General features: G+C 38.0%; 1 protein-coding gene across 1 annotated transcript; it reads right to left on the minus strand.

Annotated features, from left to right (window-relative positions):
• Positions 1-24598: 24598 nt before the first annotated feature.
• On the minus strand, positions 24599-48630 carry LOC104276790 (plexin domain-containing protein 2-like; the record flags this gene model as incomplete). The annotated part of the gene is made up of 3 exons (XM_009873225.1): positions 24599-24668; positions 29531-29677; positions 48419-48630. Coding segments are annotated over 3 exons (429 nt in total), but the record flags the coding sequence as incomplete, so codon positions are not given.
• Positions 48631-57827: the final 9197 nt, after the last annotated feature.

Consider the following 57827-nt stretch of genomic DNA (forward strand, 5'->3'; position numbering starts at 1 on the left):
AAATCCGGCTGAGCCAACCCAATACAAGTAGATAGTACCCACTTCTAGCAAAATTGACCACACAAAAAGAACATAGGATAAAAGTAGTATTTGACTCATCTAATTCATACAGTTCTTGGTTGCTACTCTTCCCTGGATTTAAACCCTTTAATCTTACACATAGTCAGCCAAATGTTTTCTGAATGTGGTGCCACAAATCGAAATACTCATCTGATCTTTTGATACCTTAATAAAAGTTGGCAGGATTTACTAAAGTGCATCCCTTCCTTTTAGTGCTGGTGAAGAAAGGAATTTAAGATACCGGTATTGCAGATCTAGCCCTTTGCAGGGCACTGCTCACTACTGAGTTGCATATATTGAATATTTCATCTTAACTTTTCACTGCTACTGATCTGTTTGTGGTCAGAGAGAAATTTTCCCTTTACTGTCAGGGAATTCAAAGTCTCTTACTTTACTATCCTCCTTAATCTGAGCAGCTCTTTCCTGAGGCACTTGCATTGGTCTTTTAAATACTTAACCTCTGTAATCAAGTCCTCTCTTCTTTCTCAAGGCTGCATATTTTCAATACTTTGGGTCTTTCCCCATGAAACAGGCTTTCTGATCTCCAGGTTAGTATTGTATCCTTTACTACAACTGAGTTTCTGCAAGAATTTGAATACTTTTTTGAATTTCAGTGCTTAATTTTAATTCTGAGGGGTTTTTGCAAAAAGAGTAGGTAGGACAAGGGATTCTGTACTTAAAAAAGAACGACTCTTTTACGTAATTATCTGTGTTACGCAGCCTGCATACTTTACAAAATTTTTGGCAGTATCATAACATAATGGGGTTTAAAATTTAATTGTTTTCTACAACATTTAACGCCTATTTCTCCTCTTCTATTAAGCAAGGTAGCTAGAACAGCAGAGGACTACAAGCGTGCATAAGCTGCTTTTAGCTGCTGCTCCAAACAAACACCCAATTGCGGTGCATTTTCCTGTCCTGCTAAGACATACTCTGCTGATGACTTATTCCACTTCACATATTTTGACACTGCACTTCAACAAAGGACTGCTCATTTTATTTATTGGCACATTTACAGTCTTCGCTTCCAGAGATCTGAGAACCTTACAGGGCTCAGATAAATCATCTGCTTTCAGCAGGTGTTAACTCATTCTCTCACCCCACTCTTTGGAGTGAAGGTCTGCTGGTAATATATTCCTTTGGCTCATCAGATGACATGCTCGTGGTTTCTCATCAACAGCCTCTTAATGGGTACGAATTTCTATGCCAGGATTGAAGCGAAAACTTGCTGTAGTGCTACCATGCTCTGCTCTGAAGATTCACCTCAGGCAGCAACCGTGACTTCTAAAACAGCAGATAAACTGGAAGAATAATTGTGTCCTGACTGGCAAGATACTTGTTACCAAACTGCATAAGAAACCTCCCTGCTATGTTGTCATTTGACTTTCCAGGAAAGGGAGTCAATGGGATACTAAGAATTCATACTCTCACATGTAGGCACTAACTTATGTTTACCCTGCTATAAAGAGTCTCATAGAAAGCTCTACTGGTTCTGCACACCGCTTTTTGCTGTGTCAAGCTTTTCTTTCATTATGTGACTAAGGAGAATTCAATTTTAAGTAACCTGCTCCTGGAGCTTTAGTTTATTTGGAAACAATCTTTGCTCAGTGTGACATACTATATCCTCATCTGAGACCAAATGATAGTTAAGTGCCTGACAGCTGTGTGCTACTCGTATTTCTCTTTTCTTCTTACTAGTAGTGTTGTGACAAAGCCTCTACTATATATACTATAGATAATAATGAAAGTGATACCTCTTCCCCAGTAGCAGAATCTCAGGTAGACGAGGAATACCCTTCCAAATGCAAACTGAATCAAACCAGACTGTGCTGAGATATGGATATATTACAAACTTTATTAATAAAGGCATCCTCAATCAACACCATTTGAAAAGAAAAATTAAAAACTAACTGACAAAAACATTTTACAAGCACAAGGCAATTTTTTTTTCTTTCTTGAAGAAAGAAAATAACTCTGTTTTTTTCTGAACTTTAGGTGATTTTTAATTCCATGAAGTTTAATTTTTAGTCTTTCGAATTCTGGTGTCGTAAGAGTGGAGCGAGACCCATTGACATACATAGATAGATATTTAATAATATTCTAGCACCAGTTGGTTTTTTGCTTTTTGTCTGTTTTCACAAAAGCGATGAAAGTTAGATCAATGTGATACCTTTGTTGATAGCAAGAAAACACCAATAGGTGAAGCATAGCTTTGTGAGATCTCTCCCATCGCAACTGAATGCTGTTAGGTTTCTTTCCTCTAAGTTCTAAAACAAGAGTCTGCAGCGAGATTTATAACATGCCATTTACATTGAAATTTGATCTTAAATATCAATTTTCATAGCTGGTCCACAGTCACACTTGGTGTAACTCAAGCGAAGTAATTGATTTTTGTCCATTTTAGATTTTTCTGAGCAAAAGTAGACCATGCCATAAAATTAATAGTCTGTCAAGCTATAATTTTAAGGTTAGATGACACCAATGTAGAGACACATAACTTCGGCATTTATGAGATATTAAGTAATCTGAATACTGATTGGAGCTCAGACTTCATGTCTGGGTTGGTCTACATTTTTTTACAGAGTATCTACTAGGGGGTGATTGGCTTTGCAGAAGAAGACCTAGGAGTCCTGGTGGACACCAAGTTGAACATGAGCCAGTAGCTGTGTCCAGCTCTGGACTTTCCAGCACAACAGAGATACAGAGCTACTGGTCAGAGTTCAGTGAAGGACTCTCCAGTGAGGCCAGTCCAGCAAAGATGATTAAGGGACTGTTTAGCCTAAAGAATATAAGGCTCAGGGTGGATTTTCTCAAGGTATATACATACCTGAAGGGACAGTGCAAAGAAGATGGAGTCAGGCCCATTTCCGTAGTGTCCACTGATGGGACAAACTGAAACACAGGAGATTTTGCCTGAAGCTCAGAAAGTGCTTTTTAATTGTCAAGGTGACTCTGCACTGGCACAGGTTGCTGAGAAAGTGTGTGGAGTCTCCATCCCAAAGACATTCAAAAGCTGTCTTGACACTGTCCTGCAACCAGCTCTAGGTGGCTCTGCTTGAGTATGAGGCTGGACCTAATGACCTACAGAGATCCCTTCTGACCTCAACCTCTCTGTGATTCTGCGATTCCTTTATGTTTAAAAACTACCTTTCTCTATGACTGACTGAAGGCAAATGCATGCAAAACTATTACATTTTGTGATAGATCCAATAATTTTCAGACTGATAAGAAATTCTGTCTGAAAAAGCATCATTCCATAAATGGACTTTTCACAAATTATTTCTCCAACTTCAGCAGTTTAATAAGATCAAGCTAATATATTAGGAAACAGAATATTTATTGGAGAACTAAGTCATTAAAACAATAGCAGACCTGCTAAACTAATCCAGTCATGGTCCTTTGAATTTACAGCCTAGCTATCGAAGTTGTTATCACCTGCCCTGTGGGGCACAACAATTTCCTTCTTAAATTCTACTGTTGGAGAAACTAGCATTATAGAAGAGAGCAATGTTACAGAATGAAGTTAGAGTCATCCATGAATAATATTAAGTGGCCAGCTGAATTACACAAACTGTCTGCACTTCGCTGATAACTATACTGTTTCTGTACTGCTTCAAACTTTACCTGGAGGTGAGGTACCGTTTAGATCACACCATTACTCTTTTATCGATTTTCTGCTGTGTTGCCATGGAAAATTTTCCCACCAGAAAAAAAAAAAAAGCACACTGCATTATAAATTCATACATGCAGCGCGTTCATTTTGTTGATGGGTTAGAGGAGGGGCCAAATCTAAATGCTCCTTCATTTTAATCATCCAGTTAACTGATGAGTCCTATTCAGTAATTTTTCTTACGGCTATTTATTTTTCTCAACCTTCTTACAAGGTTGAGAAGGTTTCCATGGATATCAATCAATTCTTATAATGAGATTCTTCTACTCAATGTCTCTTCAAAGTTTCTCCATTCACTCATTACAGAGGCAGTCTTTTATTTGTTTCTTCCTCAGGTTTATTGCTGTGAAACCACTGGGCTAGAACCTGCTTTAGGTGTTGTGACATAAAATGGGGTTTTAGTCCAGTGCATTTAAATCATTCATTTTCCTGAGCAGGTGAAAGGAAAAACGCTTCATGCAGTTATATTTGCTTTCATGAAGTCAGTCAGGGAAGCAGTCAGGCTTTAATTCTTTCTATGGTAAGGACCAGTCAACATCTGCTCAGAATAAATGCAATAAATGGCACAAGATAATTTTGTTTCTTTTTAGGAAAATCAAAACAAATCACCTGAAAATTCATGTGTGTATGAAAACAGCTTCATATAGCTGTCCTCAGCTCTGTAATTTAGCCAAGAATCATGCAGCATCCGATTAAGATAAAAAGTGAATTAGTCTAATAAGGTGAAGATTACTTTAATGGTTAAGAAGTTCCTGCGATCCTATGGAAATTAAGTGGAACAAACAGTAGCAGTCCTTGTCTCCCATGACCGTGATCTGCCTCGCTTCATTGAGTCTACAAGGGCTTTTACCCTCTGACTACAGCTGAACTGAAAGGTCAGATGAATATTTATGAAGCAGGGGTGCCTACAGGCAGCCCACAGTTTGCTCATTTTGTGTTGCAAAATTCTTTTTCACATACCAGTGTACTAGTGAGTTTTCATTGGTCCCTGTTTTAAGCATATTCTGTGGTTCTATTTCCCTAATATTACTGGAAATGCTTAAAATAAACTTTAAGTATCTAATTCAAAAATTTATTGCAGCTCTAATATTGATTATACATTAAACATCTCCCCCTCCAGGCTGTATATTTTAAATACATCAAAGGACTAAATATTTCAGGCAAGACTAGTTTACTAGTCCCTACTTGCAGCACAGGGTTAGACACAGTGATCTCTGAAGATTCCTCTCAAACTGAGGTGCTTGACATTTCTGTGATTATTTATGTGGCTGTCCCATGCGGAGTCTACAATCAGAGGTTCGGCCATTCTTTTCTAAAGCACGCCATAAACAGAAACTGCTCTGCCACCCAACAGCTTTCAGTCTCACTTAATGACGAGACACCACAGGAGGATGAGGCAAAACTACATCACAGATTGATCCCTGCTCTTGCCAAAGTCAACATCAATTCTCCCAAGGATTTTGAGGAGATAATGTTCACATTTCAGCTAAAAGGTTGTTTCCACCAGTGCTTTGAAGTTTAAGAATATGCTGAAATATAGGCAGAAATGGGCTCCTGAATGCGAGCATTGCTAAATAAAAACAGCAAAGAGAGGAAGCCAAAATAATGACAGTGAAATGAGAAAGAACGAGAAGAGACAAACCAGGTTGAAGCTCTGAGACTGTCAACAGGACAAGATTACTCAATATAACCAAAGATAAATGAAATAAGATCAAGAATGTATTAATTGATTCATCCATCCAAATCTAGTGTATATTGTGTAAAAACTAATGGAGAGCCAGTAAAAGTCTGAGATACCCATGTCTAAAATCAACAGACAACACTTTTTGAAAAGCTGATGAAATAATCAATGCCCTTTGCTCCTACTTCTGGACAGCAAAACCCAGTAAACATCCGTGGTCATGCCGAAGAAAATATTCAGCAGGTCATCAAAGAACACAAACAGAATTAAAGGCGCAACTAAAACTCAATATTATTGTTGGAAATAGGAGAAAAATAATGTTTTGACAGAAAATTCAAAAAATTTTCATCTGTTTTATGACATGCAACACTCTAGTAAAAACCCTTTTTTCTGTCTAGCCATACATTAAAAATTGTAGTGCTCTTAAAGATGGATTTCTACAGCTAACTACCAGGAGTTCATAGCAATTTAAACAAACAACATTTTTAATAGTCCTGATGTCATATAAACAAACATATATAGGCATGCAGATGCATTTCCCCACACTCCCAGAAATGTTTGTGTTGTTTTGGTTTTTCTTCCTTTCTCCTTCCCTCTGGCAAAAAAAAAAGTTACCCAAATTGATGAAACTATTTGTAACTTTATAATCTTACTGCAGCCTCATGAGGACACATTTCAATATTATAAGGACACACTGAAATTCCCGTGAGCTATGTTTAGATATAGACTATCTGCCTGAATCAGCTATTGTCTCTCTCTCCACAGAAGGATAGTTGTTCAATATTCAGGCCAAGCAGACTCTTCAGGACACACCAAACCAATGCAGGGCATCAGCAACTGTGAAGGTACCTTTGTTTTCTGGGTACCAACACACAACAGATGCCAGCTGAACCAGCTGTGGCTTTCGTCTTGGCTTGCTCACGGGAATGGAGGTCCAGTAAATTACAAGGTTATAAGACTTTCTGTTATGCCAGGACTCATCTCATTATTCCAAAATATGAGACCAAAGAATGCATAATAATACTTACACGCACAGAAAGATGTCAGGACAAAATATTTGTTTTTGATTGACCTTTTGATCTATGACTCAAAACCATAATATTTTTAACTCCACAGTTCCAGTTGCATGAAAGCTAGGGATATTAGCTTAAAGATAGACAGCCATAAAAAAAAGAAAAAGAAAAAGAAGACTGCCAAACATAGTGGAGGAACGATGCTTATTTGAAGTCAAAATATTAATAGGAGTGCTAGTCTGCCACAGAAAATAATGTGATGCCAAAATGAGATGCTGTAAACCTATTCAAAATGAGCTCTCCTGTCTGCTACTCCTTACATTTTCTTTTGACTAAAGCTTCTCCTGATATGTTGTTATCTTTGGAGACCACCTGTTTCACATTGCTGTCCAATAAATATACTTTCGGTGCCTACTGGCTTAAAGGACAAGCTGACTGCCTGCTAAACAGAATCTTTTTTCACACTCTCTCAATTTTAAATTAATGTACTGAGGTGACAAAGTTATCTGCCATATTATCAAAATACATAGCTTAATTGTTGCAACACAACCATCATTCTCCTGCAGAACTGATGATCAGCTGCAATACAATTAATGGGCATACATGAGACAATTATGTACATCAGTGAAAATGCACTGGGGTAAGCTGCCTGCCAATCCCATGCTGGTGCTTGCTCTTGCAGTAGGCAAGTCTCTGACACATCTGGGAACGGCAACTGACTGATGAAAGTAATGCTAAAGCAGTGCCGAAGAACAAGTAAAAAGCCACATACAGTACCCTCAGACCATCCAACTACCTGTCATATGGAGCGAATCCTCAGCAGGCAGAGAACTCATTTCAGACGTTTCTCCAAGTTGAACCACACCTTGCTAATGCCACAACTCTGGTAGTAGAGGACAGTAGCTTTGCATTTTGGAGTTGGAGGACTGGAGTCTTCAGTACTTCCCTTTTGCACCTCAAGAACTGCACTAGCTTATCTGAAAGGAACATTTCTGATCTATGTAAAAGAACCACAACAATTTTAATATGGCTCACAGCTGTCCAAGATCATTGTATTTGCAAGACCAAAACCTGTTGAATTGAAGCTAGAGATGGATCGGTTCAGACTGGACATTAGGAAGAAGTTCTTCCCCATGAGGGTGGTGAGACACTGGCACAGGCTGCCCAGAGAGGTGGTGGAAGCCCCATCCTTGGAGGTTTTTAAGGCCAGGCTGGATTGGGCTCTGGGGAACATGGTCTAGTGGGGGATGTCCCTACCCATGGCAGGGGAGTTGGAACTAGATGATCTTTAAGGTCCCTTCCACCTCTGACAGTTCTATGATTCTATGATTCTGTCTCTATTAGACAGCCAATTTCATGCAACCACAGCAACAAGACCAAATCTCTCAAGCTACTATGGAAAGGACAAAAGCTACCATGCATCCTCATTTTCACTGATCACTAACCTAAAGGAGCAAGGCTGAAAAGGCCTTTACCAGGGAACTGTTTACTATAAGATGCACAATGGCAAACATCAGAATCTGAGTGCTCCAAGATGAGCTGCAAGTCAATAATGGTGCTTACATTCATTTCACAAGACATCATCCAGAAACAAACTCATGAAAAACCTCCCTGACTGCAGCATCCTAATAACATGTCTACAAGGTAAAAACTCCAAACTATAAATTTATTAGATAAAAACAGACATCTTAATGGGAATGTGCCTTTATTAGTTTTCAAATATTTGTTAAGTTTGAAGTGCTTTTGAGAGTGGAGCTGACCTTTAATATCTCTACCGACTGCCAAAACAAATTTAAAAGAAAATAAAATGCCAACACTGCTATATTTCAAAACAACTATACTTCAAATGGAGAAATATTTGAGAATCTTCTTGACTGCCTACTCTGTACTATATTTTGCCTGGAAGATAAGTACTTTCAACACCTGTAAATGCAAAACATGTCATATGAGATCCATGAAAATTCTCATCCTTCCCATCTCCCCAGTTTTAACAAGAATATGTGATAAAAATAGGCTAGTTTCTGTCAATAAAGCATATACACGAAGCTCTGTCTACAGACTAGAAACTCCCTTTCACACAGATTTTAAAATAGTGGTTTTTATGGATAAATAGTACTCCACAAGCATTTTTCTACTTTTTCATTTCATAGTAAACCAAATACATCGTTTACTAGAGAAAATCCACAGTTTCCCATTCTTTTCTGGTCTGCATAAAATGTAATTAGACCTATTGGAATAATTGATAACTATACTGTTATGATGTGTCAGTGGCCTTTTTTTAAGGTGTACATTTATGGATAAATACTACTTGTGCTCCATTTGCATTTCCCACAAAATTGTGTTTTCTCAATAAACATCAGTGATGATAGAATAAACCCCACAGAGCTAGCAGTGAAAACAGTGTCTCAAAAGATCAAAATGATCCCAACTACTTCTTCCAGATGCCCAGAGTACTTGATGAGAATTACTCAGGTTATTCTTTATGTAGGGTAAACCCAGCTGAATGCTTCATAAATGAATGCCCCCCACAATGGACACAGATGAAAAACATATTAATAAAAAATGGAATAAATACATTGCTGCAGTTGGCAATCCAGGGCTAGATTTTACAACACTGAGTTCTGAGAAGTACCAGAGGATGCAAGTTGCTCCACCAAACTTTTTCTCAATTTGTCGAGTGTATACATATGAAGTAACATCAAATATTATTCCTTGGACATTTTCACAGCTGAATGCACAACTTTCTCATCTCTATGTTATCAGAAGCCCATGTTCATACTAGGACTTGGAATTAACAAATAAAATAATCATAAAAGCCATAGCTGCAAAAGCACAAAAAAAAGTATTGTAAAAACTCAGAAAGTCTCCTTAAAGAGACTTTTTATGTATCGAATCAAACTGCTGACTGGCTGTTTATAGACAGTGCAAGCATGTGTCCTCCAAAGTAAAAAAATGGTTTCCCTTTCCCAATACTATTTAAAGAAGCAAATCATTTAGCGGGGTGGCTATGAACGAAACTTGTTTCAAAGAAGGCTTGAAGACAGTTTTTCCTGAAAATGTGGAAATAGATTTTCATAACTCAGGTGAGGAATGTCATGGCTGTCTTGATCATGCTCTAAAAAAACACTAAAAACCAAGTACAGCTCAGAGCGGCTACGGTGGAGGAAAGGAGGCAGGAGTCACAGGTAGGAGAGTAAGATTTGGGTAGGGAAGCAGGCGTACAGCTCACATAATAATTGCTCTGATTATTAAGAAGGCCCAAGAGTCTCTGGGTCTAACTGCTCATGAGAATAAATACAGGCCTCAGAGAATAAATACAGGCCAATGGTTAAGAAACACAGTTTTGCTCTTACTGGTTGTAATGCATTTTGTCAGGTAGAGATGAGGGGATAGGAATTGGAAAGTAAAATGTATTAATATGCATAATGCCTCCTAATCACACTTCATAGAAATCTGCTTGGAAGAAGGAAAAAACTTTATTTTAACGTATAGGATTGAAAGAGATAGTCAACATTCCATAGACATTTTTATTCCTTTATATTTCATGTCTCCCCTACATAAAGCAAGTAATCAAAGCAGAACATAAACTGCAGTAAAAAAGAATGGGCTTATAGAATTTGACTTTTATTGCACTGTTAAGCCATTACCAAATAACACCTTGTTTTATTTGGCTTCACCACAACTAACCTGCAAGATATATGGAATCACACATCTAATGCCATTCAGCTCAGGATATAAGAGTCATGCAGCTAGGTCACTTAATAAATTCTTAAATTAATAAGCATTTATTTCTTTGAAGAAACAATAGAATAATAGTACACTCATCTTTAGCAAGCCAGTTAAGTTCTTTGATTCTTAAAACAGCCACCATTCAAGTTCTCTTCAACAGGCTTTAGACTCTCTCTGCTCTCAGACGTGCAGTCACGTACCAGACTGCCACGCGCAGCAGCTTGAAACCAAAAGTCACCACGTCTACTTGAACAAATAGCTACAAAAGGATTTTTCAAGGTAAGTGGCCCTTGGCAGCAAGGGTCACAATGCAGTTTTACAAGGTCTGGTTTTCTTTTTTCAGGTTGGCTAAAAGCACAGTTATAGGCTATAGTTCAGCCTGAATAGATTTTGTAGTACAGTAATGGGTGAAATTAAAACACTTCGGACAGGAACTGCAGGGCAGACCCTGTTCACTATTTTATATCACCACTGTTTCTGGCAACACAAGGCAGCTTTGAATCTACTAACACTTGAAGGAGAAGCAGCATTTGCACCAGTGGCCCTAACCCCTTGTCTGTTCACCCCCTGCTTTTTAAGAGCTGAGATTAGGACTGGTTGAAGAGGCAGAGCAAGAACCCCATGTTAGTGAGTCTAGCTACTTTATCATTTCCCAGAGATACACTAGAAAGACATGACAAGCTGCTTTTCGTCTGAAGTAGGAGCCTCTTTGAATCTCACTATCAAAATGACACATGTAATGTGTGAAATCATTACTATATTACAGGCTAGTAGTAGCAGATCTAAAATAAAAATCCCTGTCTAGAGCAGCGATTGCAATGTACTGTAACATGAAGGAGCTGTTCAAAGTAAATGGAACTAAACCAAATGTCTACTTCTGAGGCAAACATTCCATGCAAACAACAAAAACTCTTTCCTATTTGTTCTGCTTTTTATAACACATTCTTATCATTAAATCAATGCTTTGTGATAAAATTATCAGTTCAAGACACAGTAAGAAAAAAAAAGCACTATTCTGATGAATTCTTCATCGAGCAGAAAGCTATTATTTTTGTCTGAAATGCCTCCTTTCCAATGCTCACACCTGGAACCGTCTCCCTTCATATGCATGAAAAAGCTTGAAGGTTGGGGATGTCACAGTCAAATGATAACATAGACAGAAAGGAGGGCAGAGGATGTCAATGGAGCCAAGGCCAAGATTGTAAAGAGTAGTGGGAAGGGAGTGAAGAAATTTAGGTCCCAATTCAAAACTGACAAAACTCCATGGGAACCTGTTTATTTCAATGGCCTTGGTTTCAGAAAACAGACAGATACCAATCTGAATAATTTGCAAGGGTAATGAATTTAGCAAGGACTGGCTTGAAAGAAGCTTGTTGCCAAGGAAGGAATGATATTATAATGAAGAAGCTGGCAACGGGCAAGTGATTTTTCATAATGTGACTCAGACAACAGTTACATGCACTCTGTTTTCCAACTGTTGAGCATGGAAACCACATAGTAGCATTTGCTTTTCCTAAGCCCTTCCAAGAGTCAGAGAGGGACATTCATCACATTCACATTGCAGCACAGTCAAGATAATAAGAAGAATGTGTATTTCCTATACTGTTAGAGACAGTAATGAAATTCTCAGGTGGAGACATTTCCCCTGACATTGACAGATCCCAAGTAGGAAAAGTAGAATACTTTAACTGAAGTAATAAACATAAAAAGGCTTACACAGCCCGATTCATGTGCTTTTCATATACTCCAGTAGTCTTTCTTCAGATATGTAGATAGGAAACAGAAATTATGGGAGAAGAGTAGCTTTGAAGACAACAAAGTAGATACTTAATAGCAAGAAGAAAGAGAAATTATATTTATTTTTTAATAATGCTGCTGGTAACATGTAAAACTAAGTGACTAAACAGCTGCCTCTTAATGTGAGGCTGTGCCATCAGAAGGATGGTTCCAGTCTTTATCAATGTTGCCTTCTTCCAGCTCCCACAGAAAGTTTCCTGCTCCCTCATCAGTGAGAACTGGCACTGGGTCCCTGCAGGCTGATCTGGAACAATTTTAGGATGCAATTTACTTTGTTAATTATATTTCTCCAGCAATAATTTCAGTGTTCAGTTTTAAATCCTTCATTGATTTTAATTAAGCCTGTGTAAGCTTCCAAACTTTTCTTTTAGATAACAACAAGCTCTTTACAGCACAACAATCAGAAACTCCACACTTGCTAATATAGCTGGGGAGAAAACCTACTGTCACTTGCTTAAATTGCTTTGGACATACTGCCAGTTGCCCAATGAATTAGTAAGCCTGAAGCAAACAACTGTTTCAAGGCTTTACATTTCTCTTTTTCTTAAAATTTGTTTTCCTTATTACTTAATTATTTGGATGATGGATCTTCAGGTTATTAATTATTTTTTTTTAAATCAGGCCTTTATAAACACATCTATATATCACTCTAGCTTTAGTATCTCTAACATAATGATGTAATGCAATACAGAGGTATTAGATTAAGTTGCAAAGGTAATATAGCATAAATGCTTACCTATTGTACTAACATTACACTAGCTTAAACACCTTGCTATACATCATAATAGGAGCTGTTAAAATGCTGTTCAAGGTAATAAACTGCACAGCATAAAACTGGAGAAAGACCCCTTTGTTGCTAGAACAAAAAATTACAAACTGGATAGGACTGTCACCTAATCATAGCTTTAGAACACCATATAGTTGAACTGACATAGCAGCATATATGGTATTTTTAAGGCACTTTATCTAGACACATACAGAAATCTTGCCCTTACTACCCTCTTTGTACACCTACCAACAGACTTTGAGAACTTACCCTTTAACTGCTGCTCTGCTATAACTTGTAAATATACTCAGTTATTTTAGAGAGGAGCAGGGGTGAGTATCGGTTCTACCTGTCATGTAGCAAATAGTCTTAACAAAGTAGCTACCTTGAATTGGAGACTTGCACTGATATAAAATATGCACTGATATAAAATTATGGAAGCATCCTGTGGCAACATGAGAAGCTTTACAGGCTATTTTGATAGCAGTAGGACCAGGATACCATTTCTGTGATCAGTCATTGCTTAAGGAAGTCAAATGATCAGTCAATGCATGTGTCCGTAGATACTCTATTCCAGCAGAAACACAACAAACAATACAAATTTCTAAGTATTTGAGGCCTAAAACAAGTTCCCCTGAAAGATGAAAGGAAAGAGCCTTCACTAAGATGCACATGGAACTAACTGACTGAAAAGCTTTTAATACCCCTTTGCATTTAAATTGATACTATTAGGAATTTAACATATAAAAAAGCAACAGCAACTTAAGAGGACAGCAAACAAAGCTTCTGCCAGTTAGAAATTAAGCTTTTTAGAAAAGGACAACTCATAATCATGTTTGGACAGAATTCAAACTAATAAGACTCCATCTCTTCTTAGAAATACTGAAACTTAACAGTAGTTCTTATGTTTAATAATTACTGCTGACTACAAGCTGAATTTTCAACACATTTCTTTGAAAGACTTCACTTTCCTTAAAAATTTGTAGCCAACTTCCAGAATGTTTTTTATTCTGACTTTATGAAACAGACATACGTAAGTACATTTTACAATTCTTAGAAGTTTTGTGGACTGAACACACTTCAGTAGGCCTAGGACTTTCACACCAATAGGCAATGAAATAGCAACAAAAGATCTATTTTCCACTCTTTATCAGGAATTTCTTCATTTAGTAAGAAACTAAATATGTTATCCATTGTTCTTAGCATCTTCTTGTTGTCTAGGTTTGGTGTGGGATTTTTTGTTTTTCTCAATAGATGTCTTTTCAACTGGTGTTTGCAGAGTTTAATTATTCCATCTTTTACATTGAGAATAGGAGTTAAAATTGTGTTATAAGGTAGGAGAGACAAAATAAAACCACATAAAGTGTTATGAAACCGAACATACAGCTTTTATAAAGTCAGTTGGTAAAAAGTCAGAAATTAATTGAATTTTAGTTTTTAACTTATAAGCATGCAGCAAACTAAACACATGCTATAATTTGTAGGAGGTGCATAAAAAGACTTGTCATGCATTAAAAATCTTTACTGTGGTGTAAAATCGCAATATTATTGAAACTTAGCAATGCTACTATATACGCTGAGCATAAGACCACTATAAATTTCTACAATAAAAAACAACGGATCCATCTTAGACATAGCTTATACCTAACAACTTCTCAGCGTTCAGTGAAGCAGCTGTCAGCTATCCTGAAAGCTCTTTGCCTTAATAATACATTAAAGTAGCTTGATGTTAAGGGTCTGATCTGCAAAATTACTTAAGTGCTTGTTTGGCATTACGAGTGGGCAAATTCATTGGTTAATTATCTGCTACTCTATGAAACAGAACCTTACAGACATGGTCATTTGAAATCCTCCTATCACTGCAGTGCAACTACTGCCCATAAGCCTCACAGTCAAAGTTGAAAATACCTTCCTAAATGAAGGTTAGAGTGACATCAATTCATACGAAATTTTTTTTTTTCCTAAAACTTATCATTCTCTTATCCGATTTGTAAAGAAAAGGCATAAAGGAGGGAGGACAAAGAGTTGTGAGAGTTCACTAACAGAAAGCAAGACGACAGAGTTTCAAGGGAAAGCTAACAGAAGGCCTACTCCCTATCAAAACAGGAGATATAGGTACAGAAGGGACAATTCACACAGGAATGACAGACAAAGGAAGCTTTACAGGGCAAAAATTTTAACAACTGCATGGCGATATAAGACATCGGAAACAGAGAAGGTAAAAAGAAGGCAATTGTGCGAGCTGATACTTGCCAGTTAACAGCCAGACCCCTGAAGTCCTTACAGCGTGAGCTGCCCACTGGTGATGGCACGGGGTAGTCTGAGTCACTTATTTTGGCTGCAAACACTGCAAATTTATGAGATGCTGGGAAAATGCACATGAGCACAATCATCCTCTTAGAACTGGAAATATCCGGGTAATTTTTCAGTAGCATAGGCTTATTCCACTTTATATCCTAACCCTGTGGATCCCTCCCTCTCCATAGCACCGTCAACAAGGTAAACAGATTTTCCTACTGCTCAAAGGTACTGCTTTGTGAGCTAACACAAGAACACGGAGCTCAGATGGTGCAATATCAGGCTTTATTCCTTTCCCCATGGCATATTATCTCCTTTTTCAGACTCTCTTTCTCTGAATGTACTGCAAAATGTGACACAAATTATATTAGAATTCTCTGCACTTTGGTAAGTATTTTTGATAATATTCCTCCTGATGTACTATTAAACATGAATACCATAATCCTGTATACACACTCACTGTCCAAAAGGAAATTCAAAATGTGTATACCTCTGCATAGAACTTAAATTTTTAAGCAGCTAGCTAGCTAACCCAAGAATTTTTGCCTCTGTTACTTTCCCAGAAGCTATATGCACATTTATAAGCAGTTTGATCTAAGAATAAGTGTGATTCTTGCATGTGAAAAAAGATGACTTTGAATCAGTTGTCCTGACCAGTCAGTGCATAGAAACTATGTTCAGGTTCTTCACAGCTGCTCATCAGCACAGGTTTCAGGGGAAAAATTATTTCTGTGCCTTCAATGCCTGTGATTTTGTCTTGGGTCAGTAGTGGGTAAAACAGTCTCACTTTTGATGTAAAGCTCTGTGTATCTTACATGCACACAGATCTCTCTCTTTAACAAATACCAATATTTATAAACATACCATCTGACCTTATGAAGTAACATAGTCGGACAAAGAGTTCTTGCAATTCAATATGAGAAAATTACCAACTTCAGTTCAATCAGAGTGACATTTAATATTGGGATGCCTTTTTATTTCTTCCTTTGGTACTCCTTCCATTATTAACAGTGGTAGAAATGCTCAGGCAGGATCTCCACCATAAGAATTATTTCAAATAACTCCTCCATCTGTTGCTCAAATATGTTCGTCTACTGAAGAATGATTTATCAAATATTGTCTCACCAGATTTTAACACATTCGTTACAACTTTAACTGTTTGTTCCAACTTCAGCAGGGCTATATGTGGCTGAATCCCCATCCTCAGATAAATGCCAGAAACTCACTACAGGGCAACTGGGAGTCATTGCCTCAAATGTCTCAGGCTGGAATAGCCTACGGCTCTGCTGAAACGTGTCAGTGCTTTGGGTCCACTGCTTGCTGTGTAAGTATCTGACAGGCTGTCTAGTTTCCAGGTCCCGGAGCAGTAAGCTACAGAAATGTGGTAATACATGGCTTGCTCTTTAAAGGCCCACCCCCGCTCTGCTTCAAAACCTATTGCACATTTTTATTGGCTCTTACTGCTGCTTTCCCCATACACTTTCACCAGCCCTCTAATATCCTTGCTTACATTTGGCCAACGCATGCTGTTTTTGGCATTCTACGTTCTTTAAAACATTCAAAGTATTTTATTTTCAGTGCTACAATTTTATTGACAAGATGCCATTTTAGCAATCTTTTGACCAGTTTAGCAGTTGCAAGCTTTCCTTGTAGTAATTCTTATATAAAATGTTTATCTATGCAGAATGTTTTTGATTCATGTTTTTATTCTGTAGCAACTTTGAGTCCTTTAGGTCCATTTTTTCCTGACGTATATTTGTGCATTTTCTATTGCATGAGACAGCTGGACATTTCTGGTAAAATGTCTCAATAGTCAACTCTCAGCTTTATAAATCTAAAAATGTAAACATCTATATACAAGCCCATCACACGAGACTCTCTTTGTAGTCATTTATATATACACATTATCATACAGAGAGAATCAGACACAGGATGCAATTCATCCAACCTGCTTGAAACATCTGCCTTCAGTGTTCATAGACTTAGCTGACTACATTGATTACATCTCTATTGACTTTGTATGAGTTTAGGCTGACAAACATGGATATAGATGTTGCCACAGCTAGATGAACCGTACCCTTTGTATACAATTTATTTTTATTACTTGTAAATTTGCCTGCAGGCTATGCCCATGCCTGTAGCTCATATCGGAGTTATTTCAGACTCGGTGAACTTTCACTGCAGTGTCCCTTCCAGTACTACTAGTGATCAACCCGTTGTCCTAAGCTTTCAAAAAGCAATAACGATGTCACTCAGTTCCCTTCTGTTTTCCTTCACCAAACACTAATCTTTTGGTTTCTCTGTTACTTTTTACTTCTTACTTCTTGATAGCATACGTTTTATGCTTATAAAGATATGTCTTTCAAATTGCATTTTTCATGGTATGTCCAGGCAGTTACTGACATGTTCAGAGGTTGCTGGAATAGAGAGTGATCTTTACCTTCTAGAGGTCACTAGGTGGTTGCTTTCACCTCCTTCAACTTCTAATCTATCCCCCTGCAATTCTGTGGTTTTCCTAACATCACTTACCTACTATCAAGAATGCTGATTTTCATATTTTTCCACATGGAAGCCTGATACAATTATTTGCTTTGTGTTCTTCTGTCACTTCTACAATATTCTTGATTCCAGTTTCACATACCTGCAGAAATGCACTCATTTCCAACATAATAACCCTCATGGCAGAGTACAGAGAGCACCAAAGAAGTACAACATTGAAGTTTCATCTTTTCATTCACATCTGCTTTTCTCTCTTGTGCCACTGATCTGTGCTTCTCAATGCCTGTACAACAGTTTCCCCACCGGGAGCTACTACTGAAATTGCCGATCTATTAAATGGCTAATACTTATCCTAATAGTAGTGACCTCCAGTTTGATTTCTCTCTCCATCTGCTTCTCTTGCAGTTTTTCTTCCTTCTAGCTTTTCTAGGATAATACCATCTCTTTGCTACAATCCAGTGCTCCCTGTCAACTGAAACAACATCCAGCTATACTCTGCCTTTTCAGTGGATAAATTTCTTTCAGCTAATTTACCTCACGGGGTTCCTGGCTCCTTACTACACCACCGCAACTCCAACAGAGAACCTCCTTCTCTCATCCTGCCACCTAAGCATCAGCATCCTCTCATCCCAGTACAGTCTACTTAGTTGCAGCCTACAGGTTCCTGTCCAAGAGCAAACTAAGCTTCAACCTTCTGCTGTCCTTCACCTCTTCCTCTCCTAGATTCAAACCTTATTTCCTCCCTTGGAAAATTGGTAGTTACTTGCCTGAATTAAGACTGAGTGAAGAAATCAACTAGAGACTTTAGGGGTTAGCTCACAGATGTAATTTCCATCTTTAGCTTGCTGAGAGTAATTACTCCTACATTTTTGGGACTGATGCTCAAGGAGTAACAGTTTCTTTCAGTTCTTAAAATTTCATTTCATTTCTGACATCATAATTCACTGACATTCATTTTCTAGTGAAACATTCAAATGTATGGTCATAACTGGCATGTTAATACTTGCATTGACTCCCGCTTTGCAAAGCAGTTACTGGTTTTAGGAATAAAACATGATGGACAGTTCAAAGTGAACAACCTCAATATCAGAAAATTCTGGCCATAACAGAATTTTCTGGATTGGTCTAGAAATGTTCACTACATGTAGAGAAAATTTAACAAAAATAGACTTTGAAAAATCTAAACAAAAACTACAAAAGAATCCAAGCTGACAACCACTTATCAGAAAACTGTAATACTTTTAGGTGATGCACACATGGTTTTCTTTTTAACGACAACTCCCAAATGACTAGTTAAAATGAAAGGCCATATTGACTGGCGAGATCATCTAATATATTTTGGAGCTTCCACATGTTGCTCTGCCAGACCAAAAAAAAAAAAAAAAAAGCTAAAGGGAAGAAAATAAACTGTCCAATAAGGGAAGTTATTGCCAGCATATACTTACAGGTGCCTCTAGGGGGAATTAGTCCAAAATTATCTTCAGGTTTTACATTTCTGTTTGAGGAAGACTTTCGTACAAATACTTTAGCTGTAGTCTAAACAGATTTTCTATGTATTTGCTGCAATTTCCAGTACTGCATGCTTCCTGCTATAGACAAAAAATAAACTGTCCAATAAGGGAAGTTATTGCCAGCATATACTTACAGGTGCCTCTAGGGGGAATTAGTCCAAAATTATCTTCAGGTTTTACATTTCTGTTTGAGGAAGACTTTCGTACAAATACTTTAGCTGTAGTCTAAACAGATTTTCTATGTATTTGCTGCAATTTCCAGTACTGCATGCTTCCTGCTATAGACAAAACCACGAGAAGAGAGAGAATAGAAGAAACCTCATCTCAGCCCCAGTGAAGAGACATTCAGCACGATGCAGCGTGACTGTTGGGGAACTTGGGACCTGAGTGGGGTCAGACACATGGGCTGCACGAACGCCGTGACGGTGGCTGGAAGGACAATAGGCTTGGCTCTGGTTTTTAACTTATATTGGCGATTGTGCTTGCATGATACACTCCCAGTTTCCACAACACCACTACAACAGTACCCTACACAAAGCCTGTTGAAGTCTGGGCCTCCGTAAGACTCGAAGTTACCAGTGCCTACAGCGATGGAGCTTCTCATTCTGTTGACAACAATATGTCTACATGATTGGCTGGAGCATGTGCCAGGATAGCATTAATCTCTGTAAAAACCTAACCTACAGACTTTTCTCTAGAAGCCTACAATCTGAGCATGAGTCCAGAATGGGTCAAGAAAGAAATTTTCAGCTCCTCACTTCAACCCTATTCACCTAGGATGCTTTGTGGAGCCACATTTTGGACAAATTATGAACATTTTCTGTGTCAGCAGCCCCATACAATAACCTGACAAACATTTACCTTTAAGGCATTAATAAGATTGGGTTTTTATATTACTACTCTTTACCTGTCTCTTATCTGTTAGATTCCCAACAAATGTTAGTAACAGATCATACACTTGAGTTGACCAAGATACCAACCTCAAAAGCAATAATATTTTCATACAGCAGAAGCTCTTAGCTACTTTTACATGGTATCGTTATCTCTGAAAATCCTACCAGTGCACTCATAGCTAACTACAGTAGCTGTCATTATAGATACAAAATATGGGAAAGATAATTACATTATGGATAGCAAGAACTAAATTTTCCTGAAAATTTTAAGGAAAAATTAGGAACAAATTGAAACAGTATTTAACATAGATATGATTGATAAAATAATACATTATTTTTCTGTAAATTTTAGACAAAAAATACCTTAATCTTGCCTGCCAAGGAGTGAATTCTGGAAGACTGCATAGGCTCATTAAAATCAGTGTGAGGATGATAAAATTTTAATCAAAGATGTACCAGCAAGAATGTTGCTGAACTTACCCTTGTTCAAAAGGCAACAGCACAATCTACTACACACAATAGTGTAAAGTTATGTCACTTCACGATCTGCCTCTGAATTCATTTTGCAACATTTACATTAGACTTCTTACAGAAATATGACTGCTATTGAAACTGAGAAAAAGTTACCTTCAAGAAGTCTTCAAAGACACACTTAAAAAAAGAAAAAAAAGAAACTTCAAGATGCTTTGAAGGATTCCCTTAAAAAGCACCAGAAGTGTAGCCATGCCAAGCTGTCTGCACTGTCCAATAAAATCTGAGAGACTGAAGCAGTTGTTTGTAAGAGAACACCTTAACTATTTCTTTAATAGCATAATTCTAGAGAAAAGTTTCATGACCAAAATCTTGTTTTCCCAGCATATGATAATACAGAACTTTTTTATTTGCTGTTTTGTTCCAAGTCCCTGATTTACAGGCTCTATGCAATTAATATTCAGTTATTTCATGGAAAGAACAGAGACTGAAATTGCTTTAAGAACCCTCATGATCTTTGATCATTCAAACCATCAGAATAAGCTCAAAAAGTGAAATTTAAAACCTTATATTAATCGTAGGCAATGAATAGAAAGTTTAATGAAAATCCCTAACATTCTGGGTTATTTACTACTATCCTCTGTAATGCTGTACAGTCAAAGCAATACCATAGAGAAATGTAACATCAACAAGAGATACTATACAACGAAAAATATTCCTAAATAATTTACAGTATCTGATGCAAAGCTGCACTAGAAAACATTGACTGATAATAAAAATTAGCTAAGTATAATAAGCAAAAGAGATTTACTACCATAAACAATGAAAATTATTACAACCAAGTGCGAAGCATTGCTGCAAACTGAGTAGGACATGGGGTCACGGAGTTTCAGGTACTCCCATGAGAAGGCTGTGTCACTGCCTGGAGAGCTGTAGCACAAGAAGGGTTTTCCCACCTCCACACCAACCAGTCCCTATAAAGAGTATCCGTGACAAGCAAGTTCACAAGCTTAGCTCCCTGACATTCACAACGTGACTCACTAACTCACGAGTGGTTTATTACAGGAATAACCATGCTTGCGGTCTGCAGAGCATGAAGTGTAGGATGCTTTATAAAAAAATACCCACAAAAACCCAACAACAAAACCCCACAAATCCTCAGATGCTTCTTGTGTTATTAAAGCTTTGAGAGCCCTCCAGATTTCACTTTAAATATGCTATCTATAGGAATGTGAGGAGATAAATGTCCATATCCCAAGGAACCACTAATTACTAACTATGTTGATAATACTATGAAATGTCTTACCTCCTAATTATGAATTAAATGGCCTTGTTAAATACAAGTTAAGGACGAAAGTGAATAAAGTCCTCAAAGTAGTTACTTTCACTCCCTATTCTTTCTCTCCTTAGTTAAACACAAACAGTTCAAGAAAACCATCTGGAAGAGGAAATAAATATTAGCTGAAGAGGAAAATAAAAAAAAGTTGAGTTTCACACCACAGAAATTCATAGTCACCCTAAGTAACTTGGAAACTCTGCCACAATGCACTCTCCATGAAGAATGGCAGAAACCTTTTGGGTAGACGTTTTTATTATGACAGGGATTTAATGTGCCATTGTCCTCAACTTTCCTTTTAACAAGGTTATTTAATTTATGATTTGGGTGTAAAAACAGTTTGTAGGAAGTGGACATCTGTCATGTGGGATTCCTGTACACATTAAGTCTGTCACTCTTTTGATCTCAGAATTACCTCTGGAGGTGTTCCAGATCTCCAATAATAGTAATGCCATTGTAAAATCTTGGTTACCAAAAAATACTAGACTGTGCAGCATAAAAAGCACTTGGAACTTGTCTTTATCCTTCGTTGCTAGGCTATAAGCCACACTGCACTGCCAATGACTTATGGTAAAAAAATTTCCAAATATAGCCAATGAAAAACATTTATCAGATAGTTGAGACAGAAACAGATCTTCCTTTTTCCACTAAACCGATTTATGAGTCTTAAAGTTGCAGAAAGGATTGCATCCTGTCCCAGACTGACCGGATGGCTTACAGTCACTGGGCTTTATCAAGATAATATTTTAAAAACAATTATTCACAAGATCTTACTTCATGCTTAATTTTGAGGTTGAAAAGCTCAGAAATATCACATGAAAGACAGAAGTATCTCTGTGTTAGTATCAGTGACCTGTAGTAAAAGTACATAGATAAATATACAAAAAAATGTTGAAGTCCTATTTAGCTTGACAATAATCCATAGATCTATTCGCAGCAATATTATTTAGCAGATACGGAGCAAAAATAAAAGCAGAACTACCAGTGTGCTATTAATAGCAAGACAAAAGTGCTGCAGAACTTCAGCTATTCTTATATGCTTATGTGCTTTTTTAAAAAAAAGAACCTCACAAAGCCACCTAAATTCCCGAACTGCTCTACACCAAAAGAAATAAAAAAAAAATTCCCTCACAAATTACAAGTACATAGCTCTCCCTGGGAGCTTAACTTCATTCCCAAGTCTTTAGATGGGGAAGACTGATGACAGCAGCATATTAGTGACAGCAGTGGTAAAAATTCAGGGCTTCCATTAAAAGTGAAGGTCCAGCAAAGTGACCACACAAGAATTAGTTCAAGAAAGACAGGATTTTGTGAAGCTTTAAGGAACCCAGTTCAGCAGTAGGAATTAAAGAGGCATTTACAGAACAAACACTGTCCTCACTGCTGCTGTTTTAGCTGTGCAGGATCCATCCTACCCCATACTTTCATGCAACACAGATCATGCACTCAATTTTGGCAAGCCACCAAATGTAACTGCTCTAATAAGAAAATACCAAACTGGGCATCAACGATCAAACACCAAAATAAAACTAAAAGCAAGCAGAATGGAAATTAGACAAGTCTAAAAGTCCCAATCAGTAGTTCATGGCTCATCTGATCCAAATCAGCATCAAAATGTCATTGCTGATTAAGAAAATTCTGGTAATGAAGCCACCCCATAATTCTGCATCCTTTTCATCATTCTGACTGCAAATCAACCGTTTAATATCAGCCTTTATTCACCCCTGTCCACCTCTTGCATTCTTACGTTTTGGCAGCAAAACTGAAATCCTGACAGAGAGCGTGACAGAAATCTCTTCCAGCTCCCACTTTTTGCCAAGATGCTGGCTGCAATGCTTCTCTATTATTTTCGTCATACCCTCCCATTTCAGAGCTCCAGTGGGATCTCTGACACTGGCCAGCAGGCAACCCACAGCATGAGGAGAAACCCTGACCAAGGATAGGGTAGGATCGGTCCTGGGGAAGGTGATCCCTATTTCTCTCTACTTGTCCTGTCACACCTCTGGACACAGCACCATCAGCCAGCGTACGTGAACTTGCTGGACATGTCTGAGGACCAGAGCATGCTGTGCGTGCTTGCTGTGACACTTCTCTCCACCTCCCTGTTCTCATTTTTTGACCATCATTCCTCTTCCTCCTTTTCCTCATTTGTTGCATCCCATGTAATTTCATTTTCCTCTGGTCTCCACTTTGTCTTTCGAGGATGTGAAGCAGAAGGGGAGCAGAAAGGGTTGATGGCTGTTCCTAGTGCGGATCAGCCCAAGCAGCAGCCAGCAGCAATGGGAGGGAAAAACCTAACCATGGGCCATCAGTGGTGCCCAGACACACAAGGCCAAGAGCTCGAGCTCTGTCGTACCTCCCATCTTACCCCACAGAAGGAGGAGGGGAACCCCACAGTACTGTGGCAGACACCACACCACACTAAGGCAACACACTGTGATGGGCTTGCCTTACAGGGGACAAGTCACATACTTCTAACAGCACTTCTTAAATTTCAGTAGTAAGTCCTCTGCCCTCATGAAAGCAAAACACAAGTTTCCCTCCTTGTTTTGGTTCCAGCACTGTCTCCAGAAGTGCAACTGCTCCAGATACACATACATACACAAAAGATTTCTGAGGGAAATACCTAAATAGAAAATGATTACTGCCATGAAGTCTTACACTGAGAGGAATTTATAACAGTTCAGCTGGAGCAGCTGGACATTTTTAATCATAACGATATTTTGTAATTTTCTTTGTGGAAAGCAAAATTTCCTAAGTAAATGCTGTGGTTTACCTCCTGATATACGCAGGGGAGAAAAAAAAAAGAATTTTAAATAGCTGCAAGAAACTCTTCCCATATTATTCAAAGTAAATGGTTAGAAAGTCACTTACCCCCGGTTGCCACAGTAATTTCACGTAGAAAATGGCCATAAAATGGAAAATCGAAGGACAGATTTACTCTCTGAAAGGAACAACACCAGAAAGTAAAATTGATATTGTGCAGAAAGGTAAGAGAAAACAAAATGAACAGTCCTTTGCTTCAAACATCTGTTTCATTGCTTTTTATTTTTCACTGGAGCCTTGCTATTCCAAATTTGGAATTGCCAGCAGCTAACTGGAAACAGTTCTGTGTAGCACTTAAAACACCTGAAAGTAGTGGATCTTTGCAAGGAAGGACTTCAGAAAATAAAACAGATCAGTAGACATTATACCTCCCTTATAAGAATAAAGTTAATACAGGTTTGTAGAGGTTTTATTAAAAAATGTTGCTGCAACTTCTTGCTTAAGAGGAGCCATCGACATTTAAGGCCTTAGCAACACAGTTTTACAGGATGCACACTCCCTTCGCTGGGGGCGTTTTGCTCCTCTGCCACGTGCTTCTTTAGATTCAAGTGCTCCCTCTGACATTCTGCTGGTACCTGGGTGCAGAGCTGATGAGAGAGATCCTCCAACAAAGCCACATGATAACAGTTCCCAAACATCTCTATGATTTATAAAGAAATATTCAACAGAGCTTTTTTTAAAAAAAAATCTAGTTAAAGTACTTATTGCAAAATAAAAAAGGAAGAAATTTTTTTTCCCCCATCAGCCTCTACAGGTGACTTTTCTCTACCACCTGAATTCACAGCAGAGAATTATAATTTGGAGAACAGACTCTTCATCTAAGCTCACCATGCAGTTCAATTCAAATTCATACTCTCTTCCTCCTCAGCTATAGCTCTCTCCCAACTATTCCACTCCTTTCTCAGTCCTCCCTGATTATCGTGGCCACCCATAATTACGACGTGGTGTGCTACCTGGATAAACTCCAAACAAGTCAGTAGTCATGACAGAAGGGAGTGCTGAAATGCCGGTAAGGTCTTTTCACTGTCTAAATGTAATATCCTTTAAAAACCACAGCACTTCCAGAATGGCCCAAAGCCCTGACAGGAGATGAATATTCAGCCCACTGTTCAGGAGGAGTCACTATGCTAAAACCTGCTGTGAAGATGGGTTGTTGGTGACTGTTCCTCAACCCTAACCATTCATGTCTCCACTTAGGAAAGGTGCAACAGGCCATACATTTGGAAAAACAAAAAAAAAAAAAAGGGGGGGGAGGGAAGGATCTTATCTACCATTATTTCTACCCTGGGTTTGTAATTTCCAGATCATATCTGAGTACTTTTTCTCTCCGGAACAATTAAATTTGCATTCACCAGAAATGTTTAAAGAATTATTTAGCATGAAATTAACAGCTGAAAATTTACAGTAACTTTAAATTAGATTTGCCTTCCACTTAAGTAGAAGACAAAATTTTGACAGGATTTATTAGCACTTTTTTGTTTGTTTTTAATTAGAATGCAAAATTCATCTGCATTGTGTTAATTGAACTGAGTAGGTTCTAAAGACCTTTTCTGTATATACATAAATATGGATATATAACTGAACATTTCTAATCAAAACAGCATATTCAAAAGACAGCTCGTAAATTAACTTAAACAAATGGGTTTTTATCATGTTCTGAACTTTTCACTGCTGAGGTGTATGCTATGTTTATGTATGAGCTCCATTTAAATTATGTCCTTGGTCTAGCAAACATAATTTCCAAGAACGCTTAAAAACAATTTTCTGACCAAACCTTTATACTTTCCTTTATACTGTTTTGCATTTTACTTATTAGCTTTAGCTTTCAGAATAGCACAATAACCATTAAACTGCTTCAAAAGAAAACTGTACTCCCTTAACCATCTTCTAAATTGCTATAATATAAACATTAGTATAAAGATGTTTGAAGACTGGATCTTATGCCCACTGAAGCCAGATATAGGTCTCCCACTGACTTCAATCAAAAAAGTGATGCCTTAATTCTGACAATGTAGAAGTGTTTAATATAGACAATCGTTTAGCATAATACTGTAATAAAGAACCAACAAGATTTAAGGAATGTTTTAAAATGCAATATAGTAACAGTCACTATAAATAAATATGTTCTTACTTTTGCTGCTAGAAAGCATACCTCAATTTTCAGAAAGAATACCAGAATTTTCAACCCACTGGAATAAAAAATGTTTTCTCAATGCATAAATGACAGAACAGATTGACAAGAAAGGGACTTGAGTTTCCAAGTAAGTGGTGATCCTGTATTTAGTTCAGTGTTTGAGTACTGTATATCTTATCTAAATACACTGAGCATCTGTAACACATCTAAAATTTTATTATACAGTTATATATACCTATATATTGAAAAAAAAAAAATCATCATTGGTGATTGGTTCGGTCCCCATGTGTTGTCTGATCTAGTCGAGAGGTGGCGTCCCTGGTGGCAGGGAGGCTGGATTAAAATGATCTCTAAGGTCCCTTCCAGCTTAGGACATTCTATGATTCTATGATATAAACACTGTAGTGCTAGTGGTTTTAACAGTTCTGTTAATATTGTGTGTTACTTTTCCCAAACAATGATTATGCTGTTTACAGAACTAAACTATCTCATGGATCCTCTCTTTATTACTTTTCCTACAGAAGCAAAACCAACTGGCAGCTTCTAAGAACTCACAGGGTTTCCTTCTAAATGAAGGAAAACATATAAATTCAGTATAAAATTTTCACCCTTCAAAGAGTCCCTGACCTTATTAGAAAAAAGTCATTAATACTTAGCATATAGCAATTTAACTCCTTGTTCTACTGTCAGATTGGAGAATAATCTTTAGAAACTATCAGCATGTAAGTCATCAAGTCACAGAAATATGTGCAAAATGCCCTTTTAAAAAAGAGCAATGGCAAAGTTTATCTCTGTGGAAGAGAAGGGAAGAGACTGCTGCTTCATTATGCATGATCTGTTCAAAATATATGACTCTACAGTTACACAGTTATACAGAATACATTTATTTTAAAAAAAACTTTGCTGTGTAGTACATGTGGGTGTTGTTTGCTTGGACACGTACAAGAAATCAATTATAGACATATAAATAAAATATAAAGCCTTACAGGATGACTCACCAGTACTTTCTCATCCTTCAGGAGGGACATAAATCTCTGAAAAAGCGGTATTTGGCTGCAGCCATTTCTACATACTGTTTCACTTGAGCTCATGGTCCAAGATATTCGAGTAAGCATGAAAAGAGATGGATATCAGTGTTCTGAAGTGTGACCACAGCCCTCCCTGCTAGAGCTGGCAGAAAGACAGAGCAGGTACCTGACATTCTGCAGAAAGGTCTTAAACCATATGTTTTGGGGAGAAATGGTTGAAGCTGGCAAGCTCCCCTCTGCCATGCTGAATAGTTCTCTACAGATCAAAAGTATTGTTTTATTTTAAACTCCTGGTTCAATAATTTCAACAAAATATTCCCTTGGAACTGACATTTTTGGTGTATAATCTCAGGGATCCAATTGGAAACAAAAGAAGAAAGGCGTGGAAGGGTGTCATCGTCATTAACCATTAAACAGTCTAAAATTTCTCAGAGGAATTTCAGTAATGTTTAGGTCCTAAGCTTCATAAATTATTTTTATTAGGGAAAGGTGTTTTATCTTATACAGATATTTCTAAGCATGTTTCCATTCTCTCCCTCAACACAGAGCACCAGGATCCCAGAAGGCAGCAAGGAAGGCAATACAGGTTCTCAGTTTTAGGTACCCTTGAGGCTTTTTTTTCCACTAGAAGAAAATATTCTGAAGAAAATAGCTGATACAGTGTTTTATTAACTCAAAGATACACAAGTGCCTGCCTGCACCTTTTGTATTTGCATTATCCCCAGCTCCTCACAGTCTTTTTGGTTATGAAGAATACATGTTATGTACTGGATTCTGTAAGTCACATGCAGTGACTAACATCACCCCATCGCTTTTTGGATTGTCAACTAAATACCGCAGTATTTCTTCTTGCTGCCTCTTCCATTCCTCTGAGCCAGTCACCTGGCTAGTGCCAGGGAGATAACAAAGTGTGAGAAAAGAAGAAATAAACTTGGCTTTTTTTGCAGCTGTAAAACTGTTAAAATACACCTGTATCTTTAAAAACTACACATCTTTTAAATAAAGCAACAACTAGGTTTTGTATTTAAACTGGCAAAACCCAAGGACTTTTTGTTGGAGCTAAGCTGGGGAACGGATGAAACAAGAACTTCATGAACCACAATTCTAAGCTGTAATTTTCTGTATTTAACTTGTGCTAATACTGTCTCTTCTATGTAAGCAGTTTCCAGCCAGAGGTGAGATCTGTGAATACAACCTGTAAATCACGCAGCATTCCGCTTCTAAGCACATAAGCCCATTATTTTCGTACCCATTTTACCAGGCAGCATGATTACAGTAAGTTGAACAAGATTGTTATTTACACTCTGTGATATTTATCTGTTGATACACTGAAACTGTGATCACATCTATCACTTCTGTTACTATGACATCCTCATGAGTTTTATTGCTTGTCCCAAAAGAAAAAATAATCTTGATACCTCCTACAAAATGGAGGTGTAAACACAGACACATTCCACAGGAGACTTAAACTTCAGCAACTTAATCCCGAACCCAGTTCTTTTGCTAAAAAAGTCAATGATAAAACTCTCTGGAACTTCAGCAATACAACTAGTTTATTGTTTTCTAGTTTGCAATTCTTAAGAACAGAAGTGAATTTTAAATATATCTGTAAGGTAGCTCTGAAGGACTGTTATAGCTGGTGCAAAAAGGCAACTTGGAGTCATTTGATAGCAACACTGTGCAGATTTTCACAGGTTAAATAAAATTCAAACATAAAGCTCTGTGGACAGTAGTCAAAATACTTAGTAATACTACTGTATTGATCACTGGTGAAAAATATCCACATCAGTCAAGAAAGAAAAAGGTATAGGCACTTACTGCTGCTTGCCGATGGGTATTGGAAAGGATCCCATGAATCTTTACTTTGTCTTTCTCCATTTGGTCTATATTGACCCACAAATCCCGGCTAGTCGAATCATATGGGCCATACGTCCTTGCAGTATAATAATTATGATCTGTATCCTCCTGAATAGGAGAGAAAACCCAAAGCAAATACAGGTTAGAACGGAAGATGTACCTTAGTTTTATGTAGAAGTCAACCTTGAAATATTGAGTCCTGCTGCTCCTGGGAGCAGCAGAAAAAAATGACACTGCAAGTTGACAATGAAGAAACATGTAAAAATTGCAAATGTGTTGTAAATACAGCTCTGGTCCTAACCACAAGAATTTGGCAATGAAATTACCTCATGCAATCACCCTATATTATGATTATAATGTTCACTATCCCCAAATCCCAATCACACAGTTCCTGTAACCACATCAGTACATGGCAAACTGAAAGCAGGACAGCCACCAAGTTCCTGTTACAATGGCAATGCTCTAACAAAGTGATGAGCAGTACTCACAGTTAAAACCTTAAACCTGTATTTTTTTAACTTTTCTAAACATAATTTAGTAGAATACCCTTTATAAAATCATCCAAAAAAATCCTAACAAATATAGGCTGTATTTGCCCAGTAAATCTCAGTGACATTCTTGAAGCAACTTCTAATAACTGCAGCAGCTCTAGGTTATTCACACAAGTAAACATAATTAAAACTGTCAGGAAGATGACAAAAGCCAGCTACCTTACCCAATTATTTTCTTATTTTATGGTCAACAGAAGCAGCTGATACTGTCATATATGCAAAGGAGGTACAGTAAATTAAAAGGTTTTGACAACAAAGATATATTTTCCCTAATTTATCATTCTGACAGAAATTCCACAGAAATTAAAAAAGATACACTTAAGGCATTACAATGTTTCAAGGAAAGAGTTCTATGAGACAAAGAAGAAGAAATAATTACCAAAATATCTTGTTTCAGATAAACATGTAATATTTAAACTGTAGTTAAAACTCTGCATTTCTAGTTTCTCATAACTAATAAAGCAACTCCAGTTAATTCCTAGTACTCAAGCACTACCTGCACAACTAGAAGGCTCTAACACTAAGCCTACTTGACTGCTCTGTAAGAACGCTTTAAATGTAATCTTGATTCGTGCTTAAAACAGACTCATCACACATCTTGTAAATCAAACAAATTGTACACTTCAGCTCAACAATTGTGTCAGTGTGTGACGAATTACTCACATATAAACAACTAACAAAATTTGTGTAATCAAAAATAAAAAATAAGTATCTCCTTTACCGTTAACTCAAGTTAAATTATCTTAGATACTTCGGGAAGGAAATAAATTCATCTGTACTTGGATAACAGAAGCAAAACAGAATTGCTTTTTCTCTTTGCCAAAGCTTTGTAACACTCCTGCAGGTCTGTTTTATGAAGGCACTATGAAATATTTCACTCTCACATGCTATTCTTTTTAATCCTATCTGTAAATTTAAAATATGACTAAAAAACCAAAAAAACCCCCGAAGATACAGGTAACTATTACACAATTGGCCTGGGTAGCTTGGGAGGTCTTAGTAAGGTAAGGATCCACGCTTTCATTCCACATTGCTGTCTTCACAGTTTTTAACAAACGTTACCACGGAAATGAAATTGTTGGAGTCTTCCACAAATTTCCCAGCTGTAGAAAAACATTTTATTGGTATCAATAAATACCTATGAGTTTTCATTCTCACAGACCTGTTTATGGCCTTTGGTTGATTGCACTCGCTTCATAATACATTCCATCCCCTACAGGGAGTATACACCTAAGAAGATGGGAAGAACACTTCAGAAATTATGCAGAATTTGAATGTAAGCTACTGAACTAAGAAAGTAATTTTAATACTTATATGACACAGATGCTGAGTTCTGCAGGAAGGTAAAATTATATATAAATACAAGTTTGAAGAGAAACAAGCTTTTCAGCACCTTTTAATGCCATAGAAGCATACTACTGAATGAAAGAATATCCAGAAAAAGCAAAGAACGTACCCATTACTACTTCAATTTATTTATTTATTTGTTTTCCCTTTGTTTTCCAGATATTTTGGGAATATGAGCATTATTTCCCACTGCTTCTCTAAATGTACAGTCCTGACCAAATATTGCATATGAAGTAAGAAGCACCTCTCTTCTGTCGAGAGGTACAGCTTTTAAGCCAAGGATTTTTCCACAGACTTTTTGCCCTAGTTCTGAGTGTCCCACAGCTACGCTGTGTTGCCATCTTACTGTAGGCAATAAAAGAAAACTTTATATTTTTTACAGTTCAAGGGATAGTGTCTGATGACACCCACAATATATTCCCATACTTTTTCAACTACAGCTGAACTTTGTCAGGAAAGCTGAATGCATGCACTATTTATGAAAGTTCAGCAAAACTGAAGGCTAGGCCTTCTTTAAATTTGACGAATTTAATGACAGAACACCCATTCCATGTGTTACATATATAGATACTCCCAAGTACAGTCCAAATACCACACACCTGTTTCTTTAATAACTGCTGTTCCTTAACAGATTAAGGCTTCAAATGTGTGAACTTTTGCCATCAAGATAGTATAAAGTAACTATGTGTGATATTTAAAAGTTACAACTACATTATCTCTCTGAAATGCTTTCAAATTCCTGTCATTCTTGTCAAAGATATACATGAAAATAATACCAAAACACACATGAAACAATCAGGTTCCCTCCCAAGGATACAAGACAGCATGATTCAATGAAGATACAATCACACATGCAATCATAGGACTCTACAGGTTTAATTCCCTTCCTGTCACATTTTTCTTTAATGGAAATTGAAAAGTACTGGAAATCTTTAGGAGAGAGTATATTATCAAACATGATCTAGTTTAAGAGCCTCTGTTGAACCCAAGTCCATGAATATTTTGCTTTTAAATACTGTATCCAACAGCATCCAAACCACAGACATTACTAAACAACAAGTTTTGTCACGTATATACGTATGTACATCTATCTATCTATCTATCTATCTATCTCTGTAAGGCTGTAACTGAATAAAACATAGAAACTTCAGCCAGAGAAAAAGCAGCTGGCATCCAGGAATAAGCTCTGCTGTCACACAATAGTACATTGTAGAACAAGTCTTCATTTCTCCGTAGCTGAAAAGAAGAAAGGCATTCACAAAGCAAGTCATTATCTATCAGCCAGCCAGATGGCAGTTACATTTTGGTAGCTGAAATTTTGTCTCCCTTCTCCCAGTTCTGGGAGACTGTGACAAGACCAATGAAAAAGAAATAAAAATCAATCAATCAATCATCCAAGCCTCCTTATCATCAAATATCTGTGATTAAGTATCATGAATTATTGCCTGCTGCACTAGAAGACAATTAGACTGCACTTAATTTAAAAACTGTTGTCCCTTTAAATAGAATATTTATTGAAATTACATTTTCAGACTTCTATTAAGAGGACACCACAATGAACTAACTCTGAAGCCATAAAGGATATAGATCTAGACTTTATCAATGTCTAATTTTATCGCTGTAAAAGCAAGGTCTGCTATTCAATTTTTAATAAAATGCAATAATAAATAACTGAAATATTGCTAAAATCACAGATTTTTTTAAATTAACTGAAAGTGCTGCTAGTATTTGCCCCAAAAATTAATTTCCAATTAATCACCAAATACTAAGTTCAAAAAGCCATCTTTAACTCTGAATACAATATGAGCATTTATAGATGAGTAGGCTGCAAAATTAATCAGACAATTATGCTTTCTTAAAGCTGCATTTGTAGAATAAAATGGAAACACTGGAAAGAGAAAACAGGCAATTATATATTTGAAAATAGATTACTTTTCAGGGAGAAAGCAAATATAATAATCAAATAGTTCTTGAGAAATTTATAGGAAGGAGACGAGCTAGCAATTAAAAGTATTTCCCTAATGAAAAAAAAAGCAATTCTGGCAATTCAGTTTGCAGAAGGAAAAAAAAAAAAGAAAAAGAACCCTCTTCCTATTAAAATAAGCCAGCAACAAGATAGCCCTGCACACATAGAACAAAACCAGCCTCCTCAAAACTACTGGCACTCCTACTCAATCTCACATAATGCTTGTTACTCTCTTAGGGTTTCTCTGCTTATCCCAGCAGTACAATACAGCTAAAATTGAATTCTGAATTGTTTCAGATTTTTCTTAGAAAATTGCTCTTAGGCTTCTGAACATTATTAGTAGGTATTAGCTAAAAACACCATGAGGGGGAGAACAGAAATGACAACTTGTGTAGGACTGCATCTGAGGGAGAGCCTCTTCCAGCCAACACGTGTTTGGGCACTGAGAAAGGGTGAGAGAGATGCACGGTCACACTCGGTGTCACCAGGGCAGAGGAAGCATGTGTGTATGGCGTTGCAGTTCAATTTCCTCATTTATTTGCCTTTTCTGTAGGCAGGCTCTGACAGAGACAGAGGCAGGTGGCAAGGATACATAGAGAATATCCCCAGTCTAACAGCCGTCAGCAAATGAGAGCGTGTGCAAAAAGATCATCTATCCTGAGATGAAGTCCTAATGGGAACATTAAGGCCAGAGGAAGAGGGAAAGAGACAACTTTGCATGTTGTTGCCACGTAACTGCACTTTAACCGAGTACTGCAATTATAATCATAACATAGCAATGTTATGATGCAATTTTACAGTTTCATAGAATCTGATAAGCAAAGAACCCTGAGGAATGCTTAATTTGTACTGGCCTCTCAAAACACGAAAGCTCTAATTTCTGTAGATAAGCTACACACAAACTACCACATGAAAGCCTCACCGAAAAAAAATAAACATATATTGGCTGCTACTTAGGAAGCTCAATTTTTACGAGTGGTGCTCTGATGCTTGTTAGCACTGATTTCATTTCATGAGCACTTTGCATCAAGGATAAACTCTCTGCTGTTCAATTTCTTAACAAAAGCATTTGTTCTGTATGTGTCTCTACTACGGAAACACAAAATTTACAGAAATGCCTCACTGCTTTCACAATGACAGAGCTACAATCTGTTCTTTTAGGGGGGTGTTTCATGGTACCTTTTTGGGAAAAAAAAGTATCTGATGTGGGAAGAACTTAGAATATATAAATATATGTAGGCATAGCATAAATTTTTCACATCAGCAGTCAGCAGAACCTGAAGACAGCCTGGAAGCATCACTGTTCACTACAGAAGCCTTAGGAAAATCCATTCTGAGCAGCTAGCATGTCTAACGATTGAGAGGTACCCAACCTGACTAAAAGAGGAAGTCCTTTGTGTGCAATGGGATTAAGAACTTCATCTCACACCATATTCTACAAGAAGATATTACACTGCAGAGTCCTGAAAGCCTCTTGTGTGTGTGCAGGAGTCCCCAAACTCAGGTTTTTCACTGGGGCCAGTATGTAAGAAGCTTTCCCTTGTATCTCAGAGATTTACATCTGGAGGATGATACTGTAAGCACTAAATGATACCATCAGCTGGGATGAAACAAAAGCATTTAACTTGCAGTCCTCCCCTCTGCATACACAGATCTACAACTTAAAACTCCCAGGTTTCTAAACTTCACTCTCCTGAGCGCCTGACAGCACCTATAATGGAGACTCACACGTGCTGACAGACAGCCTGGCAGAGAAGGATGCCATAAACCTGTTATTAATCCAAAAAGCCGTTTAGTGTTTCTGACTTTGTGAAAAGTCAATGTGAAGCCGCTGCCTTTTTCATGATATTCAGCTGCTTTTGAAAGGAAGCTTCCCTCTTGGGGAACGCTATAAAACTGTCAGCCTATTTAGAGGTCATTACAGCAGTCTTATAAAGCCCCTTGGACTGTCTTGTCATAAGAGACAAGCTTCAAAAGAGCAAAAGTCTCCACAATGCCTTACTTAAGAGAGGAAAAAAGCCCAATCGCCAAGTCATTCAAAAACCAATTACAGTAAGGAAATATCTATTATGCACTTTTGTTCCTGATTTGCTGGAGCAGGAGTTAGTTTAGGAAATGACATTCTCAAAATAAGCCTGTATTAACTGCTCTGTAGCATCCTCTCTACTGAAAGAATAGAAATCATTGCAGTAAAATGACCATGAAAACACCTAGCAGAAATTTGCTTTTGGTGTAATTATGAAACTTGTTATAGAGTTTATTTTCTCATCTTTAGACATGTATAAATGACTAAATTGTTCATAAAACCGAAACAGTAAAAATGATTGTTTGTAAACATAAAAAATTAACTGCCTGGTCTAAACTATAGAGTATCAGTGGTTATGACCCCACATTTGTTACCAGCTACATTCTTGAGTGACTCCAGATAATACCATAAATAATTTCATTTTTGTCAAATTAGCTTTTAAAGATTTAGCATTTCAGTCGTTTAAAAAAATACTTCTCATGTGGAATATAACCAGCACTGTATTTGAGTGTGTATACTTTGATATATTTATGGTCACACTTGTGCAACCCTTTTATCCCCTTAAGATACAGAAGTTCAGTTTAGTATTATTTATTTATTTATTATTTAATTCAGGTATTGGAGCAACTTTAAACTCTCCATCACCTAGTTCTTTTTTTTCAGTACGTATTCAGAAGCCAGGATGGGCAAGTTATCCTTGCTTCCTTTTCCTCTTCCTGTGTTCTCTGTCGAAAGAGACCAAGAAATGAGAACAACCAAGACCCAGCAGCCCTGAGGCTTCACATGGGGAGGGAAAATAGCAAATCTAAAATCGGGGTGAAGTGTTACTGACTGGGAGGATTAAGTCAATATTAGTGGGCATATTTTCTGGTTAATCAGGGCCTTATGTAGGGCAGTGCATGAAGGTGCCTCCACAATCACTGCAATTCCTGAACAGCTAATACTGTGTCTCAGGGATCCATTGCAGGTGAAATCGTAGGGCAATCAGGTAAGAGATCACATAAACCCAATATTAAGTTGATACAGGATGGAGCACGAGTTTATTATCGCAGTAACTTTCTACTTGTAGGGATAACGCCTAACTTGAAGCATCTAAAGGTGTGTCCCCCTCACCCAGCACTAGTCCTTGCCAAACTGCACTGCTCAGTTCAGCTGTGTGCTCACCACACCGCCTGAGCAAACTGCATCCCCATGGCTTCTCTGGTGAACATTTGGTTTAAAGAGATTGCAACAGACTGGTAGGCTACTGAACCAGAGCACTGCCTAGTTTAGCTCTTGCATAGCAACACACTGAATCTTTACTTACAAAAACACACGACTGGTTGAAATCCATAATCAATATGCAAAATTTCCAAATTACCATTCATGTCTTAGAGAAAAATAGCGATGATTAAAGTGGTTAAGCTGTAGCCCAATTTTTACTGCTCCTTGCTTTGGAAAAAGTGGGCATTTTGCTTTGTTCAAGTGTATTTTTCTATATATGTCTGTAACAGGAGTTCAGCCAGGATATTCTGTACAAGAGTATTGAAAAGAATGCTCTGTACAATTTTAACAGACTGTTCTCACCAGCCACATATCTTAAAGACTTGTCACAGAAATGCTTCTTTATCTGATCTCAAAAAATAAATACATCCCTTGAGAGCTCTCTAGCATAAGCACCACAACTGTAAGACATCATATTTAATCAAGATGCCTGATGAGGTACATGTTGGCTAGGCAAGCACTTCCAAGTCATTCCCTTTGCATAACACTGGGCTCCAAACAAGCCTTCTGCAGGATCTGCACTCTTGCTCTTTTGAAGGAGGATACTCTGAGCAATTACTCAGACAAGATCAAGATGCTAAATAATATCCTTCCTCTGCTGTCTCTGAAGCATGCTACTGCCTTCAAGTTAATTTAGTGTCCAGTTGATCCAATACTCTCAAATATTTCAAAATTCTGCTAACACGTGATTTGCTTTTCAATATGTTATTTTTTCTTGTGTATTCTTTACAAATCTGCATTGCTGTTTAAGAGTAGAATGATTCAATGCAGACAAGTTCTATAAACTTGCACTTCCTTTTTTGGCTTTCAGCTAAACCCAGGGCACTACAGAATTACTTGTGACTTAAGGGTGCCACAATTTCAAGCAAAGAAAGGTGGTGGCAAACATGTACATCCCCTCTGAAGCACTTAAAAACAGTGAAAGATGAAGACATGAGTTCCGTTTGGATTTTTCAGGGGTAGGGAAGATGTGTAGGGGGGTGTAGTTTAGCAGAAATCTCAACATTTTGACCCTGACCATAAACAAGCCATTTTTATTTTGCTTGATATAATTTGTCATTAGTATATCTGTAATGAAATAAATTAACACCTCCTGGCTTTTTCACTTCAGATTTGGATAAATGAACAAGTAGCTGAGCAGAGTTCTATCTTGTTTGCAGGTTAGACGCTTCAGTGGGGCTGTCTGCACAAGAGCTTGGTTTCTAAACACTCATTATCAAAATCACAGACCTACGAAATGCTGTTAATGAGCTTTTGCCAGCTCAGCTCAGCAAGCTTCTAGGTCCACTTCAGAGCAACTGAATACTTGCTTTGTCTGCACTGCCTGTACTGACCATGGATGAGATGCAGTTTCCTCAGCACAGGAGGAACCCAGGGCCATTTGAGACTTGCAGTTATGATCCAGAACTTAGAGCAGATTCTTATTCTACCAGAGGAGCAACAGACCATTCAGTATAACCACAGTACCTAAAATTACATCAGAAACCTAGAGCTGGGCAACTGAATTTCACCTGAAATTTCCACCACCTACGCATCACATACAAGAACTTGCACATACCTCATCTGCTCTGCATGTACCTACATTTAGGCATGCAGGTTGAGGAGCTGAATTTCATCTTCAGTTTCAATATTAACTACATCTAAAAAAAGAAAACCACCTGAACAGACTGCAGCCTTTGACAGCAATCAGAGTACCCTAGAATTTGATATAAATTCATATACATTATTAGAGCAGTATACAGATGTGTACTGCCCTTACGTGAATGCTTTTAGAATTGTAGAATCATAGAACAGCTTCAGTTCGAAGAGACCTTCAAGATCATTGAGTCCAGCCTTTGTCCTAGCCTTATCAACACCACTAAGCCATGTCCTTCAACATGACATCTACCCACCTCTTAAACACCTCCAGGGATGGTGACTCAACACCTGTAAGAACTGGAGGTTTGTTTTCTAGACAAATAGGGATATTTGCTACACTTGCTTATAACTATGAAAGGAAAATGTTCTTAACATCCTCATCAATCTTGCTATAAACCACTATCATCATAGAATCATCATATGCCAACAAGTCAGTTATAACCCCTAAATGAGCACCCACCAGGCTGCTGTCACGTGGAAGCCACACTGTTGGCCCACTCCTGGATATGGCTAAACACAGCAGAAGCACTTCGGAGGCAGATTATGCCTATTCCAGCACTGGAAAGCACTTTTCTTCTTGTACACCAGGAAAGAGGCATTCACACTTTGCCTGAAGCAGGAAGAACCTGAGAAAGCTGCTTGTTTTGCTGTCAGTACTGGAGATAAAGGAGAATATTTCTGAGAGACCATGGCATTTTATCACTCATGACATTTTATGGCTCTGCCTGTATAAGATCAGACGCATAGGATTTCTGTCTGCAGTTTCTCCCCTTCCTACTTTTGTTGCCAAGGCTACAGAAAGAATACTCTAAGCAATGCTTTCCTTTATTTAAATATTTTAATAGGAACTTGCAAAAAGTAACACAGCTTGATACAAATGGATGAAGCGATCCTCCAATAACCCTGTCAAATCTCTCTACTTGTGTTATGCTGCTAAAAATTCTGATGAATATGTGAAAGTTTGCCGCTGTGTGGTTTTCTTCTCTTTGTTATTGATACTGCAATTCGTTGCAGACTCTCCAAAATCTCCACTGCCGATTTTATCTTCTAGAAGTAAATACACTCTTTTATTACTGATAGTCTGTGAAAAGCTAGGCATGTTGCACATGAATGGATTCCAATGTTAAGAGAATGAAGAAAACAAAAAAAAAACCCTGTTACTTTCATGAGTTACTAATTTCTGTTCATTAAAAGTGTTTCATCAGCATTTTATTCAGCAGTAGACAGCATTTAGCTGACATTTTTGGAAGGAAAAAATTGACATTTTAAAAATGGAACTTTCTTAACTCTAATTCTCCTTTTTATATTAATTTTGAGCTTTGACTCCATTTGTTATTCTCTTTGAAAAGTCTGTATAACTCGTGCAATCACAAGGAAGACATGCTACTGACTTCTTGATAAAAGCTGAAAGCTCTCAAGTTATAACTACTAAATTTACACACAGTCAAAGGAGGTATCTGACCAAATCTGAAACAATGCTTACATGCCAAGTTTCTGCTGTTTTGGGATAACAGATAATTGACTCTCCCATATTACAAAAACATGAAAGATTTTCAGAGTGGCACAGAGTAATCCATCAACGTCAGCAGAATTCCTACAGCTCTGAAAACCTATTCCCTAAGGATTGGTGTTATCCAAGCTGGCATTACAGGGCTTTGTGTAACAACATTTTACTTACCTACCCAAATTCCTCTGCACTAACAACTCGCTAATGTATTCACCCTCACTCTCTGCTCCAACCAGCTATGCACAATTTGCTGCATGCCACGAAATTAGCTAAGGCTGTTTGTTTTGCATGAGTTGAAAGGAACATCATGCTCTGCTTTTTGCCTGACCAAATCGACACAGTTCTCCCAGGTGAGGACACTCCAGCTGAACACGACCAGGAGTGTCAGAAAGGAAGTGGGTGGAAAGGAGAGACCTCCCCAGCCTTCACAGCCACACCGAACAACGTTCTGCTTTCAGTAGCTGAATCTATTTTCGGCAAACTTCTGCAAACAAGAGCCGAGATGTTGTCCTGGTTTTGGCTGGGGTACAGTTAAACCACGACAAGCATGTATGACTGAAATAATTAATTCGCAAAGAAAGTACAAGGTCTGCTGTTGATACTGCTTAGAGCTCTTTTCTTGAGTTCAGTGATTCTGGAATAATTATAAAACACTTTAGGAACTTGGAGATGAAGAGGGATATGGAAATGTAAATTATTATAATCAAGAAAATTCAAAAGCAGATTCTATTAAATTCTGAATCCCCTGTCTCCCTTCCTGCTACAGAAATTCATTATTTTCAGAATATTAAATTAAATGCCTTGCATGCCAACATAGCTAAGCACATGGAAATGAACTCGGGATTACCACTAAGAACTGTGAATTCCCTTACTTAGGAATGGGGAAATATGCTTTTAATTTCTTCCCTTCCCCATCTCCACACAGATTTAAAGGTAATAGAGAATGAATCTCACCTCCATCTTCACCTTTTTCAGCTACACCTGAATTATTAGCAGAACCATCACCATCAAAATAATGGAAATGGTGACAGGCTCATTGCTACAACACTTCTTGCAGAGCTGGCAGTGAATTCAGTCCAGCCGAGGGCTGTAGCAAGACCCAGGGAAAGTATCAAGATGGCCTTGATTTAAGTAAGCAATTAAAAAAAATCAGTACAAAAATTTACATGAGGCTTTTATATAGGTTATCATTTCAGAACTGAAAGTCTGAAAGAAAACAAGACAGTGACATATCAGTCTGCTGGCCAGCTAGAAAGTGTGACATCACCTGTGGAAAACTCAGCTGGGCAAGCAGAAAAAATACATTAAGGATTGTCCCAGGTTCTAATTGTAGTTGCAGGTGACATACTGTTCGGTGTGATTTAGCAAGAGAAGAGGACTAGCATGTTTCATGAGTGATCTATGCTGCTTCCAGGTCAATTCACTTTCTGACTCTTCTTTATAGCTATTAAAAACAGTCACTTAAATACTGGATTTAGCAATAATTTACAGACATTATAATTTGACAAAGGATATCGTCTGAGGCAGCTTGATTTTTGAGGAAGTTCAAATATGTTCCCTACCATCATATGAAGAATTAAGGAAAAAAAGGACTCAGTTTGAAAGAGACTTGTGGTTTTTTTTTCCCCCTGAAATTAAATGACATTTTCATGTCTATCATAATCTCCAAAGTAACAAGGTAATTTTCTAAACTAAACTCTTATAAAGTTTGAATAAAAACATTTTAAAACAGCAATAATGGCCTTTTTGGAAAGGGCTGTAGTAGAAGTTCTTTAGAAACACTGCAGGAAAATCCTACACATCTCAGCCTTCACATCCTGTATTTTTTTTAGCAGCAAACTTTAGCTCTTGTACAATAAAAACATGACATTCAAATATTCTGCTAGGTAGAAAAGCAAGAGACATATCCACAGTTGTTTCAGCTCAACTCCAGTATAAGACAAGACTTCCCCCAGTACATCCTAAGCTTCACTTGTAACTTTCAAGCTTCTAACCAAGGAAATAATAATAGAACATTTAATTTAGTGAATGGATACCAATAAGAGCAGAAGAACAGCCATTTTTCCTAGTCTCCAGTGATCTGCTCTTCAGAAAATCCCTTTATGTTTAATAATCCTTGACAAATTTCTAATCCATTATTTTGTTTAATTTTGTAAATTTTGGCATTGACAACACTCGGTGTCAACGAGCCTCAGAGCTTGCGCAATGTAATGACATGCAGCAGAGAGGAATCATACAGGACATTTGCTTCGTCGTCTAGAACATCACGGAAACAGAGCCATGAACAGCAAGCATCCAAACAGACACTGCTGGACTTAAGTTACACTGGCTTAAAGGCAACAAGACAACTGTGCTTTAAATAGATATTACGTTTCTAAATAGAATAGGTCTGAAATGGCAGAAAACCCAATATAATATACCTTCAACTGTAAAAATGGATTTTTTTTATTCACAGCAAATTTTAGCCCTGGAAATGCCATGGCTATACTAGATTACCAAAGGTTAATCAAAGATTGAGAAAAACATTGGAAACCTACAGGAGGAGCCCATATTTTCCCTCCCTCTCTTGAATGAATCCTTTATCTACACCAAAATAAATAACAATAAAAAAAAAATCACATGATGTACTTATTAATTTTGAACAAAAAAACCCCAAACCAACATACTTCCCGAAAATTAAAAATTAATGCAACTTTTGTTATCACAAAGATTTTGGCAACTAGATCAAATAACTTGCAGCCATGTAATTAAATCAGTTAAATAGGATTCTTCACTTAGAACTTAAAATGATCTTAAAATAAATCTTTTCATTTCCCTTATTTTAGACAGAGAGTCGATAATATTTGAACTCAATAATATACTGTATGACCTGTCCCCAAAATTAAACAACATTAGAAAAAGGGTATCAAAGATAAAACTGATTATCACTTTGTTGTTTGTTCTTGATTTTTTTGTACATGGCTTTTTCTAAATACAGGTTTCAAAACAGAAGTACTAGTCTTTTGCTCCTGAAAGAAACAGCCAAGTCCAGCAATAAATCTTTATTCTGCAAAGCTTCACTTTTCCCCTCTTACATGTCTAATACTTTAATTGAAATAAAAATTAAAAGCCTATCCGGTTAAACCTTTGTACCAAATATGCATTACTTTTATACTTTGTAATCCACATTAAAAAAAATTAAAATCTGAATTAAAAAAAAATTCTGTCCTACTGCAGAGATCAATAATATCCCCAATTTTATTAAACTGAGTGAGTATATCAAAATGTTGTCCATGGGATTCACTCCTGCACTGCTGAGGATTATCAAAAAGGAAACTATTTAAACAAAATATTTGAACAATAAATTCAAAAGCTAAGCAAGCAGGAAATTCTATATAGGTAATTAAAGGCTCTAAGAGATGGCAAGTCAGAAAACAGATTTCAGAAGTAAAGCGTGTCTTTCTCATACCTTAGGATGAGAAAACAAAAATACTCATTAAACTATATGATAATAAGGATTTTTTTTCCTTAGATGCAGAATATTCTTCTCAATAACTTGGAGGGACCATAGTTTCACAGCACAATGTTAGAAATGAAGAGCAATGTTACTGCATCCTTCAGATGCAAGCAGCATTAAAGTATTGAAACGGGAAAAAATAAAAACCGCAAAACCAAAAGAGGCAGCCTTAGCCAAACCAACAGCTCACCACATGACTATAAGACTTTTTAGTTTTGAGGCTGCAATTATGCGTGGGCAAGTTCTACTTTTAATACAGTGCATTAGAGCATTTATCATTTGTCCAGCTGAGGGAAATTTAATCTTACCCTTTTATTATTATTATTTTTCTCCTTGCTCAGGCTTGGAGTAAGAACACAGCAGCGGGCATGCTGACACTGCTGTCAGTAGCTGAGATTAATTGTTCTCAAATCCTGAGGGCTTTAAAACTCAGTCCCTTCTGCTATTTTTGCCAGCCAGAATCAGACATCTTCACTTCCATGAGTGACTGGGACCGATAAGTGAAAAGCCTTCTTCTGGGCAGAAACTCTAGGAGAAATACAAAATTCAGCCAAAGATTGTTGCCAGTGGGAAATCCACCAGTGTTGTTCTGATAGGGGCAAGATGCTTTTCAGGTCTAAACTACAGGGACTGCTAAAATTTACATTTCAAACAACATCTGGAGAAACTAAAGAAAGGAGAGGAAAAAGAAGGGTGTCTTCAGTCAGCAACAACTCAATTTTAGTTAAAAGAAATACACAGCAGGAGATACCAGTGGCATCCACAGGAATAAACAAATCACTTCACTACCAATTAGATTTGTTTTGCGCTGAAATAACCACACTTTGCTCATAAATACTATGTTGAGAGAGATGGAGAAAGTAAGAGACAATCGAGTTTGATTTGACTTAGCATGTTCAGCATGTCGTTTCTTGCTTGGAACCAAATTTGTTGCTGTTATACAGTTGCAATCATTCATTCTGTTCTCAGACTTCATATGAAAAAATATGTTTTTCTTACATGTTTCATGCTGCAAAACGTTAAAACCTTACTGTTAGTATGGCTGCACTCAGCTCAAGCCTGACTGATTTAATCTATTATTCAATTACTGGATTTTTTACATTTGAAGTCTGTGAAAGACTATTGTTTTGCTGTAGTATCTCCAGACAATGACAACAGTTTCTGAAGTAATTCACATTTTCCAAGGTTATTTTGCAAAGTTTCTAATTTTCTGCAAATGCCAACGCAAGCTATATGTTAGAGACTGCTCCATTTTACTTTTCAAGTATTGTACTGTTCACAGGGAGTTAAGAAGTCACAAGGATCAGGGACAGAGAATGGTGAAGCAAAGGACCAGGTAAGTTCCCTAGAAATCTTCTATAAAGCCTGCAGCTCTACAGATCTGTGATAGAGACAAAAATTATAAATACAGAAGGAGAATGCACAATTATATATTAATGTATTATTAAGCCATTTCCAGTGCTCAGTGGCCATGCCTACATTAGCAAGTACTGTGGCAAAACAAGAATGCATTTGTGGATGTCTTGGTGGTAGACAGTGAGGATCCAACACCCATACTAGATTTATTTCAGGGATCAGTTCTTTTTCCAGTATATGTAAAGGACCAACAGGCAACAAGAACCTCTGCTACCTGCTTACATTACTCTTATGGCTACAGGGCTTTGGGGATTCAAAGAAGGGTTAGTCATACCACGACCATGAATCTAAGTTTATTTTTCCAATATTAATACTCTAATACTCATTTAACTCGTAACAGAGAGTCATCATAAAGCATACTTTTCTTTTATGAAGAAAGGTAGCATATTCGTCTTATTTTTCTCCTTCCTTGAAGGACAACACAACAAACTAGACATACTCATTAAGACATATTTTCATGCTCATTGCTTTTTCAAGGATAGTGTTCGCAGCAGCAAATTTCACCTTACCCATTGCATTTCCTAGGCTCTATTTATTCTAGCAAAAGGCACTTCTGAATCAGTAAAGAAAAAGAGTAGATTATTCAAACAAACCAACCCTGAACCCTATGTCCCAAGAAAGATGGGAGGGGGAGGGGAAAAAAAAAAAAGACGAAATCTATACTTGAAATGATAAGATTGTGAAATCCCAGAAATTTAAGAAACAAATTCTCTGGGAAGAAGAATTGTTGATACGAATGGCATTTCAACTTTTAATGGCCCACCTTATTTCTCACATATGCCCCTGCCTTTGAGGTCCCTATAACTACAGCACACAACATGTTCTCCCTCAGTCCAGAACCCACAGGACCGTGGAGGCTGCCTTTGCACTGGCCAGTCCTGAGCACAAGTTAGTTTGTGCATATGGGATGTCATTCTGATGCGTCCATAGTCAAAAAAACCCCTCTGGATTAGTGGGAAACACTTCAGCTTCTGATAGTCTGGAAGCTGTCCCAAGTAGAAGACTTGAATGTTTTGCTCTCTGAGCCCTGGGAAGAAATATGCCTTAGCTGTGGAGACTCCCATCATCAAAGGGAGGCTCTTTGATACTTTCATTTGCCATGAAGCCAAGAAGCCCACTGGGTTGCACTGTGTCACCAGAATATTCTCTTTATGGGGTTGACTTTTCCTGCTGGTTTTGAATGCTGACAACTTATTTCTTCATCTGTCCCAAGGCTATCTGCTCTGAAGATTTCTCTAAGGCTGTAAAATTTGTGCCCTTTTTACACCTGTCCTTCTTGAGAGCTTGCTCACTCTCTGTGGCTATATTATGTATTGAGACTGAAACCTTAACCTCTTACAGAGTATGGCCCCAGAGACTTACATGCTATCCTCCTGTCCCTTCTTTCCTTTTGCAAATAAAGCAGATAGGACCAACCTCCATCCCTGGGAACCTTTTTGGTTTTACACCATGATAGTCCCTGATGGCACTTTATAAAAGCCCTACTGAACTCGAAGAAAAGAGAATCACAGAATCATAGAATCATAGAATGGCATAGGCTGGAAGGGACCTTAGAGATCATCTAGTCTAACCTCCCTGTTTTGGGCAGGGACGTCACCTCTCAGCTAGACCAGGCAACACATGGGGACCGAGCAGGAATCAAACCCGCGACCTCAGTGTTGGTCCTTGTTGCCAGCAACGCACTCAAACCACTGAGCTAAGAATTGCAACACACACAGAAAGGGGGGGTTAAAAAAAATCAATATGCTCTCCAGCACTACCAATAAGCTCCAAAGCTTCAGAATACTTTGTGACATATAGATTCTTCCACTATGAATATCTCTTGCACCCTTTACCTCCTCTGTAAAGCCAAGCATCAAGGTTTTATGTTAAATGCCTGTGTGTTCTAGTAGGGATTTACAACGGAATCCAATAATGTGTAAAACCACAATTCAGTTACCTTATTGTGCCGGAAAGACATTAGAAAAAGGGCTGTGATAGAACACAAAATCTGAATTTAATAAACTCAGTAAGGGTGATGTACTTCTAAGGTTAAGAAACTATAACGAAAAGATGACTCTGGAAAAATACCATTCTATGTATGCCCATTTGCAAGCATTCGTTTTCCTGAATGCTGCCATACATGAGCATCAGAGGCGGAGCTCTGACCCATTCTCCTTCATAAGAGCTCGGAACCCAACTGAACAGAGACACTGCTTCAGGATCTACAGGTAATCCATGCCACACAAACCTGAGATAGCTGCCATTTTAACTGTTAAAATAATTAGAAGCAGGATATATCTGGGTCTTGTCTCAGTGAATTGCTACATTATGGCCTGAAGGGAATTATAAGAGGCAAAACCAAATAATTCTAAAAACAATATGCACTTCAAAAACATAATTCACCAATGAGCAACTTCCATGTTTATGCAACAGGAAACATAATTAGCAGTGTGCAAACTGGAAAGCTTAAAAGAACAACAAAACACAAACCACACCTCTCAGAAAGCATTACTGGTTTTTGACTCATGCTGTAGGGACATCATTGTCTCTACAGATGGGTTATATATTGCTTTGCTTTTGTTATTGTGTAAGATAACAACCCAAAACCTGAAAGCTGTTTCGTTTGTCTGAGAATGAGCTCCTCAGAACTAAAAAATAAACAACACTGTTGCTTTGGAAGCACAATATGAAGACTGAAAATGTTAAACATAGCTTATTCCATACTCTGTTTTACTGAAAAATAGGATGGAAATAAGGAAATCCCAAACCTAACACTTTAAAAAGAAAAAAAATCAGTAAAAATATATTAACACTTGCTATCTGTGTATAAAGACAAAATCAATTCAGTCAGTGTACTTATGTAGAACCACAAAAATAAAATAGCAGAATTCCCAAAAATTATCACATGCAGACAGATTTTGCACCGATCAGTCACAACACAGCATTATGGTCAACTTCTTCTCTCCCTACACTACCCAAAACTGAGAGAAACTTTAAAGACAGAACTGGTGCTCATTTGGATTTATGTTACATCCGTATGAAGGCAATCTGGCAATTAAAGTTTGGTTTTTTTAAAAAAGCAATCAGAGGTTCAATGAAACCATAAAACAGAATGTCTCAAGACTTCATATAGATGGGTTTGATCCAAGTAATTCTTCTTTGCAAGATCATCAAGTAGTATGGGCAAATTGTTTCAACGACAAATACAGATTTTTTTTTTTCCAATTTCTTCTTTCTCTAGAACCTTTTCCCCTTCATATCTAGATATCAGTCTCCGTAAAGACCAGGCAAAATCTCACCAGTTGAAGTATTTACTGCAAGTTCTAAGAACTACATTTGATTTTAATACTACTTCTTTTTCCAATTCTCCAGCAAGAACTGCTACAATCTGAGACTTCCAATAATGGCTTTCCAGCAAAGAGACAAATATCCTCAAGAGACTATCTAGAAAAGTCAAAAGGGACAGACTCCAGCCTCAGGACAGGAAAAGAAACCAGCTTTCACATGCTGACAGGGTCACAAGTACAAAGACCACAAAGCTTTCTTCCCCTGTCCATGCTTGAAGTCCACTGAAGTAAATGTCTTTTTTTTTTTTTAACTTACACTCAATCAAAGATAACAAATCGAATTAAAAAATAGATTGGAACAAATTTCTACCTCAATCTGAGTGGTGTTGTCTTGTCCCTCTTCAAGCAGCAGGTCCGTGAATCCCCCTGGCTCTGAGGAATCCTGACCCAAGCTGGCTCTGTTGGTGTCGACTGATTTGAGAGCTTCTGAGTGCCTTCTCCACCTGTGGCTGCCTACATGTGAACCCACTTGCACATTCTCCTCCACTCGAGGGAAGCTCTGAACAACTTCATAAAACACACCTGTTTGACATAAAAAGAAAAAAAAAAGATTAAAAAAAAAAGTCAGGATAATAAGTGAGTGGAACTTTGGTTCATAATTGAAAACCTGAATAGTATTTTTTTATAAATGTTTTGAACAACTTTATAGAACAGCCAATTGTATCTCTGATAAAATTTCAAGAACCAGACTAGATAGTATATTATATTTCTACAGAATTGAAGAATCCAGACTAGGATTTGTAGACTCCTCCAGACATAGTAAATGTTTTAATTTTCCTGCTTATTTTATGTTTTCCCTGTAACTTTTGTAACACTGATACTTGCCTACCCGTTGTTAGAAGTTTTCAACATAAAATAAATCTAAGAAAAAAGTAGAAGAGGCAGAGAAACACTGGTACGGACTTAGCTTTTGCTACTTATTTTATGTAGAAAGAGCTTGGAAGTCATGGTGAAAGGCGAATAAACATTATGGGAAGCACGACATTCCCATAAACATCTGTTCTAGTGTAAAAACAAAGCTGCCCCATTGTATAAGTGATAAACGTGAATGCTGGGTGAAGTCTGCAGACACCCACTATATCCCCCACAAAGGGCAAGCATTTGGGCAGTGTTTTTTACGTATTCCTTTTTTACTTTATTTTTGCTCAGTCACAACTTTTTCATGCTAGTAAAACTATCAACAAGACAAAGCCATAAATTCTTTAGTAGTTTCCAGTCTTCCCAATCCAAAAGCCAAAGTATTTTTTATTAATTTATTTCAGTCAACATCATCAAGAGGGGGTAGAGTAATTTTGCATACTTTGTACTAAAAATCAGATAGCTTTTCATACTGTCTTTGGATCTAAAAGCAGAAGTAGAGGGTTGGTCTGTGCTTTTCATGTGCCAGGAAGAAGGGCATCTTGTTCAGAAAACAAACCTGAGGTTCCAAATGAATGCTTAAGAGAAGTGGCAAAAGAAAAGAAAAATACTAAGAGAAAGGATAGAATTTTAATTTGTAGAAATATTTCCATTGCTTCTCTTTGGCCAAAACTTCCAAGCAAAGGCAGGCACTGCTTCCAAGGTCCTTACTAAGCATCACATGTGTTGTCTAGGTACAGAAGAGATGGAAAAATAGAAAATTACCTGTCAAAGGTTTAAATAAGAAGATATTCCTGCATCATAGCAGGAACAGGTATAGAAGTCATGGCTATAGAATAATCAGGCAAAGATTGTTCTTGACAGACCAGAAAGGGTTACAGTACAGAAACAGTCTCTTTTACGCTTTGGGCTCTGTGTGATTCAATTTTTCTATCTAATTCCCCCAAATTTACTAAACATTTCCTAAGCTATTTCATCACTCTCAACCGCCTAGAAATTAATGTGAGCTGAAGGTGCTTTGTCACCTAGAGAAATCAGAATTTAATATAGATGCAAAATAAGCCATCTCAGGCCATAACTTCCTTCAAACTTCTTTTAATTGGTAGCTTTTTGAAGCCTGTTTCCTTGCATTTCTTAAAAGCTTTAGAACACTCGTCTTCAGCAAATTGCCACGGCGCTCTCTGCTTTATCAAGCCATCAGCTGCCAGATACAGAGAGACAGCTCAGCAGATGAACTAACTCATACCTCCACAGTCCTTATCAAAACCTACTCAAAGCTGCCCTCCCTGCTTCAGCGGTGAGGCACTCACCTTGCTGTTCTGGGGATAAGGGCACTCTGAGATAGAAGCAAAAAGCACATTTACCCCCGTTTTACACTCCCACTGCAGCCTAATCTTTTCATGGCCAACAATCAACATGTTGAAACAATTGCCTAAATTAGCAAATAGAAAATGTGAAAGGTAAGGGAGGGTGTTAAATCCTATACACCTCAGGCTGGGTTGGAAGAGACCTTAAAGATCATCTAGTTCCAACCTCCCCCACCATGGGCAGGGACAATCTCCCACTAGATCAGTCTGCTCAGAGCTCCATCCAACCTGGCCTTAAAAACTTCCAGGGATGGGGCTTCCACCACCTCTCTGGGCAACCTGTGCCAGTGTCTCACCACCCTCATGGTGAAGAACGTTTTCCTAACGCCCAATCCGAACCAATCCGTCTCTCGCTTTAATCCATTCCCTCTAGTCCTATCACTGCCCGACATCCTAAAAAGCCCTTCACCAGCTTTCTTGTAGGGGCCCTTGAGATACTGGAAGGCCACAATAAGGTCTCCTTGGAGCCTTCTTTTCTGCAGACTGACCAACCCCAACTCTCCCAGTCTGTCTTCACAGGAGAGGTGCCCCAGCCCTCTGAGCATCCTCGTGGCCCTTCTCTGGACACGCTCCAGCAGTGGGCTGTGCAGTGGGCTCCAGAACTGGGTGCAGTACTCCAGGTGGGGTCTCATGAGAGGGGAGTAGAGGAGGAGAATCACCTCCCTCGACCTGCTGGCCATGCACCTCTTGATGCATCCCAGGACATGATTGGCTTTCTGGGGTACAAGTGCGTACTGACGGCTCATGTTGAGCTTCTCATCTCCCAGTACTCCCAAGACTTTTTCTTCAGGGCTGCTCTCAAGCCAATCACTGTCTAGCCTACATCGGTGCTTGTGATTGCCTCGACCCAGATGGAGGACCTTGCACTTGGTCTTGTTGAACTTCATGAGGTAGGCCTGGGCCCACCTCTCCAGCCTGTCAAGGTCCCTCTGGATAGTTCAAGACTGGTCCCAGTACTGATCCTTGAGGTACTCCACTTGTCAATGGCATACTGATCCTTGACGGACTCCACTTGTCTCTGGAAATTACATTATGGCACCTGTAAAATTTAGTATGGATGATGCCCCATTAAAGAAATCTTTGATGTAGTCAATGCACAACTTTCATCCTTTTTCAGCTGTGATTTTTCTCTTGAAACACAGAAAATGTTCTAAGCCATATTGCTACTGCCATTACACTGATAAATATTTTCAAGATACAAGCTATACTGACATAAGGAAGCTTTCTAATCATCTAACTGTATTCAAAATGCATTCAATCCTTCTAAATTTAATAGTACCAAGAATTAGAAGCATGAACTGATATCTTTACAGTTTAAAATTAAGTCTTTGCTTTTTCTTTCCTATCATCCATGAAAGCTTCTGCAACAGTGTTATCATTAGACTAGTTAACTTTCCAGAACTCTGGGGATACTGAAGTTACAGTGTGAGATAAAATCTGAATGTTTTTTCAGAGAAGAAAGAAATTTCTGTAGGCTTCCTCCTTCATTAAACATTTTCCTTAAATTAGTGGGACTGGGGGGGGTTGTGGAGAGGGAGAGCAAGAGACATGGTGGGCTTGGCCAGACCACCTCTGATACAGCTCTGGTTTATCCCAACAGGTCGCTACTGCTGATAAAGTGACAAACAAGGTTTTATTTTTTCTTATGAGCTCAACAGGGAGTTTTCCTTTTACGTAAATACAATTTAAATACATAAATTCTCAGAAAATTGATAGATAAACTAATTTTCAAGCTCTAAACACAGGCAGCTCATGAAGGAAAAGCATTCAGAGACCTAAAATTCCAGTACTTTTCATGTTTCTGAAACCTCTGTGTAGTTAATAAATCACATAAAGGGCATTTTAGAGGAAATGTACCATAGCATTATACTCTTATCTTTTAGATCTCAGAGCTTGCACCTAATTAACACTGAAGGAGAACATGTCATTCAAATCAATTGGAAGGCAGGCAAACGCTGTAATATCTGATTAGTAATAAAATCATAATATTGGCAAACATAGATGAGTAGTAACTTTTTCAGCTTTTATGAACAGAGACTCAGAACTAGAATAAGCCTTCCGGTCTGTTAAAATTGGAACCACAGTTTTCAACTGATATTTTTACGTGCTAAGCGCAGGGGTGTTGACATGGATAGTGGGTTCAAGTGCACCTGCACCAAGTTTGCTGACAACACCAAGCTGAGTGGTGCAGTTGACACACTGGAGGGAAGGGATGCCATCCAGAGGAACCCCGACAGGCTTGAGGTCAGCCCATGCAAACCTCACGAAGCACAACAAGGCCAAGTGCAAGGTCCTGCACATGGGTTGGAGCAATCTCCGATGAGTAGATTGAAAGCAGCCTTGCAGAGAAGGACTTTGGGGTGTTGGCAGATGAAAAACTCAACATGAGCCAGCAACGTGCTCTCACATCCCAGAAAGCCAATCACATCCTGGGCTGCATCAAGACAAGCATGGCCAGTAGGACAAGGGAGGTCATTCTCCCCCTTCGTTCTGTTCTTCTGAGACCTGCAGTGGGGTCTCAGCTCTGGGGCCCCCAACATAAAAACAACATGGACTGCTCAAGAGGGTCCAGAGGAGGGCCACAAAGGTGATCAGGGGGTTGCAACACCTCCCCTATGAGGACAGGCTGAGAGAGTTGGGGCTATTCAGCCTGGAGAAGAAAGGGCTTCAGGGAGACCTTATAGTGGCCTTCCAGTACTTAAAGTGGACCTACTGGAGAAGGGCTGGAGAAGGGCTTTTTACAGGGGTCTGTACTGATAGGGCGAGAGGGAATAGGCCTGAAACTGCAAGAGAAGGAAGAAATTATTTTCTGTGGGGGTAGTGAGGCACTGGAACAGGTTGCTCAGAGAAGCTGTGGATGCCCCTTTTGTGGAAGCATTCAAGGCCAGGCTGGATGGGGCTTTGAGCAACCTGGTCCCATGGCAGGGAGGTTTGAACTATAAGATCTTTAAGGTCCCTTCCAATTCAAACCATCCTATGATTCTAAGATCCTGTCACCGGCATGCAAACACCTCAGTGTGAAGGTCTGTAGAGCTGACATTGTACTGCAGTATTTTGGAAGCATTAAAAACAGAGTACAGGTCTTTCTAATGAATATGTAATTAAGATGGTGTTTGGTCTGATCCTTCAGCTCTCGTCCTTGAAGTCTTCACAATGTTAGAATGAAAATCATTATGTCTGCAGATCCTTCCCTCTTGGGTTAAGTTCAATTTTAAAATTTCAGCTCTGTGTTGAATAAAGGTAGAAAGTCAGCGGAGGTAAAGGAAACAAATCTATACAAAGCTTTCACAGTTCTGAGGTTATTTGGAATTAGTGATTGACTGTTGGGAAGTTCAGAAACTCTTGTCACAGTTGCCCAGTTCAACCTTTTATAGTCAATGTGATTGATCAGAATTACCACCGCAGGCTTTAAGGGTATAGGGGCATCATTCATGCAAACTGGAACAACCTACGCAGAATATTTAGATAGGAGCCTGAGGAAGGGGAATGAGTGAAAATTACAGACGGACTCATTTTTGCTCACATCTAAGGTGCTTTATATTTCATTCTGTACAGGTTTACATGCTCACAGGATACCTGGATAACTGCTCTTTGATTACCTTAGATTGCATTATAACAAGTACTAAACAAGCTTTTAAACTGTATTAAGATAATCTGATGGAAGACACACAACCAAAGCTTCTATCTTCTTGTACATAAGGACCTGACTTTTGAGGTGGCTCTATTAGTCTGAAGTTTTGGGCAGGAAGACGTGTGTCCTATACTGCCAAATACACAGAACTGCTTAACACTTATGTCAGTAACATAAATCAATACTGAAAGTGGACAATGACAGAATATATAGAGAAGTTTGTCTACTTCAATATTGTGAATTATGCAAGCAGCTCTTACAGACTGGGAGTGTGGATCGAGCTACAGGAAAGATCTCCTGAAATGGAAGAAGCTGTCTGACTACGGCAGGGATATGGGTTCTCTGCTTTGCCAAGGCTAACTTCAAAGAAGAAGGGGAAAATTCTTAGTAAATAAAACCAAAATGAAACAGCAGAGCTTGACAAGTAAACCAGCTCTGATTTAGTACAGAAGTCTGTTCTGCATAAAGCTTTATTTTATAAGAAAAAAAAAAATCAAATTTTTATTGTCAGCAGTGTAACTAAAGGAGAAGGAAACCCTAGTTTGAAACAAAAAAAGGGCAAATAGGTAAATCACCTACCACTCATTCAATTGTTTGGGTTTTTTTTTTTTTCCTTTTTCAATGAGATCAAACAGAGGTTTGTGGATGTTTCAGCATATCAAAATTTCAGAATTGCATTTCTGAAAAACATGTGTTAATTACATTTCATGATTGCACATATTTAGCCCAACTCTGCAATTTGACTAATTTCATAAATGCATCATAATCAACAAGACTTTTCTGAAAGTCCTGAAATGCTCACAAATTGAAACTTCTATTCAGCAGATTGCCTGTGAGATACAGCATCATCTTTCTAAATCTGCCACAGCCCAAATGCCAGCAAAATCAAATATCAAATGCACAAATTTATTCATCAAGGAACCAAAAATGCCATCATACTCCTTTAGCTTAAGCAACTTTCTATAGCTTGTCTCATGAATTTTTACTTCTACTATAACCATTTTATTAGTAAAGATGAGAAACCAACAAATGTTTGTGGAAGATACTAATACTAGACCCATGGAGTGCTATTCTTTTCAAAATATAAACATTCCTTTAAAGGATTCTCAGAGTGCTCATATGCTGAGTGCCCAATATCACAGCAAAATCAATCATACTTCTTGTAAGAAGAATTTACAGTTTAAATTTTCTTTTTCCTATGAACAACTCAACAATACAGAAAGGTTTTTTTTCTGCTGTACCTGAATCATACGGCTAGGACCAATTCCATCTTTCTGACCTTGCTTTAGGAAAGAAAAAACAGATACTCTTGGTTTTCAATATGTCCATCGTAATGATAATTTTGTTAGCAAACTCATAAATAACATGATCTGTAAAAACCATCCCACAGGGCCAATTAACACACAAACAGCTGTCTCAAGTTGCATCATAATTAAAAAAACCCCCAAAACCAAAACCACAAAAGACCATAGCCCTGACATTTCTTTTTAAACCTTGGCTAAGACTGCTAGAAGAATTTTAATTTTATGTGGGAGAATCATGCTTAGGATGATCCTATTTTCACGAATTTCTGTGGCCTGCCAAGGGAGTCAGACAGTAAAAGACTGGATGATGGCAGAGTATGATCAGAGCACTGGAACTATTGCTGTTGAATTGTATGCTCAGAACAACAAATAATACTGTCTAAAAGAATAACATCGTCTTGATGCATGCTTTTCTTGCAATTATACAACAAATGGCTGCTAAGGCCCATGTCCAACACAAAGTTGGTATCAATAATAGGTATATGGCAGGGAAATAATATAACAGGTAGTTTCCTTACACATGCATTTTATCAACAATATGAATTCAGACTTTTCCCTTTGCAATCTCTTTCTATTCAGTAATTATTTGTCACCACTACAAGTGGTCCCAAGGAGCATATTACCACAGTTCTAGAAGTTTATCTTCGTCATAGCTATAAGTGCTGTAGTTTTTTGGTTTGGTTTGGTTTTGCCCGATTTACCTTTATTTTGCAATTTTTATTTTTTTTCATACAGGTAAATTAAAATGGTACTGATAATATTAGGAGTTTGAGTCCACTGGTAACAATACTGTAACTTCAATTAGTGTACATCAACACTGAGGAAATATTGTCTATTTCCAGCTTCACTCATACTCTCCAGCTACATAAACAAAATAATTTAACATGCACCTTGAATTTTTAAGCAAACTGATTGTAGCCTTATAATGCATTATGGATCTGTTTTGCTAGTCTTTGTGTCAGATCCACTTGGGGATCAGGACTTAAGTTTAAGTTTTGCTAACTGAATACATGCAGAACAACAATAATAAAACCAAAAAACACAACTCATGCCACAGAGTACACCTGCTGTCTTGAAGACGCTGGGTAATAAGAGAAGGGAGAGAATTCTGGGCAGTAAACAGTGATATCAGCCATCAAAAACCCGAGCAGTATCATTATACTAAGTATCATTATACTATACACACAATCTGGATGGATTTAAGTTGCTTTCACAAGTGAGGTTTAAACAGTGACAAGACTACAGGGAACACTGATGGTAACAGAAAGTGAAGGCACAGAACATTTCACATACACTATGCTCTTACATGTCTCATGCACATCTGCATCCTACAGGCAGAGATCTTTTTTATTACTTTTGGAACAGTAAAAACACAATTATGTTTGCACTAAAAATGCAGAGTATAATCTTTTATTGTAGCCCTCCAATTTCTGACACAGGGAAGTGACAGAGAATGAAGATGGAATTGATTTTGGCTTAGCCTTTCTTACAAAGGAAGAAGCTCTAATAGGCTTAGATACCTAGCCATGGCAAATTCAATCCAAGTACTACTCGGCATGCTTATTAACCAAAGAAACAGAAAAGCTGGGATTGTGTAGTTCTAACTTAATTTAAAACTTCACAGATGTACTCTTACTGATGTGATATTTTCCAGTGCTTTCACGTAGATTACGTCTGGAGCTAGACCTTATGGAATATGTGAAAAAATTTAAACCTGTGCTATTAGTGCCTATCTAAACTCAGTATATAATGAACAACTGACATAGTTTCTCCAATTGAAAAATGGTAAAGAGTTTTCTTTCTCCTTAACTTTTTCTTGTCTCAGCTGCTTTAACTTCAGCACAGCTTCTCTTCACACAGCTTTGATCTTTCCTATACATGTATCAATTTTTTAACACTGGCCTTCAAATTTTTTTCAGCTGAAGATTCTTAAAAATTTCCCAATACAGTTGTAGGTTTAAGCCTACTTAAAGGAATACTTCTCATTTCTCCCCCTTTCCTCTCCTCCTTTCTAGCACAAAATCTGGCATTATAGAAGGGAAACCTGACTCTCCTGATGCTACCTGACCAGGAGAAAAGAGGTGTTTCCTGATACATTGAACAATGCTGGGATTCTTCCTTTTAGTCTTTCACAGAAACACAAAATGTTAGGCATTGGAAGGGACCTCTGAAGACCATCTAGTCCAACTCCCCCTGCTAAAGCAGAATCACCTAGACTAGAAGGAACGCAGTATCACAGAATCTCAGAATGTCAGGGGTTGGAAGGGACCTCAAAAGATCATCCAGGGTGCTGGTTAGCTCAGTCAGTTGAGCGTGGCGCTAACAACGCTAAGGTCACGGGTTCGATTGCCGTTCAGTCCCCATGTGCTGCCTGATCTAGTCGAGACGTGGCGTCCCTGGTGGCAGGGTGGCTGGATTAAAATGATCTCTAAGGTCCCTTCCAGCTTAGGCCATTCTATGATTCTATGATCTAGTCCAGCCGCCTCACCAGAGCAGGATCACCTACAGTAGATGGCACAGGTACACATCCAGGTGGGTTTTGAAGAAGGAGACTCCACA

Source organism: Apaloderma vittatum, unplaced genomic scaffold (genome assembly GCF_000703405.1).
Source record: "Apaloderma vittatum isolate BGI_N311 unplaced genomic scaffold, ASM70340v1 scaffold4720, whole genome shotgun sequence".
NCBI classification, from domain to species: domain Eukaryota; kingdom Metazoa; phylum Chordata; class Aves; order Trogoniformes; family Trogonidae; genus Apaloderma; species Apaloderma vittatum.